At 44.4% G+C, this 72089-nt stretch overlaps 3 protein-coding genes across 4 annotated transcripts; 2 read left to right on the top strand and 1 right to left on the bottom strand.

Moving 5' to 3' along the window:
- The first annotated feature begins 38506 nt into the window (after window positions 1-38506).
- On the top strand, window positions 38507-46127 carry LOC125544505 (general transcription and DNA repair factor IIH helicase subunit XPB1-like). Of its 2 annotated transcripts, XM_048708221.1 has the most exons (19): window positions 38513-38615; window positions 38696-38812; window positions 38923-39091; window positions 39892-40114; window positions 40205-40261; window positions 40524-40664; window positions 40747-40827; window positions 41858-41945; window positions 42624-42961; window positions 43061-43136; window positions 43225-43418; window positions 43784-43947; window positions 44021-44093; window positions 44186-44299; window positions 44866-44946; window positions 45086-45145; window positions 45231-45314; window positions 45398-45540; window positions 45648-46127. In XM_048708221.1, the coding sequence occupies exons 1-19, from the start codon at window positions 38600-38602 to the stop codon at window positions 45721-45723; spliced, it is 2295 nt and encodes a 764-aa protein (XP_048564178.1). In that variant the 5' UTR covers window positions 38513-38599; the 3' UTR covers window positions 45724-46127. The 2 variants fall into 2 exon arrangements, with proteins under 2 accessions (XP_048564177.1, XP_048564178.1); XM_048708220.1 differs by having other exon boundaries at window positions 38507-38615; window positions 39892-40261.
- Window positions 46128-48800: 2673 nt separating this feature from the next.
- On the top strand, window positions 48801-55133 carry LOC125544502 (phytochrome-associated serine/threonine-protein phosphatase). Its single transcript, XM_048708218.1, has 10 exons — window positions 48801-49139; window positions 49381-49527; window positions 49624-49691; window positions 52383-52440; window positions 53239-53349; window positions 53434-53484; window positions 54214-54357; window positions 54436-54531; window positions 54664-54735; window positions 54846-55133. The coding sequence occupies exons 1-10, from the start codon at window positions 49059-49061 to the stop codon at window positions 54927-54929; spliced, it is 912 nt and encodes a 303-aa protein (XP_048564175.1). The 5' UTR covers window positions 48801-49058; the 3' UTR covers window positions 54930-55133.
- A 1542-nt stretch (window positions 55134-56675) lies between these two features.
- Window positions 56676-57642, bottom strand: LOC125544504. The gene has a single exon (XM_048708219.1). It carries the CDS (start codon window positions 57439-57441, stop codon window positions 57001-57003), a length of 441 nt encoding a protein of 146 aa, XP_048564176.1. The 5' UTR covers window positions 57442-57642; the 3' UTR covers window positions 56676-57000.
- Between the last annotated feature and the right edge of the window lie 14447 nt (window positions 57643-72089).

Raw genomic sequence — 72089 nt, 5'->3', positions numbered from 1 at the left:
TTCCCCACAAGACTCGATCTCCTCCGTTGGATTTCTCGCACTACATGGTGTTTGAGAAACGGATGACCGAGACATAGTCTTTCAGAAGCGCTAGCACCTTACGATGGATAGACCGTTACACCTACTTTCTCCTACATCTGCTAGTCTACCATGTAAGAGTTCGCACGACTTAATCAACTATGCTAGAGCCCATAATAGCTTGTGGCTGCACACGGAAGTTTCTAGTATGAATAATCTCATGATCCCTTTGAGCCTGGGTGGTGGTCCATAAAAAAACAGGCAATCCTGGTCTACCCAGGTGCCTAGACAGGCAATCCTAGAATAACCAGGTACCTCAATCCACCCAGATGTGTGTTTAAGTTGCCACCTTAAGTAAACCATTAATTAACAATCTCACATCTGTCATGAATACTCTCAAAACCCAATCCACGTCTACGAGCATAGCATGGCACTATAAGCATAATGTAATAGTAACTCCCAAGGTTTGAATGCAGGGCAATAGGTTCCTACCTCATCAACTACTTCCCAATACCCACATGTTATCAATCCTACTCATGCAATGTTTGAGGGTTGAGACTAATGCATAAAAACTGGGTATGAAAAGGGATATGATCAAAGTGTGAACTTGCCTGCAATGTTGATGAAGATGATTCGCACTCATAAATCTTGATAGATCTACTCGTCACACTCCGGTCAATCTATCGTAAGCAAGCAATAGTAACCACACATAAGCAATCACTCAAAATATCAAAAAGATCGAAGAAGACAATTCGGAAAACATCAAAACCAAGCAAATAACTCTTGCAACATAAAACAATTTCTAATAGTACCAAAATTATATGAATTTGGCCTTATCAGAAAGTTTAGGTCAAGAGCTTCGATTTGCAAAAAGAATCAACTCAAACGGAGCTACGAAACTCAAGTTATGATCAAACGAAGTTTGAATTCAAATCTGATCTAATTTAAATTTTAAACTTTTCAAAAACATGTTTGAGTGGGATTACTGGATAGAGGAGATCGTAACGAAGACGTGGGCGTTGGTTTCGTTGAATTTGGACAAACGAGTGGAAAGTAGTGATAGATTGAAGTATAGGGACTAATCTGTGAAGAAAATTATCATGAATAGGTCCCTGGCTGAAAATAACAGAAAAAGAAAAAGACTAAAAAGCGAACGTTCGTTTATAAGATCTAAATAGTGGACGTTCGTTGTTTAATAAAACCAAAAAAACAGATCTAGTCTAGGTTTTTTTTAAAGAAAAATGAACTTAAAATAAAACTGGATCGGACCGGGTTCGGGTTTATACCGGTTCGCAGTGGTTTGGCGGTTTTCGAGAGAAAACCGGCGGCGGCGAGGTTGAACTCCGGCGAGGCGACGACAGCGGCACGAGGCGGCGCGGTGTGGCTACGCGGTGTGCGGCAGCGGCGGCGCAAGGCGGATGCGGCAGAGGGCGGCGACTGCGGCGCGGCGGAGCTACGCAAGGCGGCGGCGGCAGCGATCTGCGGCGCGGCGCTGCGCAGCGGGATGCAGGCGAGGGCGGCAGCGAAATGAGAGGAGGCGAGGCGGGGCCGGGCTGGCTTTTATAGGGGGTGGGGCGGCTTCGAGGTGGCGTGGGGAAGGGGCAGAGGAGGAGCCCGGGCGGCGCACGGCGTCCATGGCGGTGGCGGCGCTCCCGTGCTGGCTCGGGAGACCGAGCGGAGGTCGGGGACGCGCGGGGCTGGGCTGGCTGGGCCGCGGCCTGGCTGGGTGCTGGGCCGGCCCAGTCGGCGAAGATTTGTTTTTTTAACATTCGACCAGACAAACTAAAAAAACGAAAATATTATATAGGCATATAATATATCAAAATTTTCAGAAAAAGAATATCTACAACATGAACATTTTCCTAGCATTAAATAAAATTCACACAAATTCAGATAATTCAAAGAGTGCTACTGGTCTAATAAAAAACTCAATAAAATCATTTTAAAATTCCAAAATGATTTCAAATTAATTTTTCTCCAATTTTCTAGTGTAGGGAATCATGTTACCCTATTTTCCATATATTTTTAGTTTGGAGAAAAATAATTTGAATAAAACTCAAATAACTCCAAATTGAAAATAAATTCAAAAGAACTTTGAATTTAATTCTTTGAAACTCCGAACTCATATTTCATATAATTTGAAGAAGTCATTTTATCTTCTCTCATGAAAATCATTGAGTTGCATAAAGTTTCAGAATTGGAAATATTCTCAAATGAAATTCAATTATTTTCAACACCCCTTGTCATTTAAATAAATGGAAGAAGTCATGTCATCTTCTCTCCAGGGTTTCGTGGTGAAAAGAATTTGAATTCATGGAGATCAGAAAGCAAATATGAAAGTTTGGGAAAATCCTTTTATTCCCTCTCATTTAACTTTCAAAAGTTTCGAATTCACTCACTTTCAAACAATTAATCAAACAATCAATCAAATCTATCTATTTATTATAACATTCCAAAATTTAGAATTTTGGGATGTTACAATATGTCTCCCACAAAGCTCTGACGCTCTCAATATCCGGTTCAAAATCCAGGTTCAAGAAGAATTTATCTCTTGCAAAAACTTAAAGGTTGCCGAAGAGGACCTGTTGCCATGACGCGCGGTTCAAACATGGGTTATCCTGCCTTATTGGCTTATTATATTATTGATCACATGGGGGCTTTTGTTTATAAAGCGGAGTTCTGATTACATATTGATCCGGTTATCAAGCCAATATTGTCATAAGGGGCCAAAGAGAGTCTATTGCACAGCACAGCTCAAACATGGGTATCCCTTGAGCATAACTCATAATATCACTTGGGGGCTATGTTCGAACCATAGTCACACCTCTTGATCAGCGTAAGGCCACAAGGGAAATCACTTGGGGGCTTGGTCGTATTCGAACCATAGCTACACCTCTTGATCGGCGTAAGGCTACCAGGGAAGTTACTTGGGGGCTCTTTGCTTCGCAACGAACTAAGAGTTTGCACCCTTGTAATAGGCTATCAAGCCAGGCTTGGAAGCCAGGTGTACGCACCTAAAACCCCGGATTAACCTGCCTTCTTTAAGTAAGTCACTCCGCCCAGGTAAACCTGGTACGACCCACGAACGTTTGACAGTCAATCTCATAGACCCTTAACTTGTCAAAGTTAAAACGTGATTGTTTAAAGATTGAGGTCCATCTTAAGAGGCTTCGGGAAATGGTTAATTCAGTGGCCTGGCAGCCCATGAAAAGCCTCGATTTGGAGCCTGGCAGCTCGTAAAAAGCCTCGTATGTTCTTTTTTGAGTTCTATTTGCCAAGTTTTTTCGCCTTTGTTGAGGTTCATAATATCTTCTGATAAACCAGCGTCTTTGACCCGGCTTGGCTTTCAACTACAAGTTGTCAGTACATAATCAGTTATAAACCGGTGTTCATTAACCCGGTCTGGTTTTGACTAACAAGTCGCCAGTGTTATAAGGAAAATCCAGTGTTTATTATATCCCGGTACGGTTTATTATCATAATCCGGCAAATTAAGGAAGGAGTTCTCAAATACTGAAGATTGGGGTTACCACCCTCACTACAAGAATTGGTTAAACCAATGAGGTGATTCAATGTCACAGGTATCATCTATGTCATATTTGATTATCTTCAATTACACCTTTGGTTATAAACCCTGGCTATTTATATGGGCATTATGACCCGCCCTGCGGTAAACCGCCAAGGATTCTTGTGATCTACTTGTGTGCAAGATAAGAATGCATTCGGGTGGCTACCCACCCTGGCTTTCGATGTTAAGTCGCCAGGGCATATGTTATTTACACTTTGTGTAGGATTTGCAGAATTATGACATATAAATTCAAGCTCGTCATCCAAATTGATGCTTCAAAAGGGTTATCGATTTTGGATTTTCTCAAAAGCTATCAGCTGCCGGGTTATAAAAATTCCGGCTTACAATGAATGCGCATTAAGTCGCCATTGGCCAAGAGCCTCCGAGTATTTAAACTCCAGATTTACTTATCAACTGGTAAGATATTCATATCTTTCATAGCCAAAATTGGCTGGATTTTCATGATGATATTGAATGATTGAGGTTTTTAAACCGGATTATATTATTCAAATCTTCAAATAGCCAAACATGGCTGGATTTTTTATGGTTATCAATAACCAGTATTATGATTGAGGTTTTCAAAGTCGCTTTAAGCGCAGTGGCTATTATCTTATAAATAGATATAATTTATTCTGCAATTGAAGGAATAGTCCCGAGTCGATGCAGGCTTACGACCCGGCACTTTGCTCACCTTATTGAAGACCCGACTCATCACATTGTAATGAGCCGGCCCTTGGGGGCTACCAATTGCTCCTATCAATGATCCAAGGTACAAAAGTCTTAATCCGTTATATTCAAGGGTCCACTGCTCAGTTGGTAAAACACAAAGCTCTTAACCTTGTGGACGTGGGTTCAAGCCCCATGGTGGAGTTACATCATATGATGTTATTTTCAATGAAGCATGATTATATTTATAAAGGCCCTGCTCATTATTGCATAATGACCCGGCCCTTGGGGGCTACACTGGTTGAAGTTTTGTGAGCATCAGGCAATTACAGTCCCAGGTTGCTGCAAGCATGACAACCCGACACTTGGGGGCTACATAATATGGAGTATTCAGTTTTTACTAAGTGACTGGGATGAACAACATGGATTTCTTCTTAAGTGGCAGTATTTATATTGAAGCAAGTCTTAAAGCCATCACTTTGTTCTGCTCAAGACTTGGGGGCTACAGGTAATATGGATATAAGGGAGAAAAATCTTTAAATTCTCAGTTTTGAATAAACCAGATTGACCCGGTGTTTGCAACAATCATAATCCGGTGTCATCAATAATCATGAACCGGCGTTGGCAACAATCATAAACCGGCGTTGGCAACAATCATGACCCAGAATTATCAGTTTTTATAACCCGGCGATTTGGGAAATTATAGCTTGGCAAGTGCTATATTTTCAAGTCGGCTGAATATCAATTGAATATTTGAAGACCAATATTTTTGTCAAGTCAGAGCATTGAAGGCCGACTGAAATGGATTCTTTATTTACAATATTTATTTTACAAGCAAATTGATTATGAAGTTGGTCTATTGACTCGGATTTTCTAGAAGGAGGAAATGACAAGTACTTAAGGATGATTAGGTGCCGGTTTACAAGAATTCTTAACCCGGAGCACAACCTGTCAAATTTGTTCTTGTATTTATTTTGCAGCATAAGTTTACCATGGATAAATCCAAGCTAAACTTGGGGGCTAATGTCGGGGATATACCCCGCGGCGTAAACCGGACGGAAGTATAACCCAACCGGACTTGGCGTTTCATTGGTAACCCGCCACAGGGTTGGCGACTTACGTGTCTGGCGGTTCACTGGTATGACGATTTACGAGCCTGAAGACTCACTGGTAACCCAGCGGGCGGGACAAACGGATGACAAGTCCCAAGGCCCGGAAGGCCGATTTATGTTAATGGTGGGCCGGTTTAAGGGGAAAGGCGTGAGGAATATTTGTCTTACAAGGAGTTATGACCTGGACTTGTATCCGGTTTGTATTAGAAGGTAGACTAGTCCTAATCCTAATAGGAGTCCACATGTAACCCGCCCCTTCAACATATATAAGGAGGGGCAGGGCTCCCCGAAGAGGGAGAAGAAGAAGAAACAATCTCTAGGGCTAGACAAAGAGCCGGTTTACCGGCGACTCTCTCGTGATCATAATGAGACCTAGCCTCAAACAGCATGTAGGGCTATTACCGGATGATGTTTCCCGGGGCCCGAAGCTGTCTAAATCCTTGTCTTGTGTTGCGTCTCTCGATTCCGCTCAACCCCTCTCAAGCTACCACATAGATGTGTTGGCCTCGCGACTAAGTCCTGACACTAAGGACATCTGCCGTGACAAAACCACGACACCCTTGGTACCGATGTTGTTGCTGACATAACCGACAGACTATCCTCTGACATGCCTTGCTTACATGATCGTGCAAGATGTCACCGCTCCTCCTACTTTTAACCCACATGGTGGGCCCATAACCCACAGTTCCACAGGATCGAAACATGACTCTCCTGTACACCTCTATCTCCAAAGTTATCCCTCGCGCTTGACTTCATATGTAATTCACGGGGTCACTTCCCCAGTAATATATTCTGGTATCAGACGCAATATTTATTCTCGGTGCTCTGAACCCCTTTCTCGCCTTGCGTCAGGCATCGATCGATTGCCTGCCCGCTCGAAACTTCCCATGATACCTCCTTACTTTGCTCTCGATATTTCTTAAGTTTCCATTCGAGAGTTACTTTCCGCCACCATCCCCGATGTTATCAACCAGATAATCAACCTTTCAGAGGTCCATTTTTCTGAAGTTACCCCTTGTCTTTCATACGTACAATGAAGACTCCGAAGAAAGGATGACGACTTCATCATGATGACCTGAAGCTGAGGTATGAAGACATCAACGTTATGGATCGAACACTTAGAGAAGAGCAACCAAGACCGAGAAGACTCGTTAGAATTTCGTAACCAAATCTTTTCCCCATTAGTCCCCCTCTTGAATCTCGGGATGATATTTCTTGTGGTGGAGGAGAATTGTGATGCTCGGATAATTAAGCTACAGTGATCCCTCGCTAATGATGCCACGTCACCTCAGTTACTGTGGATAAACTCTCATCAGTTCGAAACCCAGTTCAAACTTCAAATTTAAAACAAAAGCAAACAATAAAAGTTTTCAGATAATAAAACTAAAATGTTCGGGGTGAACCAAATATTGCATAGGTAAATTTGATGGAGAAACCACACTTTTATAAAAGTGTAAAATACTCTAGAATGTTTTAAACAGTAGCAAAAACAATTAGTTGAATGCCTTTTACATTAAATAAAATATTAAACTATTTTATTTAGTCGCCCAAACTTATGTGGCAGTAGCCTATTTATTAACACTAAAGTAGGGACTACTTTTATAGTTTATAAAACTAAAGTAAAAGATGAACTTAAATTAAAACAGGAAATAAAATAAAGAAAAAGGAAAAGAACAAAAACAGAAAACAAAACTAACTGAAAAAAATGAAAAGGAAACCCCACCCCCTGGGCCAACCGACCCAACAGGCCAGCCCAGCCTGCCTCCCTCCCACTCGTCGTCTTCCCCCCTCCTGTTCCCCACGGACGAAACCCTAGCGCCTCTCTTTCCTCCCTCGCATCGCCCCCTTTCTCCACAACTCGCGCCCGATGTCGTCCTCGCCATCGCCGCCGTCGCCCTCGCGCTCACCATCGCCCCCGCCGTTGAGGAGCTAGCCTAGGAGCTCCGCCAGCCACACCTTCTTCTACCTCTCCACTGGATCGGGGTCGGGGAACTACAACCACGACGACCCCTTCGTCTCCGGCTCCGTCGGTCGCCGTGAGCTCCGCCCGGTCCGTCGCCGTTCTGCAGCTTCTAAGCCATCGACGGGCTCCGTGCGCCTGCTACGTGAACCCCGCGCCTTACCTTCCCTCTCCGGCGACGCTCCCCCCCCCCCCCCCCCGTAGTTCGCTCGCGGCTGCTGTCGAAGCTTGGCCCCGCCGCGGAGCTCCTCGTCATCGCTACCGACGCCGTCGAGCTCAACCGAGCCCCGCGTCGCGCTCAGGGCCTCGCGGCGACGTCGCCCGCGCCCTTAAATGCCTTGCCGCGTGCAGCGACATCGACCCCGTCGAACGGCCGAGGGCGCCACCGCTGCAGCTAGTCGTCGGCGCCCTTCCCCGCCTCTCCAGCTGCTGCCGCGGCCGTCCCTAGACGCGACTCATCGCTCCCTTTCAAACGTGCCCTTCCGCGTGTCTGATGGACGTTGGGGGACGAATCCCACCCGGCTCCGGCGTAGATCTGCCGCGGAAGAGGCTCGCCGGAGCTCTCTCCGGCGCCACGCCGACGTGGCCACCTAGGGCCACCCCGCTGGGTCACTGACCAGTGGGCCCGGCCCCCCTGTTGACCAGTTGACTAAGTCAACTATGATGACTGGGCGGGCCCTGACAATGACATGTGGGTCCCGCCTGTTAAAATGTTTTTTTATAAATAACTAAATCGGTTAATTAATTAAATTAATTAGTTGAAACACTAATTATCCACTGACCAGTAGGCCTCCCCACTAATTAGATTAAACTAACTCAGCTAATTAAACCACTATCAATGACATGTGGGTCCCACTGGACCCACAGGTCAGTTTTGACTCCAGTCAGCGGACTGTTGACCGCTGATGTCACCTCTATGTCATGTTGACGTCACCAGACACTGTTTTGGATAATGTTGATTAAATAATTAAATAAATCCTAAAAATGATTTAAATCTTTTAAAATTAATATAAAATAAACCGTAGCTCGGATGGAAAAACTTTGTACATGAAAGTTGCTCAGAACGACGAGACGAATCCGGATACGCAATCCGTTCGTCCGCCACGCATCCCTAGCATAGCAAACACGCAACTTTCCCCCTCCGGTTCACCTGCCTGAAAACGCGAAACACCGGTGATACTTTCCCGGATGTTTCCCCCCTTTTCCCTGTATCACTTAATACCGCGTCAGGTCACCCCTAGCACAACGTAATGCCGCATCTTGCTTTTTGTTACATTGATTGCTCTGTTATTTATTGTGTTCCCCCTCCGTTACTTCTTTCCGCTAGGCCCCGAGACTGTCGGAGACCCCTAGTTCAACTACGGTGTTGACGACCCCTCTCTCTTGCCAGAGCAACCAGGCAAGCCGCCCCCTTGATCACCAGATATCGCCTATTCATTCTCTCTACTGCTTGCATTAGAGTAGTGTAGCATGTTACTGCTTTCGGTTAATCCTATTCTGCTGCATAGCCTGTCTTTGTTGCTACATTTGTTACCTTTACCTGCTATCCTAATGCTTAGTATAGGATGCTAGTGTTCCATCAGTGGCCCTACACTCTTGTTCGTCTGCCATGCTATACTACTGGGTCGTGATCACTCGGGAGGTGATCACGGGCATATGCTATATACTTTATAATGTTACATTACTTATGATATTGCTCGGAGATGAGGGCTGAAGGGGCAGGTGGCTCCATCCTGGTAGAGGTGGGCCTGGGTTCCCGACGGCCCCCGACTGTTACTTTGAGGCGGAGCGACAGGGCAGGTTGAGACCACCTAGGAGAGAGGTGGGCCTGGCCCTGGTCAGCGTTCGTGTTGACTTCAAGATAACACGCTTAACGAGATCTTGGTATTTGATCTGAGTCTGGCTACTGGCCTATACGCACTAACCAACTACGCGGGAACAGTTATGGGCACTCGACGTCGTGGTATCAGCCGAAGCCTTCGTGACGTCAGCGACTGAGCGACGCGCGCCGGGTTGGACCGCATAACGTAACTTCCTTTGTGATGGAGGTTGCTAGGTCTGCTCTCCGGCCGCCCTCGCAACGTGCAGGTGTGCAATGGGCGATGGGCGCAGACCCCTGTGCCATAGGATTTAGACCGGCGTGCTGACCTCTCTGTTGTGCCTAGGTAGGGCTGCAACGTGTTGATCGTCCAAGGCCGGGCATGACCCAGGAAAGTGTGTTCGGACAAAGGGGATCGAGCGTGTTGGGAAATGTGGTGCACCCCTGCAGGGAAGTTAATCTATTCGAATAGCCGTGATCTTCGGTAACAGGACGACTTGGAGTTGTACCTTGACCTTATGACAACTAGAATCGGATACTTAATAAAACACACCCTTCCAAGTGCCAGATACAACCGGTGATCGCTCTCTCATAGGGCGACGAGGGGAGAATCATCGGTTAGGATTATGATATGTGATGTTACTTGGTGAACTTACCATCTACTCTCTTCTACATGCTGCAAAATGGAGGTTGCCAGAAGCATAGTCTTCGACAGGGCTAGCTATCCCCCTCTTATTCTGGCATTCTGCAATTCAGTCCACATATGTTACCCCCTTTTCCATTTGATACCAATGCATACATATGTAGTGTAGGTCCTTGCTTGCGAGTACTTTGGATGAGTACTCACGGTTGCTTTGTTCCCCCTTTTCCCCCTTTCTATACTCGGTTGCTGCGACCAGACGACGGAGCCCAGGAGCCAGAAGCCACCGTCGACGACGACTCCTACTACACTGGAGGTGCCTACTACTACATGCAGCCCGCCGCCGACGACCAGGAGTAGTTTAGGAGGATCCCAGGCAAGAGGCCTGCGCCTCTTTCGATCTGTATCCCAGTTTGTGCTAGCCTTCTTAAGGCAAACTTGTTTAACTTATGTTTGTACTCAGATATTGTTGCTTCCGCTGACTCGTCTATGATCGAGCTCTTGTATTCGAGCCCTCGAGGCCCCTGGCTTGTAATATGATGCTCGTATGACTTATTTTATTTGTAGAGTTGTGTTGTGATATCTTCCCGTGAGTCCCTGATCTTGATCGTACATGTTTGCGTGTATGATTAGTGTACGGTCAAATTGGGGGCGTCACACCTTTCTTCATGAGGAATCCCTTCAAAGTATCATACCACGCCCGTGGGCCTGCTTGAGGCCATAGAGGGCCTTATTGAGTCTGAAGACTTTGTCAGGATGCTTTGGATCTTCAAAACCTGGGGGTTGTGCAACATATATTTCTTCCTCAAGCTTACCATTGAGGAATGCACTTTTCACATCCATTTCATATAAAGTGATATCATGATGGTTAGCATAAGCAAGTAATATGCGAATAGCCTCAAGTCTAGCAACAGGTGCAAAAGTTTCATCGAAGTCAATTCCTTCAACCTGTGTGTAGCCTTGAGCTACAAGTCGTGCTTTATTCCTCACCACAAGGCCATTTTCATCTTGCTTGTTGCGGTAGATCCACTTTGTGTCGATGATATTGTGCTTGCGAGGATCTGGACGTTTGACCAGTTCCCAGACGTTGTTGAGCTCGAACTGATGTAATTCTTCTTGCATGGCCTGAATCCACTCAGGCTCCAGAAATGCTTCATCTACCTTAGTGGGCTCTGTGATGGAGATGAAAGCAAAGTGCCCACAAAAGTTAGATAAATGTGAAGCTCTTGAGCGTGTGAGAGGACCTGGAATGTTGATGTCGCTGATGATTTTCTCAATTTGCACTTCATTTGCGACGCGAGGATGAGCGGGTTGACGTTGAGGAATTTGATCAGCATTTTCTTCAGCACCATTTTCCTTAGGTGCACCAGCATGACGTTCTTCATGTTCTAGAATAACTTCTTCAGCAGGTTCTTCAGTAGGAATGACATCCTCTGTAGCCTTGAGCTTAATAGATTCCTCGGGAGGTATTTCATCTGTCACAGGAGGTAGGTGCTCTCTTTGCGAGCCATTAGTCTCATCGAACCGCACATCTACAGTTTCAACAACCTTGTGATGACAGGTGTTGAAGACGCTGTAGGTGTGCGAGTCCTTACCATAACCGAGCATAAAACCTTCATGTGCTTTCGGTGCAAATTTAGAACTGTGATGATAATATCTAATCCAACATTTAGCACCAAAGACTTTGATATAACTCACATTGGGTTTCTTGTCAATGAGGAGTTCATAGGCAGTCTTCTTGAAGAATTTGTGAAGATATACTCTGTTGATGATGTGGCACGCAGTATCAATTGCCTCAGGCCAGAAGCAAGGAGGCGTCTTGTACTCATCAAGCATAGTGCGGGCCATCTCAACAAGAGTTCTATTCTTGCGCTCCACGACGCCATTTTGCTGAGGAGTATAGGGAGCAGAAAGCTCATGAGTGATACCAAGTTCATTAAGATAATCATCAAGGCCAGTGTTCTTGAACTCAGTTCCATTATCACTTCTGATGTGCTTGATCTTCACACCAAAGTTGGTTGAAGCCCTCGAGGAAAATCGTTTGAAGACTTCCTGCACTTCAATTTTGTAAGTGATAATATGGACCCATGTACATCGAGAGTAATCATCAACAATGACAAAGCCATATAAGGATGCAACATTGGTAAATGTGGCATAGTGGGTAGGGCCAAAGAGATCCATGTGAAGCAATTCAAATGGTCGAGTAGTAGTCATGATAGTCTTTGTTGGATGCTTGGCCTTGGTCATCTTTCCAGCTTCACAGGCTCCGCATAAGTGATCCTTGAGGAATTTGACATTTTCAATGCCAATGACATGCTTCTTCTTCGTGAGCATGTGCAGATTCCTCATGCCAGCATGACCAAGTCGTCGATGCCATAACCAGCCTTCTGAAGCTTTTGCAAGTAGACATGTAGCAGGTTGTGGTCCTGTAGAGAAATCAACAATATACAAATCTCCTCTCCTAAAGCCTTCGAATACTTTGGAATTGTCAGCTTCCATGATCACAACACAACGATACTTGCCAAAGACAACCACCATATCAAGATCACAAAGCATTGAGACATACATGAGGTTGAACCCTAAGGACTCAACAAGCATGACTTTGTCCATGTGTCGATCCTTTGAGATTGCAACCTTACCTAGGCCCAATACCTTGCTTTTGCCCTTGTCAGCGTAGGTGATGTGCTTCATATGTCATGGAGATAAAGTAGTGTCCATCAATAAGCTCCTGTCACCAGTCATGTGATTTGTACATCCACTATCGAGGACCCACTCAGTGGCTTTGGGTTGATCATCCTGCAGATGAATTAGTGCAACTTACGAACTCATATACTTCATCAGTGAAGAATATGACATCAATTTCATCAGACAATAGAACAGATAAAACAGTATGAGGACGTGAGAAATGAAAATTCATTTCTTCATGATTAGCTTGCGTCCTTTCAAGCATATTCAGGTCTCCAGCAAATTCATCAGACGTTTAAGTTTGTCTGGAGACCTGACCCTGCATAAGAGGTTAGTTCTTTTTCTTCACCACACACACCTGAAGGGGTGGCAAAGAGTTCATCATTCTGCGAGCTCCATAAGAGAAAGGCGGCATAGATGCCAATCCACTTCGTTTCACATAAGAGTGGTTAGGATAAGCATAAGAGTAAGTAGAGAAATTCTCCGAGGACTTATGAACATAATGATTTGAAGAATAATGCGCATATCCATAATCCTTAGATCTTCCTTGTGAAACAGACGGGTTAGCACGATGATTTTCATATGAGGACTTTGATCCTTTTGAGGATTTTGATCCACGTGAGGAGTTTGGTCTGTATGAGGACTTGGGTCCATATGAAGAATTTGGTCTGGGGTTCCTATTCTTCACAGGTGGTGTCATGATGACATTCACCTGAAGATTTTCAAGGCACCTTTTGGGAACCCAGATTTTCTTCATAGGAGGACCGTTCCTGCAGTTAGTACCAACATATCTAGCAAATACTTCACCATTCTGATTTTTGAAAAGCTTATAGTTGGAGTCAGTTGACTCATCAGAAGAATATGAAGATTCACATGTAAAGCCAGATAAGGTAGATGGTGTTGGAAATATGCCCTAGAGGCAATAATAAATTAGTTATTTTTATATTTCCTTGTTCATGATAATCGTTTATTATCCATGCTAGAATTGTATTGATAGGAAACTCAGATACATGTGTGGATACATAGACAACACCATGTCCCTAGTAAGCCTCTAGTTGACTAGCTCGTTGATCAATAGATGGTTACGGTTTCCTGACCATGGACATTGGATGTCATTGATAACGGGATCACATCATTAGGAGAATGATGTGATGGACAAAGACCCAATCCTAAGCCTAGCACAAGATCATGTAGTTCGTATGCTAAAGCTTTTCTAATGTCAAGTATCATTTTCTTAGACCATGAGATTGTGCAACTCCCGGATACCGTAGGAGTGCTTTGGGTGTGCCAAACGTCACAACGTAACTGGGTGGCTATAAAGGTACACTACAGGTATCTCCGAAAGTGTCTGTTGGGTTGGCACGAATCGAGACTGGGATTTGTCACTCCGTGTAAACGGAGAGGTATCTCTGGGCCCACTCGGTAGGACATCATAATAATGTGCACAATGTGATCAAGGAGTTGATCACGGGATGATGTGTTACGAAACAAGTAAAGAGACTTGCCGGTAACGAGATTGAACAAGGTATCGGGATACCGACGATCGAATCTCGGGCAAGTATCGTACCGCTAGACAAAGGGAATTGTATACGGGATTGATTAAGTCCTTGACATCATGGTTCATCCGATGAGATCATCGTGGAACATGTGGGAGCCAACATGGGTATCCAGATCCCGCTGTTGGTTATTGACCGGAGAGTCATCTCGGTCATGTCTGCATGTCTCCCGAACCCGTAGGGTCTACACACTTAAGGTTCGGTGACGCTAGGGTTATAGAGATATTAGTATGCGGTAACCCGAAAGTTGTTCGGAGTCCCGGATGAGATCCCGGACGTCACGAGGAGTTCCGGAATGGTCCGGAGGTAAAGATTTATATATGGGAAGTCCTATTTCGGCCATCGGGACAAGTTTCAGGGTCACCGGTATTGTACCGGGACCACCGGAAGGGTCCCGGGGGTCCACCGGGTGGGGCCACCTGCCCCGGGGGCCACATGGGCTGTAGGGGGTGCGCCTTGGCCTATATGGGCCAAGGGCACCAGCCCCAAGAGGCCCATGCGCCAAGAGAAGAGGGAAAGGAAGAGTCATAAAGGGGGAAGGCACCTCCGAGGTGCCTTGGGGAGGAGGGACTCCTCCCTGGCCGCACCCTTCCTTGGAGGAAGGGCCAAGGCTGCGCCCCCCCCCTCTCCCTTGGCCCTATATATAGTGGGGGGAAGGGAGGGCAGCACAACCCCGAGCCCTGGCGCCTCCCTCTCCCTCTCCCTCCCATGACACATCTTCCTCCTCCCACAGCGCTTGGCGAAGCCCTGTTGGAATCCCGCTACTTCCACCACCACGCCGTCGTGCTGCTGGATCTCCATCAACCTCTCCTCCCCCCTTGCTAGATCAAGAAGGAGGAGACGTCGCTGCTCCGTACGTGTGTTGAACACGGAGGTGCCGTCCGTTCGGCGCTAGGATCATCGGTGATTTGGATCACGACGAGTACGACTCCATCAACCCCGTTCTCTTGAACGCTTCCGCGCGCGATCTACAAGGGTATGTAGATCCACTCCTCCCTCGTTGCTAGATGACTCCATAGATTGATCTTGGTGACACATAGGAAAATTTTGAATTATTGCTACGTTCCCCAACAGTGGCATCATGAGCTAGGTCTATGCGTAGTTTCTATGCACGAGTAGAACACAAAATAGTTGTGGGCGTTGATTTTGTTCAATATGCTTACCGTTACTAGTCCAATCTTGATTCGGCGGCATTGTGGGATGAAGCGGCCCGGACCGACCTTACACGTACTCTTACGTGAGACTGGTTCCACCGACTGACATGCACTAGTTGCATAAGGTGGCTAGCGGGTGTCTGTCTCTCCCACTTTAGTCGGATCGGATTCGATGAAAAGGGTCCTTATGAAGGGTAAATAGCAATTGGCATATCACGTTGTGGTTTTTGCGTAGGTAAGAAACGTTCTTGCTAGAAACCCATAGCAGCCACGTAAAACATGCAAACAACAATTAGAGGACGTCTAACTTGTTTTTGCAGGGTATGCTATGTGATGTGATATGGCCAAGAAGAATGTGATGAATGATATGTGATGTATGAGATGATCATGTTCTTGTAATAGGAATCACGACTTGCATGTCGATGAGTATGACAACCGGCAGGAGCCATAGGAGTTGTCTTAATTTATTTATGACCTGCGTGTCAACATAAACGTCATGTAATTACTTTACTTTATTGCTAACCGTTAGCTGTAGTAGTAGAAGTAATAGTTGGCGAGGCAACTTCATGGAGACACGATGATGGAGATCATGATGATGGAGATCATGGTGTCATGCCGGTGACGATGATGATCATGGAGCCCCGAAGATGGAGATCAAAAGGAGCAAAGTGATGATGGCCATATCATGTCACTTTTGATTGCATGTGATGTTGATCATGTTTATACATCTTATTTGCTTAGAACGACGGTAGTAAATAAGATGATCCCTCATTAAAATTTCAAGAAAGTGTTCCCCCTAACTGTGCACCATTGTGAAAGTTCGTCGTTTCGAAGCACCACGTGATGATCGGGTGTATAGATTCTTACGTTCGAATACAACGGGTGTTGACGAGCCTAGCATGCACAGACATGGCCTCAGAACACATGCAAAACACTTAGGTTGACTTGACGAGCCTAGCATGTACAGACATGGCCTCGGAACACAAGAGACCGAAAGGTTAAGCATGAGTCGTATGGTAGATACGATCAACATGAAGATGTTCACCGATGTTGACTAGTCCGTCTCACGTGATGATCGGACACGGCCTAGTTGACTCGGATCATGTAATCACTTAGATGACTGGAGGGATGTCTATCTGAGTGGGAGTTCATAAGATGAACTTAATTATCCTAAACATAGTCAAAAGGTCTTCGCAAATTATGTCGTAGCTCGCGCTTCAGTTCTACTGTTTAGATATGTTCCTAGAGAAAATTTAGTTGAAAGTTGATAGTAGCAATTATGCGGACTAGGTCTGTAAACTGAGGATTGTCCTCATTGCTTCATAGAAGGCTTATGTCCTTAATGCACCGCTTAATGTGCTGAACCTCGAACGTTGTCTGTGGATGCTGGGAACATCTGACATACAAATTTTGATAACTACGTGATAGTTCAGTTAAACGGTTTAGAGTTGAGGCACCGAAGACGTTTTGAAACGTCGCGAAACATATGAGATGTTTCGAGGGCTGAAATTGGGATTTCAGGCTCGTGCCCACGTCAAGAGGTATAAGACCTCCGACGATTTTCTTAGCCTGCAAACTAAGGGAGAAAAGCTCAATTGTTGAACTTGTGCTCAGATTGTCTGAGTACAACAATCGCTTGAATCGAGTGGGAGTTGATCTTCCAGATGAAATAGTGATGGTTCTCCGAAGTCATTACCACCGAGCTGCTTGAGCTTCGTGATGAACTATAATATATCAGGGACATATATGATGATCCTTGAGATATTCGCGATGTTTGACACCACAAAAGTAGAGATCAAGAAGGAGCATCAATTGTTGATGGTTGGTGAAACCACTAGTTTCAAGGAGGGCAAGGGCAAAAAGGGATGCTTCATGAAACGGCAAATCAGCTGCTGCTCTAGTGAAGAAACCCAAGGTTGAACCCAAACCCGAGACTAAGTGCTTCTGTAATAAGGGGAACAGCCACTGGAGCAGAATTACCCTAGATACTTGGTAGATGAGAAGGCTGGCAAGGTCGATAGAAGTATATTGGATATACATTATGTTAATGTGTACTTTACTAGTACTCCTAGTAGCACCAGGGTATTAGATACCGGTTCGGTTGCTAAGTGTTAGTAACTCGAAATAAAAGCTACGGAATAAATGGAGACTAGCTAAAGGTGAGATGACGATATGTGTTGGAAGTGTTTCCAATGTTGATATGATCAAGCATCGCACGCTCCCTCTACCATCGAGATTGGTGTTTGCGTTGAGCATAGACATGATTGGATTATGTCTATCGCAATACGGTTATTCATTTAAGGAGAATAACGGTTACTCTGTTTATTTGAATAATACCTTCAATGGTCTTGCACCTAAAATGAATGGTTCATTGAATCTCGATCATAGTGATACACATGTTCATGCCAAAAGATATAAGATAGTAATGATAGTACCACCTACTTGTGGCACTGTCACTTAAGTCATATCGGTATAAAATGCATGAAGAAGCTCCATGTTGATGGATCTTTGGACTCACTCATTTTTGAAAGGATTGAGACATGCGAACCATGTTTGTTGGTAGATATGCATGAAGAAACTCTATACAGATGGATCGTTTGGACTCACTTGATTTTGAATCACTTGAGACATGCAAATCATACCACATGGGCAAGATGACTGAAAGCCTCGTTTTTAGTAAAATGGAACTAGAAAGCAACTTGTTGGAAGTAATACATATTGATGTGTGCAATACAATGAGTGCTGAGGCATGTAGTGGATATCGTTATGTTCTTACTTCACAGATGATTTGAGTAGATGTTGAGTATATTTACTTGATAAATCACGAGTATGAATTATTGAAAGGTTCAAGTAATTTCAGGGTGAAGTTGAAAGATCGTCGTGACAAGAGGATAAAAGATCTATGATATGATCATAGAGATGAATATCTGAATTACGAGTTTGGCACAGAATTAAGACATTGTGGAAATTGTTTCACAACTAATACAGCCTGGAACACCATAGTGTGATGGTGTGTCCGAACATCATAACTGCACCCTATTGGATATGATGCATATCATGATGTCTCTTATCGAATTACCACGATAGTTTATGGGTTAGGCATTAAAGACAACCACATTCACTTTAAATAAGGCACCACGTAATTCCGATGAGATGACACCGTATGAACTATGGTTTAGAGAAACTTAAGCTGTCATTTCTTAAAAGTTTGGAGCTGCGACGCTTATGCGAAAAAGTTTCAGGCTGATAAGCTCAAACCCAAAGCGGATAAATGCATCTTCATAGGACACCCAAAACAGTTGGGTATACCTCCTGTCTCAGATCCGAAAGCAATAAGGGATTGTTTCTGGAATCGGGTCCTTTCTCGAGGAAAAGTTTCTCTCGAAAGAATTGAGTGGGAGGGTGGTGGAGACTTGATGAGGTTATTGAACCGTCTCTTCAACTAGTGTGTGGCAGGGCACAGGAAGTTGTTCCTGTGGCACCTACACCAATTGAAGTGGAAGCTTATGATAGTGATCATGAAACTTCAGATCAAGTCACTACCAAACCTCGTAGGATGACAAGGATGCGTACTACTTCAGAGTGGTACGTAATCCTGTCTTGGAAGTCATGTTGCTAGACAACAATGAACCTACGAGCTATGGAGAAACGATGGTGGGCCTGGATTCCAAAATGGCTCGAGGCCATATAATCCGAGAGAGGATCCATATATGAAAACAAAGTGTAGACTTTGGAAGAACTACTTGATGGTCGTAAGGCTGTTAGGTACATATGGATTTTAAAAGGAAGACAGACAATGATGGTAAGTATTACCATTAAGAAAGCTGTAACATCCCAAATTTGCAATTTGGAATGTTAAACACTAGATCATCATGCATAGCATATTTTCTTGCATTTGGGTCGATCCTAGAAATTTCACGCAACCTTCGGAGAGAGTTGGAGATTTCGTTATTTTCATATTTGAGAGTTTTCTCAAATTTTGAAAAAGAGGATCATTTGATTTATTTATTTCATCTTCAATTATTTTTCCAATATCAAAAATATAAGAGAGGGAATAATATGACTTTCCCAAATTTAGGAAAAATGAAGATTTAATGAATAAATCAAATTTTGGTTTTGCCGGAGTTTTGTTGCTTTTTATTTGGATAGGGAAAAATGCGTGTTTTCAAAAATTGCATTCTAGGTCCGGAGTAAAGTTCATTTTGTTCGGCTCATTTTTAGGAGTCGGGGAAAATTTACTTTAGATTTTTTGGAGTTTGTTTAGTTTTCTTTTCTTTTGTTTTTCTGCGCGCGTAACCATTTAAAAAAAAGGAGACCGCAGGCCCGGCCGGCCAGGCCCCAGCCCCAGCCGCGCGCGCGCCAGGCGCCAGGCGCAGGCCGCCGCCGCCTCTCGCTCTAGGCCGAGTCCCAGCGGGACTCTAGGCCGGTTAGCCCACCCCCCCTCTTTCCTTGTTTCTTTTTCTTTTGCTTGCCCCCTACCCCAAGTCTCCTCTCCCCTCACCTATATAAATACCAACACCCCCCCTCTCCTCACATCAAAACCCAAGCCCCTCTCCTCCTAAGCCGCAGCAAGCAGCAGCGCGCAGCCCCAAGCCACCGCCTTAGCCGCGCCGCCCCGCGCCTAAGCCGCCACCGCCCTTAGCCGCCGCCGCCCGGAGCCCGCCTCCCGAGGTAGCCGCGCCTCTCTTTTTCTTCCCCGGTCCGGTTTTTCCTAAAAGAACCGTTCCGTTTTCTTTTCCTTTTTTTCTTTCCAGTTTTTCTTTTTGGTTTTCTTTTCCGAAAAACCCTAGATCGGTTTTCCTTCTTTTTTTCGGACCGTTCGTCTCAACGAACGTGATCACCGATTTTTCCCGGTTAACGACGCCCGTTCGTTTAACCGTTCGTCTCTTTCTTTCGTCGGATTTATTCCGCGATCGCGATCTCAGATCCGATCTTCGTTCTAGTCTTTCTTCCCGCTCGTTTATCGGAATCAGGTGATTCAAGCGCCTGGAGTTTCTTTTCGAAACCGTTGTTCCGTCTAATCAACTTAAACAAGTTTTTGCTACAGTAAAATTTGACCTAGATTTAACTTGCTAGAACTGAGTTGTTTTCTTCCGCCGTTTGTTTTCCGTTTCTTTGTTCGCAACCGGAGTTCTTAAGTTGAATTTTCTGGTTCGTTCTCTTGTTCGAGTTTTACCTGTGCATTATATGAGTACTTATTGTGTGCTTGTTGTTTGTTTGCGATAGATCACCCGGATTGCGCCGCTTGTTACTTCGAAACCCTAGGTCTCGCGGATCATCAGCAAGGCAAGTAACACTTTGATCATACCTTCTCTACAACCCATGTTTTACTGCATTAGATCAATCCTCTCACATTGCATGATTGGGATCTAATTAAATTGAGGGATGGGAAGTAGATGAGGTAGTACCTATTACCTGTATTATTATGAAACCTTTGGGAGTTACTTTTACGCTTGCTATTTATGCCATGCTATGCTAGTAGACGTGGATTGGGTGAGTGATAACCATGACAGATGTGAGTTTGTTAATTCTAAGGGTTTATCTAAGGTGGCAACTTAAACACACATCTGGGTGGATTGAGGCACCTGATGTCTATCAGGACTTGCCTGTTTTATTTTGGACCGCCACCCAGGCTCAAAGGGATAATAAGATCATTCATGCTAGTAACTTCCGTGTGCAGCCACAAGCCATTATGGGCTCTGGCATAGTTGACTAAGTCGTGCGAACTCTTACGAGTAGACTAGCAGATGTAGGGGAAAGTAGGTGTACCAGCCTACCCACATGTAAGGTGCTAGCGCTTCTGAAAGACTGTGTCTCGGTCATCCGTCTTCTCAAACACCCTGCAGTGCGAGAAACCAAACGGAGGCGATCGAGTCTTGTGGGGAAAAGTGCGCAAACCTCTGTAGAGTGTACAAACTAATCATGATTAGCCGTGTCCCCGGTTATGGAAAACTTGAGTATCTAGTACTTGAATATCATGTGAATCTCATCACGTTACTTATAATTAATGTTGTTGGGTTTTAATTGTTCACTTAATTGGGATCGGAATGCTGTCAACCATTCTCGATGTTTAACAACTACCATGATAGTTAAATAAATTTATTCCTTTGCAGTAGGGAAAAATTGGCTTTCGCAAAACTGTAACCATAGAGCTTTCCACCAGCCATATATGCATATAGTATAGCTGTTTCATTCCATTACTCTCTATGTGTTACTTTGCCAGCATATTCCATGTGCTGACCCATTTTCGGGCTGCAACTTCTCATGTTGCAGACTTTTCAGACGACGAGTAAGGTGTTTTGAGGTCGTGGTTCTATACTCAGTGATGCCGTTGGAGTTGATGGACCCATTTATCTTCCGAGTCTTCCGCTGTTATCACTATTAGATGGCCTTAAGCCATATTTATTGTAATAAGTTCTCTTTGAGACAACGATGTAATAAGTGTGTGATTGCCACTCTGCTATAAATCCTTCGATGTACTGTGTGGTGTCAGCATTACTGATCCAGGGATGACACCGGAGCACAGAGCACTTGATCCATTCGGATCGGGTCACTACAGAGATGGTATCAGAGCACACGCTGACTGTAGGACACGACCACTAAGTTAAAGCCATAGATCACCATTCTCTTCTCATTTTCTAACTCCTCATCTTTTCTACTCTATTAGGATGACGAACGCGAAGATTAAGTACGCTCAACCGGATGAAGGCACACCTTTTGGATTTCACTTGAAGGAAGTCACCAAGTACCTGAACATTGGACTACCAAGCTTCACGGGAACCTTCAACGCCACTCTGCCTGAAGAGGAGCGCTAGAAGATTCAAGCTCATGTTCCGGGAAGGACATTCGCACCAATCACGAAGCCCATAGATAGTGTTTTCAATGCACCAACCTGGAGTCTGGGAAGGAGCATGGCAGCTCATATCACCATGGGATGCATTGGAGAAGTTTATCAAGAAGACCTCAAGGACACTATCTACCAGATTTGCGGACGCCGAGATGAACAATGGGAGTTAGTCAGCACCAAGAAGGATAGATCCATTGCATCATTCATCCAGGAGTTAAACCAGCACATTCGACGCCAGGAGAACCAGATGTGCAATGATATGATAGAGTTGAAGAATGCAAAGGCAAGGATCATCGAGCTAGAAGGAGAACTGAAGTCTACACGCAAGGACTACATGGACGAGATCGTAGCTCTAGCAAGACACAATGGCGATCTTAAGCACGAGATTGAAGAACTCAAGAGGAAGTTAGCATCCAAAGAAGAAGACGAGTATGTCGCATGTCCGGACAACTACATCATCATCGACGACACCGATTCGGATCCAAGTGAACCCGACTTTGAAGACAAAGCTGGAGCAGATATCATGGAGTCTTCCACCGGTTCAAATTTCTAGATGACCACCAGATAGTAGTAGCATTCCCCCCCCCCCCCTGTAAACATTATAGTCGAGCACTTTTGCGATAGTTTTAGACCGATTGTAAGCCCTTGTTTGATTGAATGAAGTGATTTTGTGTGCATTTGCTCATGTGCATATGGGTAGTGTTTTCCCTTAGACCTCACTCTATTCTTAATTATCGTCTTTTCTAAACACTCAGATGCCTCCGAGACGTGACAATGAATTTCCACCGGAGCTCACTCAGTTGATCCAGCAGCAGAATCAATTGATGCAGATGTTAGTCCAGAACCAGCAGAACAACAACAACAACCCACCACCATCACCACCTGTTGACCACTTAGCCCGTTTCCTTAGGCTGAATCCGCCGGTGTTTTCCAGTAGCACTGAGCCAATAGTAGCAGACGATTGGCTCCGCAAGATAGGAAGGGAGTTGACCACTGCAGGATGCACGGATGGTGAGAAAGTAAAGTTTGCCGCTCACCAGCTTGACGGACCCGCGGCATCATGGTGGGAGAATTTCACAGCCACTTACCCAGTTGACACTGTCACATGGGATCAGTTTCAGCAAGCTTTCCGCACTACCCATGTTTCAGCAGGAGCTATGGCCATGAAGAAGCGTGAGTTTCGCAACTTACGCCAAGGAGGAAGGACAGTTGGCCAGTACGTTGACGATTTCAGCAAGTTAGCACGTTATGCCCCAGATGACGTTGCTACGGATGCAGCTAAGCAGGAGAAGTTTCTGGAAGGACTGAATGATGAACTAAGCATGAAATTGATGGTAGCAAGTTTCAACAACTACCAGGAGTTGGTAGATCGTGCCATCATGATTGAAGGAAAGCAACAGCAGATTGAGAACCGTAAGAGGAAGTATGGACAGGGGAAGTATAACTCTGGAGCCCAGCAGAAGCCCCGTTTTACCCCTAAACCGGGATTTCAGTTTCAGCATACCCATGGAGGAGGTAGCTCGCACAACCATAATGGCCACAAGAATGGTAATGGGAATGGAGGAAGCAACGGCCAGAACCGGACCACCCCATTGACCCCAACCAAGAGAGATCTGAGTCAAGTCACTTGTTTCAAGTGTTCCAAGACCGGACATTATGCCAATGAATGTCTCGAAGGCTAGAATGGAAATGGCAATGGAAGCTCTGGGAAGAAGCCGAACCCTTTCAATAGAGGACAGGTGAACCACGTTAATGTGGAGGAGGTTGAAGATCAGCCTGATGCAGTAAACGTAAGTTTTTGGTTAAGTCATTTACTGCACTCGTTCTTTTTGATACTGGTGCATCGCATTCATACATATCAAGGGGATTTGTGGAAAAGTATAGCCTGCCCACTAGGATTCTTAAAACACCTATGCTAGTAAGCTCGCCAGGAGCAGAGTACATGGCCAGACAAGGATGTTTCCAAGTACCATTAAGTATAGGAAGGCATGTTTTCCCAACGGATTTAATTATATTGGAATCCCAAGGTCTGGATGTGATTCTTGGTATGGATTGGCTGTCGATGTATGGAGGAAACATCGATTGCGCCAGTAAGACAATTTTGCTTACCACACCAGAAGGAAGAAGGATCAAGTATGTATCCCGACATGTGCCAAACAGGAGACAAGTAAACTGCCTAACAGGAGTTGTGCAAGAAGAAGTACCAGTGGTGAAGGATTTTCCTGATGTATTTCCTGAGGAATTGCCAGGAATGCCACCGGATAGAGACATTGAGTTTTTGATTGAGTTATTGCCAGGTACAGGCCCAATATCGAAGCGACCGTACCGGATGCCAGCAAAGGATTTGGTGGAAATTAAGAATCAGATTAAGGAGTTATTGGATAAAGGTTACATTCGCCCAAGTTCTTCGCCTTGGGGATCACCCGTACTTCTAGTGGAAAAGAAGGATGGATCATTAAGGATGGTTGTAGATTATTGGGGATTGAATGAAGTAACCATCAAGAACAAGTACCCACTACCAATGATCAACGATTTGTTTGATCGGTTGCAAGGAGCTAAAGTGTTTTCCAAGATCGATTTGCGATCAGGGTACCATCAATTGAAGATTCGAGAGTAGGACATACCTAAGACAGCATTCACCACAAGATATGGACTGTATGAGTATACCGTTATGTCATTTGGATTGACTAACACACCTGCCTATTTTATGAACCTGATGAACAAAGTGTTTATGGAGTTTTTGGATAAGTTCGTCGTAGTGTTCATTGATGACATCCTGGTTTATTCAAAGAATGAAGAGGAGCATAAGGAACATTTGCGTTTGGTTTTGGAGAAACTAAGGGAACATTAGTTATACGCAAAATTCAGCAAATGTGAGTTTTGGTTAAAGGAAGTTGGATTCCTCGGACACGTTATATCCGGAGAAGGTATAGCAGTTGACCCCACTAAGGTTGAGACCGTAACTGAATGGGAAGCACCAACAACCGTTGGAGAGATCCGGAGTTTTCTTGGACTCGCAGGATACTACCGGAGATTTATCGAGAATTTCTCAAAGATTGCGAAGCCTATGACGGAGTTGTTGAAGAAGGATACTAAGTTCAAATGGACTGAGGAGTGTGAGGCTAGTTTCCAGGAGTTGAAGAAACGTTTGGTCACCTCACCAGTATTGATTTTGCCAGATCAGACCAAGGATTATGAGGTGTATTGCGACACTTCACGACGAGGACTTGGAGCAGTGCTTATGCAGGAAGGGAGAGTTGTTTCGTATGCTTCACGGCAACCGAAGCCTCATGAGTTGAATTATGCCACGCATGATTTGGAGTTAGCAACCGTAGTGCATGCATTGAAAACGTGGAGACATTTCCTCATTGGAAATCATTGTGAGGTGTACACGGATCACAAGAGTTTGAAGTACATTTTCACGCAGAAGGAGTTGAACCTCAGACAGAGGAGATGGTTGGAGCTCATCAAGGATTATGATATGAGATTGCATTACCATCCCGGAAAAGCTAATGTAGTAGCTGACGCATTGAGCTGTAAGAGCCATGTCAATATGGTAATGACAGGAGAGGTACCAAAGGAGTTAGCAGAAAATCTTCGTGAGCTATGTTTGGAAATGGTTCCGAGAGGCTATGTAGCAGCATTGGAGATTCAGTCAACATTGATGGATAAAATCAGAGAGGCTCAGAAATCTGACAAGGAGATTGCTTCTATAAAAGAGAGAATGAGCAAAGGAAAAGCAAAGGGATTTCGTGAGGATGAGCACGATACCCTATGGTTTGAGGACCGTGTTTATGTGCCCAATGACCCAGAGATCAGGAAGTTGATTTTGCACGAGGCACATGATTCACCGTATTCGATTCACCCAGGGAATACCAAGATGTATTTAGATTTGAAGGAAACATTCTGGTGGACCGGAATGAAGAAGGATATTGCAGCATATGTAGTAGTTTGTGACGTATGTCAGAGAGTAAAGGCAGAGCATCAGAAGCCAGCAGGATTATTACAACCATTGCCGATACCCGAATGGAAGTGGGATAAGATAGGCATGGATTTTATCACAGGACTACCCAGGACGAAAGCAGGCTATGACTCGATATGGGTAGTAGTTGATCGTTTGACGAAGGTAGCACATTTCATTCCAGTTAAGACCACTTACACCAGTGCTAAGTTCGCAAAGATATACATGACTAGGATCATTTGTTTACATGGAGTTCCAAGGAGTATCGTATCAGATAGAGGAACCCAATTTACCTCCAAGTTTTGGAATCAGTTGCATGAAACTTTGGGTACCAGACTAGAGTTCAGCACAGCTTTTCATCCGCAGACAGATGGACAGACCGAGAGAGTCAATCAGATTTTGGAAGATATGCTGAGAGCTTGTGCACTAGATTATGGATCTAGCTGGGACGATAACTTGCCGTATGCGGAGTTTTCTTATAACAACAGTTACCAAACCAGTTTGAAGATGGCACCTTTCGAAGCTTTATACGGAAGGAGGTGCAGGACACCGTTGTCATGGGACGAAGTTGGAGACCGTCAATTCTTTGGACCAGATTTGATTAAGGAGTCTGAATGGAAAGTTAAGTTGATTCGCGATAGGCTCAAGGTAGCCCAGTCCAGGCAGAAGAGCTACGCAGATTCTAAACGCAAGGAGACAGTCTACGAAACCAGAGACAGAGTTTATCTTCGAGTATCCCCACTTCGAGGAGTTAAGCGCTTTGGAGTTAAGGGAAAGTTAGCACCGCGTTTCGTTGGACCGTACAAGATCTTGCAACGTATGGGAGAAGTCGCTTATAGGTTGGAATTACCAGAGGAGCTATCAGGAGTTCATGATGTATTCCATGTTTCTCAGCTGAAGAAATGTCATGCCGAGATGGCAGAGGTACCGCTAAGAGATACCGTGCCACTCGAAGCGATTCAGTTGAAGGACGACTTAATGTATGAGGAGAAGCCAGTCAAGATTCTCGATTATGCCAGCAGAGTTACTCGCAGCAAGGTTATCAAGTTTTGTAAAGTTCAGTGGAACCACCACTCAGAGGATGAAGCCACCTGGGAGAGAAAAGAAGATTTGCTCAAGGACCACCCTCACCTATTTTCTAGCCAACCCGAATCTCGAGGGCGAGATTCATCTTAAGGGGGGTAGGTTTGTAACATCCCAAATTTGCAATTTAGAATGTTAAACACTAGATCATCATGCATAGCATATTTTCTTGCATTTGGGTCGATCCTAGAAATTTCACGCAACTCAAGGACCTTCGGAGAGAGTTGGAGATTTCGTTATTTTCATATTTGAGAGTTTTCTCAAATTTTGAAAAAGAGGATCATTTGATTTATTTATTTCATCTTCAATTATTTTTCCAATATCAAAAATATAAGAGAGGGAATAATATGACTTTCCCAAATTTAGGAAAAATGAAGATTTAATGAATAAACCAAATTTTGGTTTTGCCGGAGTTTTGTTGCTTTTTATTTGGATAGGGAAAAATGCGTGTTTTCAAAAATTGCATTCTAGGTCCGGAGTAAAGTTCATTTTGTTCGGCTCATTTTTAGAAGTCGGGGAAAATTTATTTTAGATTTTTCGGAGTTCGTTTAGTTTTCTTTTCTTTTGTTTTTCTGCGCGCGTAACCATTTAAAAAAAAGGAGACCGCAGGCCCGGCCGGCCAGGCCCCGGCCCCAGCCGCGCGCGCGCCAGGCGCCAGGCGCAGGCCGCCGCCGCCTCTCGCTCTAGGCCGAGTCCCAGCGGGACTCTAGGCCGGATAGCCCCCCCCCCTCTTTCCTTGTTTCTTTTTCTTTTGCTTGCCCCCTACCCCAGGTCTCCTCTCCCCTCACCTATATAAATACCAACACCCCCCCTCTCCTCACATCAAAACCCAAGCCCCTCTCCTCCTAAGCAGCAGCAAGCAGCAGCGCGCAGCCCCAAGCCGTCGCCTTAGCCGCGCCGCCCCGCGCCTAAGCTGCCACCGCCCTTAGCCGCCGCCGCCCGGAGCCCGCCTCCCGAGGTAGTCGCGCCTCTCTTTTTCTTCCCCGGTCCGGTTTTTCCTAAAAGAACCGTTCCGTTTTCTTTTCCGTTTTTTCTTTCCAGTTTTTCTTTTCGGTTTTCTTTTCCGAAAAACCCTAGATCGGTTTTCGTTCTTTTTTTCGGACCGTTCATCTCAACGAACGTGATCACCGATTTTTCCCGGTTAACGACGCCCGTTCGTTTAACCGTTCGTCTCTTTCTTTCGTCGGATTTATTCCGCGATCGATCGCGATCTCAGATCCGATCTTCGTTCTAGTCTTTCTTCCCGCTCGTTTATCGGAATCAGGTGATTCAAGCGCCTGGAGTTTCTTTTCGAAACCGTTGTTCCGTCTAATCAACTTAAACAAGTTTTTGCTACAGTAAAATTTGACCTAGATTTAACTTGCTAGAACTGAGTTGTTTTCTTCCGCCGTTTGTTTTCGTTTCTTTTTCGCAACCGGAGTTCTTAAGTTGAACTTGGTTCGTTCTCTTGTTCGAGTTTTACCTGTGCATTAGATGAGTACTTATTGTGTGCTTGTTGTTTGTCTGCGATAGATCACCCGGATTGCGCCGCTTGTTACTTCGAATCATTAGGTTTCGCGGCGCGGATCATCAGCAAGGCAAGTAACACTTTGATCATACCTTCTCTACAACCCATGTTTTACTGCATTAGATCAATCCTCTCACATTGCATGATTGGGATCTAATTAAATTGAGGGATGGGAAGTAGATGAGGTAGTACCTATTACCTGTATTATTATGAAACCTTTGGGAGTTACTTCTACGCTTGCTATTTATGCCATGCTATGCTAGTAGACGTGGATTGGGTGAGTGATAACCATGACAGATGTGAGTTTGTTAATTCTAAGGGTTTATCTAAGGTGGCAACTTAAACACACATCTGGGTGGATTGAGGCACCTGATGTCTATCAGGACTTGCCTGTTTTATTTTGGACCGCCACCCAGGCTCAAAGGGATAATAAGATCATTCATGCCAGTAACTTCCGTGTGCAGCCACAAGCCATTATGGGCTCTGGCATAGTTGACTAAGTCGTGCGAACTCTTACGGGTAGACTAGCAGATGTAGGGGAAAGTAGGTGTACCAGCCTACCCACATGTAAGGTGCTAGCGCTTCTGAAAGACTGTGTCTCGGTCATCCGTCTTCTCAAACACCCTGCAGTGCGAGAAACCAAACGGAGGCGATCGAGTCTTGTGGGGAAAAGTGCGCAAACCTCTGTAGAGTGTACAAACTAATCATGATTAGCCGTGTCCCCGGTTATGGAAAACTTGAGTATCTAGTACTTGAATATCATGTGAATCTCATCACGTTACTTATAATTAATGTTGTTGGGTTTTAATTGTTCACTTAATTGGGATCGGAATGCTGTCAACCATTCTCGATGTTTAACAACTACCATGATAGTTAAATAAATTTATTCCTTTGCAGTAGGGAAAAATTGGCTTTACGCAAAACTGTAACCATAGAGCTTTCCACCAGCCATATATGCATATAGTATAGCTGTTTCATTCCATTACTCTCTATGTGTTACTTTGCCAGCATATTCCATGTGCTGACCCGTTTTCGGGCTGCAACTTCTCATGTTGCAGACTTTTCAGACGACGAGTAAGGTGTTTTGAGGTCGTGGTTCTATACTCAGTGATGCCGTTGGAGTTGATGGACCCATTTATCTGCCGAGTCTTCCGCTGTTATCACTATTAGATGGCCTTAAGCCATATTTATTGTAATAAGTTCTCTTTGAGACAACGATGTAATGAGTGTGTGATTGCCACTCTGCTATAAATCCTTCGATGTATTGTGTGGTGTCAGCATTAATGATCCAGGGATGACACCGGAGCACAGAGCACTTGATCCATTCGGATCGGGTCGCTACAAAAGCTCGACTTGTCGTTAAGATGTTTTTCCGACAAGTTCAAGGAGTTGACTATGATGAGACTTTCTCACTCGTAGCGATGCTAAGAGTCTGTTGGAATTATATTAGCGATTACTGCATTATTTATGAAATCTTGCAGATAGGATGCCAAAAACCATTGTTTCCTCGATGATTTTTGAGGAAAGGTTGTATGTGATACAACCGGAAGGTTTTGTCAATCCTGAAAGATGCTAATAAGTATGCAAAGCTCCAGCAATCCTTCTAAGGACTGGAGTAAGCATCTCGGAGTTGGAATGTATGCTTTGATGAGATGATCAAAGATTTTGGGTTTATACAAAGTTTATGAGAAACTTGTATTTCCAAAGAAGTGAGTGGGAGCACTATAGAATTTCTGATGAATATATGTTGTTGACATATTGTTGATCAGAAATGACATAGAATTTCTGGAAAGCATATAGGGTTATTTGGAAAGTGCTTTTCAATGGAAAGCCTGGATTAAGCTACTTGAACATTGAGCATCAAGATCTATAAGGATAGATCAAAACGCTTAATGGTACTTTCAAATGAGCACATACCTTGACATGATCTTGAAGGGGTTCAAGATGGATCAGTCAAAGAAGGAGTATTTGCCTGAGTTGTAAGGTATGAAGTTAAGACTTAAAGCTCGACCACGGCAGAAGAAAGAGAAAGGACGAATGTCGTTCCCTATGCTTTTATCATAGGCTCTCTACAGTATGCTATGCTGTGTACCGCACCTGAAGTGTGCCTTGCCATGAGTCAGTCAAGGGGTACAAGAGTGATCCAAGAATGGATCACAGGACAGCGGTTAAAGTTATCCTTAGTAACTAGTGGACTAAGGAATTTTCTCGATTATGGAGGTGGTAAAAGAGTTCGTCGTAAAGGGTTACGCCGATGCAAACTTTGACACTAATCCAGATTATTCTGAGTAGTAAACTGGATTCGTATAGTAGAACAGTTGTTTGGAATAGCTCCAAATATAGCGTAGTAGCTGCATCTACAAGATGACATAGAGATTTGCAAAGTACATACGGATCTGAAAGATTCAGACCCGTTGACTATAACATCTCTCACAAGCATAACATGTTCAAACCCAGAACTCATCGAGTGTTAATCACATGGTAATGTGAACTAGATTATTGACTCTAGTAAACTCTTTGGGTGTTAGTCACATGGGGATGTGACCTTGAGTGTTAATCACATATCGATGTGAACTAGATTATTGACTCTAGTGCAAGTGGGAGATTGTTGGAAATATGCCCTAGAGGCAATAATAAATTAGTTATTATTATATTTCCTTGTTCATGATAACCGTTTATTATCCATTCTAGAATTGTATTGATAGGAAACTCAGATACATGTGTGGATACATAGACAACACCATGTCCCTAGTAAGCCTCTAGTTGACTAGCTCGTTGATCAATAGATGGTTACGATTTCCTGACCATGGACATTGGATGTCATTGATAACGGGATCACATCATTAGGAGAATGATGTGATGGACAAAGACCCAATCATAAGCCTAGCACAAGATCATGTAGTTCGTATGCTAAAGCTTTTCTAATGTCAAGTATCATTTCCTTAGACCATGAGATTATGCAACTCCCGGATACCGTAGGAGTGCTTTGGGTGTGCCAAACGTCACAACGTAACTGGGTGGCTATAAAGGTACACTACAGGTATCTCCAAAAGTGTCTGTTGGGTTGGCACGAATGGAGACTGGGATTTGTCACTCCGTGTAAACGGAGAGGTATCTCTGGGCCCACTCGGTAGGACATCATCATAATGTGCACAATGTGATCAAGGAGTTGATCATGGGATGATGTGTTACGAAACGAGTAAAGAGACTTGCCGGTAACGAGATTGAACAAGGTATCGGGATACCGACGATCGAATCTCGGGCAAGTATCGTACCGCTAGACAAAGGGAATTGTATACGGGATTGATTAAGTCCTTGACATCGTGGTTCATCCGATGAGATCATCATGGAACATGTGGGAGCCAACATGGGTATCCAGATCCCGTTGTTGGTTATTGACCGGAGAGTCATCTCGGTCATGTCTGCATGTCTCCCGAACCCGTAGGGTCTACACACTTAAGGTTCGGTGACGCTAGGGTTATAGAGATATTAGTATGCGGTAACCCGAAAGTTGTTCGGAGTCCCGGATGAGATCCCGGACGTCACGAGGAGTTCCGGAATGGTCCGGAGGTAAAAATTTATATATGGGAAGTCCTATTTCGGCCATCGGGACAAGTTTCGGGGTCACCGGTATTGTATCGGGACCACCGGAAGGGTCCCGGGGGTCCACCGGGTGGGGCCACCTGCCCCGGGGGCCACATGGGCTGTAGGGGGTGCGCCTTGGCCTATATGGGCCAAGGACACCAGCCCCAAGAGGCCCATGCGCCAAGAGAAAAGGGAAAGGAAGAGTCCTAAAGGGGGAAGGCACCTCCGAGGTGCCTTGGGGAGGAGGGACTCCTCCCTGGCCGCACCCTTCCTTGGAGGAAGGGCCAAGGTTGCGCCCCCCCTCTCCCTTGGCCCTATATATAGTGGGGGGAAGGGAGGGCATCACAACCCCGAGCCCTGGCGCCTCCCTCTCCCTCCCATGACACATCTTCCTCCTCCCACAGCGCTTGGCGAAGCCCTGTTGGAATCCCGCTACTCCATCACCACGCCGTCGTGTTGCTGGATCTCCATCAACCTCTCTCCCCCCTTGCTAGATCAAGAAGGAGGAGACGTCGCTGCTCCGTACGTGTGTTGAACGCGGAGGTGCCGTCCGTTCGGCGCTAGGATCATCGGTGATTTGGATCACGACGAGTACGACTCCATCAACCCCGTTCTCTTGAACGCTTCCGCGCGCGATCTACAAGGGTGTGTAGATCCACTCCTCCCTCGTTGCTAGATGACTCCATAGATTGATCTTGGTGACACGTAGGAAAATTTTGAATTATTGCTACGTTCCCCAACAGATGGATCCACTGAAGGTCCCTTTGCAGCAACCCATGAGGTTTTGGGATACTACTCAGGTTTCCAGTAGGTCCCATCGGCATTGATTTTCCTTTCAAAGGCAATACCCTCTTTCCTAGGGTTCCTGTTGAGAATCTGCCTTTTAAGCACGTCACAAAGAGCCTAATGCCCTTTGAGACTTTTGTACATGCCTGTCATATACAATTCCTTCAGCCCTGCATCATTAGTAATACTAGCAATGTCCTCAGACGAGGAATTAGTGATAGCAGAGGCAGTTGAAGAAATTGCAGCAATGGAAGTATTTGAGCATTCAGGTGAAGAATTAGTAGTTTCATGTTCAATGCACTTCAAACATGGAGGAACAAATTCATCCTAAGTGGCGCTGATCTGTTGAGCAAGTAATGAATCACGCTCCTTCTGAAGATCTTCATGACTCACTCTTAACTTCTCAAGATCTTGCTTTCTTTGAATAAATTCATAAGAAAGCTTCTCGTGATCAGATAGGAGAGTGTTATGATGACCTTGAAGATTGTCAAACTTGGACTGGAGTCTTTGAAGATTTCCAGTCAAGATTTTAGTGCGATCCATTTCCTCACCCAACATATCATCGCTTTTATCTAGCATATTTTGAACCTTTTCAAGAGCCGTTTGCAGTTTCACAACAATCTTAGCAAGTTTAGAGTACCTGGGTTTGAGGTTTTCATCAGATTCATCCTCACTAGATTCAGAGGAGGGATATTTGAGTACCTTTGAGCCTTTTTCCATGAAGCAATAGGTGGGAGCGTAGTCCTCGTCGTCGTCATCAGTAGTGTTGGGGAGGTCCATTTCTTCAGAGTTGAAGATAGACTTGCTGACGAAAGCAGTTGCGAGGGCTAGGCTCGCCACACTAGAGTATGACTCCTTAGATTCCTCCTCTTCCTCATTTTCTTCAGATTCAACCTCAGAGTCCATTTCCTTGCCAATGAATGCTCGAGCCTTCTTGGAGCTGCTCTTCTTGTGAGATGAGGACTTTGAGGGTCTTGATGATGAGGACTTTGAAGATTTCTTCTTCTTCTTTGAATCATCAGAACTGTAATCCTGGGACGAGGAATCTGATCTCAAGTCACCACCTCTTGAGGATTTACCAAAACGACCACGTTTTGAGAACTTTTGAAACTTCCTCACAAGCATTGCTAGCTCCTGGCTCAGTTCTTCAGGGTCACCATGACTGCTGTCAGAATCTTCACCATCATATTCGGATACCGCCTTGGCCTTCAGAGCCCGTGATCTACCATAGCTTGGTCCATAGATATCTCTCTTCTCAGCAAGCTGAAACTCATGAGTGTTTAGTCTCTCGAGGATATCAGCGGGATCAAGTGACTTATAGTCTCCACGTTCTTGTATCATCAATGCCAAGGTATCAAATGAGGAATCAAGCAATCTCGGCAATTTCTTCACCACCTCATGGTCGGTGATATCGGCGGCACCAAGTGATTGAAACTCATTTGAGATGTCAGTGAGGAGATCGAAGGTTTGCTGAACATTTTCATTGTCGAGTCTTTTGAAGCGGTTGAAGAGATTTCGAAGAACGTCAACTCGAGAGTCATGCTGTGTTGAGACTCCCTCATTGACCTTGGACAGCCTGTCCCAGATAAGCTTGGCTGTCTCCAAAGCACTCACTCTGCCATACTGTCCTTTGCTCAGATGGCCACATATGATATTCTTCGCTTGAGAGTCGAGTTGCTTGAATCTCTTCACATCAACAGCATTGATGGTGGGAGTGACAGAGGGAACACCATTATCCACAACGTACCAGAGATCGTTATCAATTGCCTCAAGATGTATGCGCATCTTATTCTTCCAGTAGGGGTAGTTCGTCCCATCGAAGGTAGGACACCCAGCAGAAACCTTGATCATACCTGCGGTCGACATAACTAAAACTCCAGGTGATTAAACCAAAATCACACAGAACAAGGGAGTACCTTGCTCTGATACCAATTAAAAGTGCGTTATATCGACTAGAGGGGGGTGAATAGGCGATTTTTATGAATTCTTCATCGAGGAATTTTAGGGTGAGGAAATTCCTTAGCGGAGAACTACTTGCAACGAAATAAGTACTCAGAAGTAAACATAATGGAACACAAACATGGTCATCATGATGAAATGAAGATAAGCACAGAGTATGGAAAGCGTAAACACAGGATGACACAGTATGAAGACAACAGACTGGAGAAATTGAGAAAGTCTTCAGTCAAAGTCTTCAAACAGATATGAACAAGCACTCAACACATAAATGAGGAAATGGAAGGGTTGAGGAAATGGAAGCAGGTAGCTTGGTGAAGACAATGATTTAGTAGACCAGTTCCAACTACTGTGACAGTTGTACGTCTGGTTAGGGCGGCTAGGTATTTAAACCTGAGGACACATAGTCCCGGACACCCAGTCCTGAACACGTAGTTCAGAACACTCAGTCCTCATCGTATTCCCCTTGAGCTAAGGTCACACAGACCTCACCCAATCACTCGTGGTAAGTCTTTAGGTGACTTCCGAACCTTCACAAACTCGGTCACTCAGCGATCCACAATTCCTCTTGGATACTCTAGACCATGACACCTAACTGTCTGGAAGATGCACAGTCTTCAAAGGTAACAAGCGTCGGATCCACGCAGGATCAATCTCTTCAATGATGCTCAATCACTTGGGGTTTGTAGATGTTTGGGTTTGGATTTTCCTCACTTGATGATTTTCAATCAAAGTCCTCGGAGGATGGGATGCTCTCAAATGACAAGTGTCAGTTTCTCTCGGAGCAGCCAACCAGCTAGTGGTTGTAGGGGGCGACTATTTATAGCCTAGGGAGCAACCCGACATGATAAGACATAAATGCTCTTCAATGATATGACCATTAGGTGGGTAGATATTTTGGGACAGCTGGCGCATAGCACAACAACTGTCGGAAATTTGAGTATCAAATTCCTTAGGGCTATCATGTTCCTCACTGTGTAGGCAATCCGCACTGGCGAATTCCTAACTCCTCAGTCAGAACAAATTCCTCAGAGACCAGAAGAACTCCGTCTCTGTCACTGAAGAATATGACTGAACTGTATGAGATTTCCAATGACTTCACTCGAAGGGATTGAAAGGTGTAGGATTTTGAATTGAGCATCACTTGGAAATTTTTCCTTAGTATTTCCTCGACCCCCTTTAACAGTACGGTGTTTCCTATGACTCAAGAAAGAGAAAAATGAAACTACAAAAACAAAAGTCTTCACGCTTCATGTTTCTCAAATGAATACCAAGTCTTCAAGGTCACACCAATTTCTTCACTTTCAAAGTCTTCAGAAAGTCTTCAGAAATCCAAAGTTTTCAATCGAAGAACTTCATTTTTAGGGGTCGACTTTCTTTGTAAATATCAAACTCCTCATAGACTTATAGACATGTGTACACTCACAAATGCATTAGTCCCTTAACCTATAAGTCTTCAATACACCAAAATCATTAAGGGGCACTAGATGCACTTACAGTAGCAAAATTGTACACTGGTTGTACAAAAAACAAATGACATGGTAGCAAAAATTTGGGTTGGTTCCATCAAAGAACGAACATGATGGTAGCAAAATAATTGATTGGTTCCAGCAAAAACTGAAGATGATGGTAACAAAATTATACACTGGTTGTATCAAAAAGCAAATGACATGGCAGCAAAAATTTGGATTGGTTCCATAAAAAAACAAACATGGTGGTAGCAAAATCTTACACTAGTTTCAGCAAAAGGTAAGGGCGTTGGCAGCAAAAACTGGGGCTGCTTCCAAGAAAAGAAAGGCCGGATCTCCATCACTTGTCGTCATCGTTGCAACGCCCCAACGCCGGCCGCCACGGCTCTCCATCACTTGTCGCCGCCATCGGCAGCACATGTGGGTATTGGTTTGAAGCACTGGTCGCTGGTGGGGAATGAGGGGGTGGGGTGGGGGCAGCCGCGGTGGGGAGGCGCGATGGCCATGGCTGGCGGCAGAGCCAGTCGCCGGTGGGGGAGGCACGGTGGCCATGGTCGGCGGCACAGCCAGTCGCCGGTGAGGAAGGCGCGAGCATCTATAGAGAGGAATAAAAGGGGAAGAGCAGAGGTTGCGGTGTAGACGAGATGCACTATGAGCGGATGACATTGTCTCTGAAGAGATGAGATAACATGGGAGATGGTCGTTCGGTGATGGGCCTGCCTGCAGACGAAGCGAGTCACGGAGCGAGCGGTGCGACCGGCCAATGATTCGGTCGGCGCACCAAAATTAGTATGTACTTCAACAATTTTTTGAGAGGAGAAAAAAAACAAATGATCGAGTTAGCCATCAAGCGGGAGTCAGCGATCGAGCGGGAGCTCCTATAGGCCGCTCGCTGCGGCAAAGTGCCGGCGCTTCGCACAGGAGCGGCTAGCGTGGGCCGGCCCATTTACAGTGGCACCTGACGGCACCTTCCCTAGATGAAAAAATCGCAAAAAAGAAAATCGCGCTAGCGCTGTAACTCGAACACGCGACTTCACACCAATTGGCCTGCCGTGCTAACCACCGCGACAAAGACCATCTCATGTTCACTTAGCAGCCGGACAGTTAAAGACGTATACGAGAGAGACTAATGTTAAACATTAATTCGCAAAAAATCCAAAAAACCACAGCCCATTTTTCGAAATTATGAATACTTTCTTCAAAAAGGGGAACATTTCTTGAATTTGTGAACAAAAAATAAAAATGTTTACTTTTATAAACTTCCAGAACATTTTTTGAATTTGTGAACAAAATTAAAAACATGAACTATTATTGAATTTGTGAACAAATTAGGAAAGCTGGAACATTTTCTTCAATTTCCAAACATTTTTTGAATCTTGAGAACAAATTTTGAAACAGAGAACATTTTTGAAAAATCCTGAACAAACTTGGAGGCGCGAACAATTTTTTAAAGTACGAACATTTTTTGAATTTTGAGAACATATTTTAAAACGGAGAACAATTTTGAAAAATCCCGAACAAATTTGGAAGCGCGAACATTTTTTTAATATGTGAACACAAAATTGAAATCTGGTACATTTTATGAATTTCGAAAGTTTTGTACTTTTTTGTGTAACAAGAATTTTTTTTAATTTTGAGAACATTTTTTCAAAAACTGAACATTTTTTGGAAACACGAACAAAAATTATTTTTTTGATTTTTTTAAAAAAAGAGAAGAAAAGGAAAAGAAATAAAAAGTAAAATCGTAAACATTTTGTAAAATTGTGAACAAGTTCTGAGAAAGAAAAATAAACTTGAAAAAGAAAATGAAACAAAAAACAAAAAAGTAAAAAGAAAGAGAAATGGAAAAACAATAGAAAGCCGAAAAAGAACCAGAAAAAAACGATACAGAAAAAAACACGGTTCAGGGAACCTTCTAGAAGGTTCCCAAAACCGGTTGGACGCATTATGTATAAGTGGGCCGGCCCAGGTTTGTCGCTCGCTGCGCTGCCCTGTGCGGTAGCCCGACATTTTGCCGCAGCAAGCGGCGAATAGGGATTTCCACTAACTTGATCAGAACCTTTCCAGATGCAACCAAAGCTTGGGCCAGGCCCACAACGTCTCTTATATTTGTTCAAGCCCCCATAGCACATCCCGTAGGTATACCCGTCCCCGACTTTCTCGGTCTTCCTCGACTCGACTCGATTCGTGTCCGTGCACCGACCTCTACCGCCTCCTCGCTCCCAGCCATGGCCGGCGGCGATGGTGAGGCGGCAACCCTAAATCCCACCAGTATCCTCCTCTGTCTCACTCTCCGTGATACCCTTCCCCTATCTCCCCTGCAGGTGACCGCGCCCGTGCGCCGAAGCGGTACAAGTCCTCGGCGCCATCGAAGGCGGCCCTGGTGGACGAGACCGCCGAGATGAACTACGCCGACGACTTCGACGACGATGCCCGCGACGGTACCACGCGCATGATTCCCCCCCAAATCCACCCATCTTTCGCGAATCGGTGTGATTCCTGCCGTTTAATTGATTGGGGATTTCGGGGGTGGAACTTCGATTCGTTTCAGGAGATAACGAGGTGAAGAAGAGGGACTTCACCAAGCTGGAGCTCAAGCCGGATCACGTGAACCGGCCGCTGTGGGCGTGCGCAGACGGCCGCATCTTCCTCGAGACCTTCTCCCCTCTCTACAAGCAGGCCTACGATTTCCTCATCGCCATCGCCGAACCTGTATGCAGGTCCATTCAATCACCACTACCTCAAAATCCCAGCCAACCGCATATCTTGTTTTGGGCTACCCATGGTTGTATCAAACGAGTGGACCTTACCCAACTTTTACCAGTTTTCCCAGAAAGTTCATGTTCCGGTAGGCCGAGTTAGCCTTAATTTCGCCATGCTTAGTAGTAAGGTTATATGCAGTGTATAGGTCTGGTGCGGCACTGCATCATTCATTTGATCTGATTCAAAAGGGTTCTTCAGTGGGACCTGCCTTTTGGGGATCTTGCTACTTACTTGTGAATTTAATGGTTATATAGGCTAGTGTTGGAGAAGACTCGGTTTGGGAAACTAATGCCACTTAATGTAATTAACCATGAATTTCTTGTGGTAGTATCATTTCAAGGGATTTAATGCCCCACATGGTTATCTGGAAACTTGACTTGCGTAAGGTGCACCATGTTAACATTCTGAGTATGAGTTCAATAGAAAAGAACTATAATGCTTGTCCTAGTTGCCTTGGAAACCAATTATAGGATTGGGTCTGGAGTTGGGATGTTTGGATCGTGCATGCTGTGTTAAAGAGATAATAGACTATTACTTCCTGAGTGTTGCTTAGTGCACGGAACAGCAATGGATTTAAGTTAAAATGCAATTGAACCTGACCTAAAAGGATGCCGGTACTTCATAGTGGAAGATGTAGTCAAATTGCTCAGCTTTCCCCCCTAAGCATCCAAACTCTACTCAGGTTAATGTCTGGAACATATGCATTGTACAAAATGTGTGGGATATTTGAAACTTAATTATCACTTTGGTGGTGCAGGCCAGAATCTATGCATGAATACAATCTAACGCCACACTCATTGTATGCCGCGGTCTCAGTTGGACTTGAGACAACCACTATCATTAGTGTCTTGAGTAAGCTCTCCAAGACTAAGTTACCTCATGAGATAATTGATTTCATCCATGGGTCAACTGCGAATTATGGCAAAGTAAAGCTTGTTCTGAAGAAGAATCAATATTTTGTGGAGTCGCCGTTCCCTGAGGTTGTATCATTCTTCCTGCAACTAAATAATTTGGATTACTCTGTCACTCGTTATTTACTTATTTATTTGAGCTGTGATGCTTGTGTCCAGGTTTTGAAGACCCTCCTGAACGATGACGTAATTTCGAAAGCACGAAAAGCTCCCGAGGTTAATCTTTTGTTCTCGTCACTTTCATACAATTTGCGTGGAACGCAGTTAGTGTCTGTTAGAACAGAACTTTGTATCATATGGAAGTGCTTGTCTGTACCATCCATGTGCATTATCTCCTTCCCTAATAATTATTTCATTTGACTGGCATAAATATCGCCTCCATTTTTTTTTTCAACTGCTGGTATAGGTCTTCATACTGGCCATTTTGAACTAGTTGTTTGCTATGCCTCATTATCCGAATCCATTTATGTCCCTTCAGGACTGTCTAGGAGCATCTTCATTTGCTGTTAGCAAAACAGCTGGGGAAATAGCTAGTGGACATGATTTGTTAGATGGAATAGAGCTGGCAGCTGCAACTGAAGACAAGGAAACACATTCTTTCGAAATTGATTCCAATCAGGTATCGTGTCTCTTTAAGCAGAAGCTTTGGTAGCTTCAGTTTGTAGAGACTGGTGTTTAATACTTTGATCCATCATGTTCAGGTTGAGAACGTAAAGCAACGGTGCTTACCAAATGCACTGAACTTTCCCATGCTAGAGGAGTATGATTTTAGAAATGACACAGTAAGTACTTTCCACATGAAGAAACAACTATATTTATCAGATCTAGTATGGTGGTTTGACCAAGAAAAACTACGCTTTGATCCTTGATGCATCAGCTGGACTGAGATTTTTTCAGGCATTTAAACCGTGTTAACATAAAACCAGATTGAGCTGGCCAATTTTCAACCAACGAACCGGCCCAAAATGGCCTTGTGCTGGAAGCAATTTCTTACCTTGTGGTTCATTGAGTTCGAAACAACTAGTACCTTTGTATACAAGTAGGGCCTACCAGCTGGATTAGTTAGCTCTTAGCTAGTCATTTTGCTACAATAAATGCAGACATCGTAAGAAAGAACAAATGTGGCAGTAATAACAGAGCTTAGGTATTGCACAACATCGTCTCAGAACATTGTAGTATGTAATGTGTCGTACTGACATAACCGATTAAAATATGCATGTATAAATCAAAAGTGTTAAGAGTATATTGATACATCTCATAATTTGTTGTTCCTTAACATTTAGTTAAGCTGTTGACTCAAACCCTCACTTTATTGATGATTGGGCAGCAACTGCCAACTGGTACATGTTGTTATTTGATCCCATCATATACAACTGAAAGTTAAAACCATGCAATGATGTAAAGTTGATACAGGGAGCTCTTTGACATCTGCAAGTTTAAGGCTGAACACAACAGAGTAGCACACGTACCATGTGAAATAAACTTAAGCCCTTCCATTCAGTCATGATCTTTTGGTACATCATGAATATTCTCATAATACATAAAACCCCAATTGTTTAAATCCATGGAGAAAACAGGCGTTTTATATGTCCATCTATCGAGTGTTATCTCTAGCTGAACAAACAATGTAGACAATGTTCTTTGCTATTTCCTGTCGAGATTTGAGACCCATAGTATTCTCGGCCCATTTTACTTGTCACGTGAACAGGCAATTTACAATTTTTTAGCTTTGCAGTTGCTTTCTAGTGTGACATATGATGAAGCATTCACTACAAGATTTAGAATTGAGATTGACATATAATTTTACTGCAGGTAAACCCAGATTTGGATATGGAATTAAAACCTCAAGCACGGCCAAGGCCGTATCAAGAAAAGAGCCTCAGTAAGATGTTTGGGAATGGTAAGTTCATGATGCAATATAAGGGAATAACTGCATATTAAACTCAGTAAACGGCTTGTCATGATACCTTTACAGATGCATGCAACACTCGTTCATAGTTTGCTACCCTTAGCCTAGCAGTTATATTGATACTTTGAGAGTTTGAGCTAAAATCAGGCTCTCATCTCTAGTAGTTGGCTTGGTTGGACCGATTGTGTCGAGTCAATCCTGCAAGTAACTATGCGGTTGTGACTTATGAGATCTAGTTGGGCGCCATCTCCCTCGTGCAAGGGTTATAATGGCATTTTAGAAGTTTAGGCATGGTAGCTTAAGTAACTGGGTCTTCAAATCAAGCATATCGATGCCGGTCTTACCAGATGACACTTTTGCTGATTGGCCACCAGATTTGAGAACAGATATATAAGTTGCTATGTCACATGGCCTGCTTGATCTGATCTGATTTTAATAATGAGAAGATGTATTTTAAGCTAATGTGAAGTAGTAAAGTTCGGGATACCTGTGTTACTAAGAAGACAGGAAACTAGGAATGTTAGGGGGCAGTCTCACTGCTCTCAGCGTTAGCTAGAAAATCTACTCCCTGGCATCATTTGGTAATTGTTAGTTTTGGAACTCAAGAATCTGCTGAGTACTGTGTGTGCTTCTTCTCCTTTGCTGAACAATTTTCCCACCATTTTGTAGGTAGAGCAAGGTCAGGCATTATTGTGCTACCTTGTGGTGCGGGAAAATCCTTGGTCGGTGTATCTGCAGCATGTCGTATTAAGAAGAGCTGTCTATGCTTGGCCACAAATGCTGTGTCTGTTGATCAATGGGCATTCCAGTTCAAGCTTTGGTCAACTATAAGAGACGAACATATCAGTAGATTTACATCAGATAACAAAGAGAAATTTCGAGGGATGGCTGGTGTTGTTGTGACTACCTATAACATGGTGGCATTTGGGGGCAAACGATCCGAAGACTCAGAGAAGATTATTGAGGAAATCCGGAACAGGGAGTGGGGTTTGCTCCTTATGGATGAGGTGAGATCTCCACTCTACGATAAGTTAGGCTTGCAAATTTCATTAGCACATGAAAGATCATAATAGTGTACATTCCCATTTTCTTATTTGTGTTTGCAGGTTCACGTTGTCCCTGCTCATATGTTCAGAAAGGTCATCAGCATTACGAAGTCTCACTGCAAGCTTGGTCTTACTGGTCCGTTTTCATCATATAGTAGTCTTGTGTGATTTTGACTACTCACTTGTCAAATTGTTCTAAATTACTTCAATTCTTACAATTACAGCTACGCTCGTGAGAGAGGATGAACGTATCACAGATCTAAATTTTCTAATTGGACCAAAGCTTTATGAAGCAAATTGGTTGGATTTAGTGAAAGGTGGATTTATTGCAAACGTGCAATGTGCAGAAGTATGGTGTCCCATGACCAAAGAGTTCTTTGCTGAGTATTTGAAAAAGGAAAATTCAAAAAAGAAGCAGGTGAGCTGTCCATGCAGTGTTTTTATTCAACTTTGGAACCTTTCTGAAAGATAAAACACATGTTCGAGCTTCCGTTATTGCTTTCGGTGCTACCTCATTTGATTTTTTACTTTTATGCAATGATTACTTTGATTTGTTAACGTGTTGACTTTTTGTTAAGTTATGTCATCTTAATTCCTGACAAGAAAGTATCTTCTTCGCCCTTAGGGGGCATGTGATAAAATTGGAACGATACACTTCTTGACCTAAGTAATATATAAACTTATGAATATTTTATTGGCATGCTTGTCTCTGAACTCCCTTTGCAGTCCTCAGATATGTTCATTCATATTGATGTTTGCATTATATTGGCTCTTGTCTACCAGGTACTCTATGTGATGAATCCAAACAAGTTCAGGGCTTGTGAGTTTCTAATTCGATTCCATGAGCAACAACGCGGGGATAAGATCATTGTATTTGCTGATAATTTATTTGCACTAACTGCATACGCAATGAAGCTCCGTAAACCAATGATTTATGGTGCCACAAGGTAACCTCTCGTCTTAGACGATTCTATTTATGCGCCATAAGTTGTATACTTATGTTGGCTTTGCATCTCGCAGCCATGCGGAGAGGACACGAATTTTGTACCAATTCAAGAACAGTCCAGAAGTCAACACTGTTTTCCTCTCTAAGGTGTACTTATTATTAATTTTGCAATCCTGTTTATTTGTTTCGAAGCCGCCATCATAGGTAATCTTAACGCCATCTCTGCTATTAATGCGTAGGTGGGTGATAACTCCATTGATATCCCAGAGGCAAATGTCATCATTCAAATATCATCTCATGCTGGTTCCCGGCGTCAAGAAGCTCAACGGTTGGGACGTATTCTCAGGGCAAAGGTAATGTAGATTGAAGCTTGCGGGGTTGCTGCATGCAGCGTAATAGACAAACCAGTTGCAATTTTGCTGTGTTCCTTCTCTTGATATTCAAAATTTTAAAAAGGGCAGCCCGGTGCATGTAGCTCCCGCTTGCGCAGGGTCCGGGGAAGGTCCGACCATATTCAAAATTTAGCATGGATTTTTTTATGTTTCGGATACATCGATAATTTGGATGTATATGCTGCAAGTGAGTTTCCATTAAAAAAAGACCGAAAATGAGTTGGTATGAAGAACAAAAATCTTGAATCAAAATTGATTATGCAAAAGGAAACAATTTTATTTCTATATAACTTGCTTTTCAAACTACTGTATGTGGTAATTCATTTCTAGATTTTTTTAGTGTAAGTAAATTATTATTACTCCAACTCTGGCTTTTGAGGTGGTCGTGCAAGGGATTTCAGTAGTCTGGATGTGAGTTATGCCAGTGATGTGGCCAATCAGATGGGCAGAAGTGATCTATAATAGTTAGTGATACAATGTTTTCTATGGCATTTCCACTGAATCTGTTTCAACTACTGTGGCTGCAGGGTAAGCATCAAGATAGGATGGCAGGTGGAAAAGAAGAATACAATGCCTTTTTCTATTCTCTTGTATCAACTGACACACAGGTTTGTCTCACTAATGTTTACTGTATTAGTTTTTCATTTGGCTTTATTCCATTTCCTGATATTCTTGAAATGGAGAATGCTGAAACCATGCCTGTGGAATTTAGATCAACTTTAGCATATGACATATATTTTTATGCAGGAAATGTATTATTCAACAAAAAGGCAACAATTCCTTATCGATCAGGGATATAGTTTCAAGGTTTATTCCCAAGCATTTCTCTAGATATTGGGAATCTTTTTGACACTTCGGGTTTAGTGATAAATATATATATATATATTTCCAGGTCATCACTAGCTTGCCGCCACCTGAAGAAGGACCTAACCTGAGTTTTCACACGCTCGATGAACAGCTTGACCTTTTAGGCAAAGTGAGTGTTTTCTATACCCATTGTTTGTCAGTTTCTTGCTGTTTGTACCTGACTGCAATTTCTGTCTGCACTACGTCAAACAGGTGTTGAGCGCAGGGGATGACATGATTGGTGTTGAGCACTTGGAAGAGGATTCTGATGGCAAGGCTCTCCTGAAGGCTCGGCGCTCTGCTGGATTGATGAGCGCATTTTCTGGAGCGGGTGGAATGGTCTACATGGAGTACAAGTGCTGCCTTCTCTCCACTTCCATTTTACTTTCGTCTCTATGCTGCGATTCCATTGCAGTAGTTCGTTTGCTGAATGCTTACATGTGAGTCTTACCTTCTCATCCAGCACTGGAAAGGGCAAGGGAGCCAAGAAGAAGGACCCGGCTAAGAGGCATACACTGTTTAAGAAACGCTATACATAGAGTTCTGCTGCATGTCATTTGCAACGAAGCCAGGAACCTATAGGGTGTGATTTGCTTTGCTGGGACATGGTATGGTTCAAGGGGCCCTTTTCATTGGACATAAAGCGCGTGATCCACAAGTCCTCGTCGTTAGTGAGTACTACCAGGAAGGGAGCAATTTTGGTCTCTGCTGCTTCGTTATGATCATCTCCAGTTTCTTAACAGAAGGGTCAATTTTGGAGCTTATGAGAAGGAGAACGAGGACATTTATCTTTCATGGAAATGTAAATATTTGTGCAAGTGCCTGTATAACCAAAATCCACATTGCGAAGCATGTGATGAACATATTGTTTCATTGTATACAATTGTGACTCACGCTTGCTCTACCAGTTAAACAATCGGGAAAAGTACCAATGCTTCCTCCATTTACTCCCACCGTCCCACAATATAGGATCGTTTTTCAAGCTATGTTAGTTTTCAAACGATCTTATATGGAGGGAGCATGTGTTTTCAAACGGGTTGGCACAATTCGTTGTTGCTGAAACAGTGTTTGCAGGTTCCTTATTTTTTGGTCATTATAAGCTTTATTTATATGATGGCCCAAGTCGACAAATACGATCTCTTTCATTTGAGTTGAGAAATGTGGCTACCAGGCTTGCATTTTGTTTTACAAATGACGATATAAAAGCAGCCATGATGATATATCTCAAGCATGGTACTACGTAGAGTAGTGATCTTTAGAATTCTCTTGGCAGGATTGTGTATTAACAGTTGGAAAACGTGAGGTGTTTGTACAAATATAAGTGTTTAACGATCTTATATTATGGGATGAATATAAGAGTGTTAAAACGCTGTTATATTATCGGACGGAGGGAGTATAATGGTAAGGAAACTATCCAAATCTAAGAGTGAATTATAATAATGGACATTGTTGTCGAATTGCGACATTTCATCAAGCACTTCGAGGGGTGTAGCAGCCGATGATGCGACGTTAGGACGCAGACGGGGTGAGGAGCTGACGTTGAGGTTTCGGATGGCGCCAGTAACAACCACAATGCAGTGCGGGAGCAAAATGGTCTTGACGGCGAGACATAGTGAGTGGGCGGCAATGGGGCAAGAGACGAGGCGAGGCGCGTGGGAGTAGTGCGGCAGTGGTGGGAAGTGGAGGGACGTGAGGCAAGCGACGATGGTGCATGATCCCACACGGTAGGATCCAAAGTGGTGAGGTGCCCATGAGGCATGAGGCATGTAGGGTAGTGGATGGCCGACAACGGGGGCATAGTGGCGAGCAAAAACGAGGCTGTGAGGGGAGAGAAAGGAGGCGGGCGACGGTTGGGGAAGTGAAAATTTTCAATTGCCCTATTCTTGTGGTATTGGTGCGGGAGAGAAATTCCCTTGCAAATAGGACAGTAGGAGTTAAAAGAGTTACGTGAATTGTTTGATTTTACCCCATGCTCACCCCATCAAAACTTGGGTACGCCAGAAAATTGGCGGCCGATATCCCCGTCCGCGATTCGCCATGAATTGGGATCAAATAAATGAAAATAGTTAAGGTAGGATGGCACTGTGAAAAGTTGAAGCCCATCCAAACAACCACCTAAATCTTAGTCAACACCAATATATTGGCGGGGTGATGAGGACTTTGATCCAAACAACCTCATAGAGAAAGGATTGAATGTTTTTTTACTCATTGTATTTTTCCAACCCTTCTAGAAGTTATAGGATTTTAGGAGAACATTAAACACCCACGAGAGGTCCAATATTCACATATCACATGTATGGACTGAGATTTACTGCCGTAACTACATGTGCCTTTGGGCCACTGATAAGTGGGTCCAACAGTCGGCTGGCCCACATGTCACTGACCTAAAGGCATGTGCAATTAAGTCACTGAAGCAACGTCCCACGTGCATGCTTGTGGATGTATGAGTATATAGCACATAGAGGATTGCACAGACCACTAATTGTTAGGATTGATTTTGTGTAGAAACTCACTCTATGGGTTTGCTGTATAAAACATGATCTATTAGTGCAACTTATTATAACTAGCTCTAATCCATAGTTTGGTTCGGTTAACATGATTCTTGATTGGTTGTTCGGCTTCACACATGGTAAAAATATATTCATGACATAATTCTTGAACGAGCTAGCTAAAAGAAACCCAGAGCCTCTTTGATATGTAGGATTTTAAAAGCGCGAGAATAGGAAAAAACACAAGGGCTTCTTTGATTCGAAGGATTCTGAAAATACATGAATAGAAAAGGTATAAGATTGAAGTAATATATCCACTTAAATTCAAGGATTAGCAAGGAGTGTCTGATGTCATTGGATAAACAAAGAAATTATAAAAAAAGGTTGGAGAGGATGTTAGATTTTCTATGAAATATAGTACAAAAGATTTTATAGAAAAAATTCCTATGAAATCCAATGTTATGAATCAAGGGACCAACATAAGAAAAATTCCTAAGAATTATGGTCCTCCAAAAATTCTATAAAATTCCTTTGATAAAATGTCATGCCTCATCTCAATCACACATGATTTTGGGTTGTTTGATTGCATCATAGAAAAAAAAACAAATGATTCCTTGAAGATGTTTGGGTGTATGCTAGAAATCTTATGGAAAATAGGAAAAGAACCCGCTAGAAATGAATCTTATATGATTCAATCCTACGAATCAAACAAATCAATATAGAAAAAAATCCTAAAGATTACATTCCTCCAAAATTTATACGGAAGTTCTTTGAATCAAATGAGCCCTAAACATCTTTCAAATTTGTCAAGCAACCCAGTATCTCCCCTGTGCATTTACAAAGTGGGACCCATTTGTTAGAAGTCATGTCAGTGGAGCGAATGACAGATTAAAGCTACCCACAACAAATCACATCAACGTTGGTGTTTCGTGCAACAAACTCTCAATAGTCGGTTTTTTCTAGTAGTAGAATTTTACCGTGTAGCGCTTGCTTCTTGCACGCGTTGTCTTGATGTTTTGTAAAATTTATAAATTGGATGTCACGGAGAAAAAAAACCAACAAAAAAATATAAACTCCACACACGCGCATGCCTGGCCGCAGCGGCTGCACCACCCAATCTGAGCCGCACGTCCAAGTGCTGCAGACCCCGTCTCGTCCGTCTCGTGCTTGCGAGGCTGTGACCTGCGAGGCAGCCCAGAGCCCGGCGCAAATCGCAACCTTATTTTTCCTCTCCCCTCCCTCTCGCCTCGGCCCCCCAGCCGCGATCGAGGAGACGAAACTAATATCCGCACCAGGAATCAAGAGGGGATCGACCTCCCCCCAGTCCGCACCTCCGCCCTGAATCCCCTGCCGCCGGTTCGCCGCCGCCGCCGCCACCGCTCCCGATGGATTTGGATCTGTGGATCTCCAAGGTCAAGGAGGGCCAGCACCTCGCCGAGCACGAGCTCCAGACCCTCTGCGAATACGTGAGCTTCCTCCCCCTCTTTATTTATCACTTCCGCTAGGGTTTTGTTCGCGCGGCGTTGTGGCGCGCGCGTGCGCTGCGGCGTGGCCGTGTTAGGGTTCGTACCAGCAGTAGCAGGTAGACGGGCAAAATTAGTTGCTTTTGCTGCTCGCCGAGAGACTTGAGTGAACCGTGTATGTATTCGTGGGTGTGTCTGTATGCCTAGTGTGTAACCGATGTGTATTTCGCTGATCATCATCCAGGTTAAGGAGATTCTCATCGAGGAGTCGAACGTGCAGCCAGTCAACAGCCCGGTCACAGTGTGCGGCGACATCCATGGGCAGTTCCATGACCTTATGAAGCTCTTTGCCACCGGAGGACATGTGCCTGAGACCAACTATATTTTCATGGTCTGGCTTCCCCAGCCCTTCTATTGTTTCTTGTGACTGGTTTAGGTAGCCTCTGATGTTCTTGTGTTGCTTAACTGAGCTGTGATTGACTCGTAGGGTGATTTTGTCGACCGCGGCTTCAACAGTCTCGAGGTTTTCACCATCCTTTTGCTACTAAAAGCAAGGTATTTGGTTAGTTTTCTGTTCGCAGATAATGAATCGTCCTTTTGTTTGTTCCAAAGCTTTGAACTTTATACCGCATAGCTGCGCCTTCAGCTTCTTCACTCTTTTCTGAGTATAAACTTCATTATCATATCACCGTACCTTTTGGTTAACAATAATACTACATGATAGTGATACACGAATAACCAGATCATGAGTAGGTCACCCCAAAAAGGCAAAAAGGATTGTCAATAGGCATTCCTTAGATGGAATTAAGCTGTTGAATGGTAATGTCTGATTGCTGCTTGATAGTATGTCAAATTCTGTTGTCTCTTCATAACTGACTTTTCCCCTTGTATTTGCTGGATAATACCACGAGTAACCTATGGGGTCGATGGGGTTGATTTAGCTTATTATTTTTCATGAAACTAGAAGTGTGTAATCTTTTATGGTTCTTGTACAATCATACAAAGATCAGGAGTTGAGCCGAGTTAGACTGGGATGACCTTGCACTGCACAATCCAGCTATGGATTGAACTCGAATTTGGAAGCTGCCAGCTGAAATTTGAAGTTGAAACTCGTCTATATTTTTACTATTTGAACATAGGGCTGTCAACGACTGAGTTTGAGCGAATAGCCGAATACACCCACACTTTCCTCAAGCTCGATTTGCATCTCAAGCCATTTGGTGAGCGGGAGCTTCTGCTCACCTCATGAGCACAGGGATGAGCTCAAGCTCAATTCGTTGGAAGGCTCGACAAACTCGCAAAGCTTGCATGCCTGCAGGTCGACTCTAGAGGATCCCCGGGTACCGAGCTCGAATTCGCCCTATAGTGAGTCGTATTACAATTCACTGGCCGTCGTTTTACAACGTCGTGACTGGGAAAACCCTGGATCAATGAGTTGCTGTCATGGGTTAGAAAATTAAGAGGGACAGGTCTAGGATGATGCTCGGGTCCTATAGTTATTTTCTTCGAAAATGAGCTAGGTTGTGTTGCTCTACCAAGCTTTAGCGAACTGTTCGATCTGGAGCTAGTTGGGCTCACATGCTTGAGACTGGGCTTGTGCTTGTCTTACTTAGCTCTCGAGCGGAGCTTTATTCAAGCCCGAACAGTTTGGACAGCCTTACTTAAACTGCAAGATTGAAAATAAAGATTGCCTCTCACCATTTTTTGTGATGAACTGCTAAAAAGCACGGATACAGCGACACGGACACGGTGACACGCATACGGGGACACGAGATACAGCATTTTCCAAAAACAACCCATCGGGGACACGGCAAGTATATATAAAGATAAATAAATGTATGCCATGTAATATAGAGTTAAAGACAAAAAAATGAGAAAGAGATAATGCCCCATTTGTTGTCTCCTGTTTCAAGTGCTTGATTGATCATCCAGAGTTCCAGACCAGATCCATGTCATTGCAACTTGCAAAACACATCAAACAATAGTCTAGTACTCCTCCGTCTGCCCAAGCTTGTCCCTCAAATGGATGTATCTAGCACTAACTTGGTGCTAGATACAACCATTTGAGGGACAAGCTTTTTCGGACGGAGGGAGTTACAACAACAACAACAACAACAACAGCAACAACAACAACAAAGCCTTTAGTCCCAAACAAGTTGGGGAAGGCTAGAGGTGAAACCCATAAGATCTCGCGACCAACTCAGGGTTCTGGCACATGGATAGCAAGCTTCCACACACCCCTGTCCATAGCTAGTTCTTTCGTGATCTTTTGGGTTTCATCTCCACAAGAGTGGCTGAGTTTTTACGTTGGCTCGCCCAGCCTATCCGGGAGGGACTGGCTATGTTGAGACAACATAAGCGGAGTTAAAACAATAGTCTGGTATTAGTGTCATAATAATCTGAAGTGGTACTGGTACTTGACAAACAGCAAAGAAGTTTACTTACCCAATCTGCAATGCTAGCTCCCAATAGCATTATGGTTTGGCAATCCCTAACATGAAGCACCAAGCATTCAATCAACAGTTCAAGCAGCATCAGCAATAAGCATGCAGCAGAAGTAAGCAAGCAGCAGCAGCACTAATAAGCAAGCAGCAGCAGCACATGAACAGCATAGGGAAGCTACTGGCGAGCAGCAACAGCAAGGGCATGGCGGACAGGGGCAGTAAGCAGCAGCAGCTCAACAACAAATCGATTCGAATAGATGAAAAAGGGCGAGGTTACCTGCTCCAGCTTGGTTGCCGTTGGGAGGAGAGGCCGCTCCACTTGGGGGGCGGTGGCGGTCGAGTCCAGGCAGCGGCGTCGAGTCCAGGAGGTGGGAAACCCTACTTTGTGGCATCGACTGGTCCAGGAGGTTTCCCAGCTTACCCTTTTGTGGCGCCTGTTTATGCGACCTGCAAAAAAAGGGTGGGCCGAGGAATAGTAGTTGGGCCTCCCGAGTCCCACACGTGTCCCAGCCGTGTCCTCCTTTTTTTTTTAAATTCGTATTACAGGAAATCAGCGGGATACGCGTGTCCGGCCGTGTCTTAGCGTGGCCCCGTGTCCCCGTGTCCAGCCGTATCTGCACGGCGATTCGGCTTTGGCCGTGTCCGTGCTTTGTAGGTGAACTGTATCAGTCTTAATTAGTGAAACAATGACCACACCTGTTAGTGTTGGTTGCTTCTTTTCAGTAAGAATTCTTACTGTATTACATTTTTCCTGAAGTGTCATCATATATGGCTAACTCTCAATGTAATTTCCTACTACCAGGTATCCTGCCCACATAACCCTTCTGCGTGGGAACCATGAAAGTAGGCAGCTGACACAGGTATGTCCTGATATGGAGAATGGTATATGTTATCCTGTTGAACATTTAGGATTTGAGATACTTCTGCTTCAATTAACTTTGTTGTAGTTCAATCTGTATTCGCTCATGATTTTCATATTGTACTGTCTCCTGTTGCCAAAAGATCTTGTAGTTAGTGAAGTTACATTTGTTGCTTTCGCATTAAAATGCATCCTGCACTGAAAAGCAGTAGATGTTGATTGATTCTGGACGAAATGATAACACTTTCGTTGAAGTTAAAACAATCCAGCTACTAAGTGATGATTTGAAAACCTACATTTCATGCTAATGATTCTGTTTGGCAAGTTGAACAGTCTCTCTTTCACATGGCATGTTAGGACTGTATAGTAATTGTGTACATAATTGCCTGGGCCCCTTGGAGCCATCGGAATCATTGTTTTTCAATGTTGCTGCCCCAGTGTGGCTGCTGCCTTGTTGCTTGCCGAAGAGGAGGCACAGCTTTGGGGAGTGGCTGGGACTCGAGAGCTTTCCCTTGTGAGCGCCCTAGCGCCCAGGGCTTTGGTTATCTGTAGTCCTTTGTTCTTTTTCAGGCACGGGTGAGTACTGTAACCTATAAAACATATGGAATGTGTGTGTGTGTACTCAGGGTTTCTACCCTTCCGTCTTCTCTAATATAATGGCATATATCTCCTGCGCATTCGAGAAAAAACAATAATTACAGCTTGAACGCGTTGTATGGTACCACAAACAGGTCAATACGTATCATTCAGTACTTCTTTTATCATGCAGGCAAACTAATATAATGTTACTGATCTGTAGGTATATGGCTTCTATGACGAGTGCCAGAGGAAGTATGGGAATGCCAATGCGTGGCGGTATTGCACCGATGTTTTTGATTACCTTACTCTTTCAGCAATCATTAATGGCACGGTAAGTTCCTTGTATTTGATAATTTCTAGATTATGAATTCATACTTTGTGCTCAGTCATACTAAATGATGTAGTGAAAATTCAGGTCCTTTGTGTTCACGGTGGCCTGTCTCCTGATGTACGTACTGTTGACCAGGTTAGTTGGACTTCTTTTCTTCCGTAATTTTTTCTTAACATCATTCAGCCAATATGTTACTTATGGTTTGAATGAGAATTTTGACCCATCTTACTGTCTGTTTTACCTAACGGATATAGAAATATGTGGTGCTTGGTTTACAGAATAAATTAGGTTTCCTGATTCATATAGACGTACCACACCTGGTTTATACAACTATTTAATGGCCTGATTCCAATTATAAAGAAGTTCACACTGTTAACTCTGTATATCTTTAATTTGATAAGAAGATAATCTTGATGTTTACCTTGCCGCTAGCCAGGTGCAGATCAGTGGCTGGTGCGTAAAAGCCCATTAGGTGGGTCTAGGCGGGTAATAGGACAAAAGGGTGCCGCTGAATGCCTATGTAGCTACTTTCAGAACACGGAATATTCTCTAGAAGTTTTCAAGGAGCTAGTAAACAATTAACATCCTTGAACATTTCAGGAAAATGTTGGACCCTTATCATCTGTCTTTTCAATAATTGTTTTATTACTGCTTTTTTTTTGTTTCAATTGATTCTGTTATAGTACTTCTCTTTATTAGTTGATCCTTAGCATTTGCAGAGTTAGGCTCATGATCTTAAGGATGCATGATTCTGAGGTTGATTTGTTCTTATGTGTTTACTGGTGTTCTCATGTAAGATATGAATGGTGTTGCTAGGCAATACAATGGAAGCAATAATCTGATTAAATATCACTTTGTCACCAGATACGGACAATTGATCGGAATTGTGAAATTCCCCACGAAGGTCCTTTCTGTGATCTTATGTGGAGTGACCCTGAAGAGATAGAGACATGGGCTGTTAGTCCGCGTGGAGCAGGTTGGCTTTTTGGATCACGAGTGACAACAGAGGTGGGCATGGAATCTTTTCATTGAGGATCACTTTTTCATCATCTCTTAACAAATGTTGTTGGTTTATTCTCTATGCAGTTCAACCATGTGAACAATCTTGACCTAGTTTGCCGGGCTCACCAGCTGGTCCAGGAAGGCTTAAAGTACATGTTTCAGGACAAGGGTCTTGTAACTGTAAGTGTCTGTTCACATGTCGCTAATTAGTCCAGATAACCATAGCATCTTTTTCTTGGAAATTACATACTTGTTCAATAAAACCATGCTAATGATGCTCATATCATATGCCTTGCACATTTAATTTTGCAGGTGTGGTCTGCACCTAATTATTGCTACAGATGTGGCAATGTTGCTTCTATACTAAGCTTCGACGAGAACATGGTATGTTAGCGCATCTGTGGAGTGAGAGCATGGGATAATGCATACTGTCATTTCAAGCAAATCTTCATTATCAAGTCTTTACTGATTAGTGTTCACTTATTCTTTGTCAGGACCGCGACGTCAAGTTCTTCACGGAGACGGAGGAGAACAACCAGATGCGTGGCCCAAGGACTGCCGTCCCGTATTTTCTCTGACTTCAGTTGTACAATTTTAGAAGTCGCTGTTTTAAGTTGTAAGGGTTAAAAGACGAACCGGAGGTGGTTATTGTTGTAGGGTTCAGATGATAGTCCAATCTGATGCGTTTTATTTCTCGCGCTTCTTTTAACCACATGTACAATAGATCCTTGGGAGCATCATTGCTCCTGTATTCCTTCTATGACAGTGTCCAATTTTGTTTCTTTTTATTGTTTATTATTATTGTTATTGTTATACATGTTGTACGGGTGCTATTTATGTGACATATATGCATTTGACAACATACAAGTTTGGGTACGTGGCTTCGGAGTTTGTTTCACGGTTAGATTCTTGTGTGTGGAACACATGCCCTGAAGAGGTGCACACGAGTTTAGGTATTTCTTTACTTGTGAAAAGAAGAAATACAGGTAGTACATGATGTGTGGAGCATCTGTACGATGGACCACTCTTTACTTGCACTTAAAAAGGCAGGTATATGTTCTCTTTTAAAGATGAGAAGAGGTATATGTTCTGTTGAACATGTGGATGATGGCCACTCTTTATTCACACAGGCGTTCCGTCCTTTTTTATCTGCAATCAGGGACGGTCGTTGGCGTGGCGCGGCTGTTAGTCTCGATCCACCTTATCCCGATACTCGGAAGATAATGTACGCAGGGCTTGGTTCCGCCGCCGCCCACCGGCCGGCGTGGCCATGACACGGAAGAGATTTGCCTCCGACGGCGCGCGCACCGGGGTCACGGTCACGGGTCACCCCGTGGCATCGTACCAAGATGGTGATGCGTCTTCTTTTTGCAACCGTGGTGGGCGGGGCGGGGAGAAGTATATGCCTCCCCGCTGCCGAAAACAGTCGCCCACCCAGCCGATAGCCAAAGAATCTCCGGCGCAGCTTGCACGCGCGCACGAACGCGCCGAGCTTGCTGGGCTGTCGCGGGGTCGGCACCCCCGGCCGCGTCACCGCCACCCGGCACAGTATACGCTCAAACCCGAGTCGACAGCGACGGCGCCTGCGTGTCCGCCTTCAGCAATTATTTGTTATTACCCTCGGTTCGCTGCCCAGCGGAGCCTCTCCCCACTCGTTCGCGCGTCTGAACGGGACGGCGCCTACTGCTCGCGGCCTCGGATCATCGACTCGTCGTCGGACCCCGCATGACCTGGACCGGACCGGGGCGAGGCTGCTGATGAAGTGATGATGCTCGTCTCGTCCCGCTCAAGTAAATAAAGAGCGTTATCTAAAAAAAAAAGGTACATGCAGAGTGCACTGCGTGCATGACGCTGGCCATGTCTCGTCGTGCCTGCGTATCACGACGACTCGTGGTATGCGCCATGCTCCAAAGTGTTTTCTAGCTAGGTGATACTCCAAAACTAGGATTGGATTCGGAGGGGGCACCTTTCGGCAGGCTGCTGGTTTTTTAACACTGACCTCCTGATCGTCCAGGTGGGGATGGCAGCACAAAGTTAATTTGATTAACTGCTCGCCGTGTCAGACACCCCCTGGTTGTTTAATACAGTACTACTAGTAATTACAGTGGCCTCTCACTGAAAGACAGAATTTTAAGACGTTGTTTAATAATGGCTCCCATGTTTGACTCTTAACTGACGAACTGCAACGGATCATTTTTCCTTAACAGTGCTGGTAGCAGCAGTTCGTGCCCACTCGCAATTTTCACCAGCTTTCCATGAGACAAATCCTGTGATCCCCATACTACCAGTGTTTTTAGGGCAGACAGTCATGGGAGAGGTAAGAGTACAGTAATGCGCTCGGCTTTATTTTTGGCGCAACCATCTCAAACCAATAAATCATCTAGACTACAATCTAGATTGAAAAATCTGGACTCGGCAATGTGGTGCCGAATGTGCACTGGGCAGCAACCTTGCTGCTTTGCCGAAATTTCTGGCTGATCATCGGCGTGAGCTAACCACTAACCGACGGCGAGAATGAGAGAATGAAAGAAAGCGAAAAAAAGAAGAGAAAGAGGCCGCACAGATCGAAACGGCTCATCATCCTACTTGGCAGATCACAGCAAAACTGGAGAAAAATCAATCAGCCTAACTAACTAACAAACCCGCTACCTATCTCCTCCGGTCCTCGCGAGGGGGCGGTTGCCGCGGGGACGCCGGCGATCCGGCCCGGCCGCTGTCCTCGTCCGCCATTGTCCGCACCCGCCCCTGCCGGAGGTCCCCGAGCTCGGCGTCGGAGAAGGACGACGACCCGCCCGGCGCGAGGCGCCGCGCCGGCCGCCGCCGCCACCTCAGCCGCCAGCACCGGCGCGCGGCGCGGACGGGCGCGCGCGCCACGCAGCAGAGCACGGCCACCGGCAGGCACGCGCAGAAGACGCAGCACGAGACGGCGCACTCCGCCAGCGCCCCGTCCTGCCCGGCGTCCTCGCGCGGCGCCGCCGGCGACGCGTCGCGCCCCCGCGCGTCGTCCTCGCCGCCCCACCGCTTCCCGGCGGCCGGCTTCTTGCGCGGCCCGCCGGCGTCCGCCTCCTTCTCGGCAGCGGCGGCGTCCATTCCCGTTCTAGTCGATGGTTTCTTGTCCCTGGCTCGTGGGTTCCGTGTGAGAGATTCGAACGGGACGCGTGGGGTGGTGGTGGTGGGGGGGCACGGGCGCGTCGTGGGAGGGAGGAAACTCTCTCCCTCTCGCTCAAGAAACTTTGTCTGCTCCCTCGGATTTAAATTGGGGTGCTCACGAAAGCGTCTCGTGTGGTTTCCTCTCTCTTTTCGCCATCGCTGTTGGTTACTGGTAGGAGATAAAATAAATCAAAAGGAAGCTAAGCTAGGGTAGCCACTGAGCCGACCTGGAGTCATTTCATCGATTAGGATCTTATAATCTTGAGAGATTGATTAAACTCTTGTTACGGGTCTGGGTCTTTTCTATTAAATTTGCGAACCGAAAGATGGTTAAGTGGGACAGGACAGCTGTTGGCAAGGCATCACACTCGTAGGATCAGTGCTCCTTTCTTTTGATCCAACAAAAACTGTGACGGTGTGATCGGATGGTAGTGCTCGGGATATTTTGTCTGGTAGGGCGTGCTAATCAGTCAGCCACTAAGAAACTTGGTCAAAACGCTCTAATCCGTCCAGGTCCAGGTGTACACATTAGCGATCGATTATTGTGGGACTGGACGTAGCCGCCGCACGGTGGGCGCCGGGCAGGGCACGAGACAGGACGGGAGTAGGGGTGTGGCCCGCGGTGCCCGGCACGAGGCTGTTCGCCCAGCCACCGGCGTCTCTGTCGACATTGCTGGACTGGTGGTGGCCGCCGCTCGCTTTTTATTTTGTCACTGTCACTGTCATGGATGTTGGAAATATGAGCAATTTATCATATGATTTTATTAACAGAAATAATAAATAAAGCATGACTAAAATAACAGAGATAGAACAAGTCATGCGATCTGACAGAGTGAAGGTAAATAACATCTGCAAATATAAACTAGAATCAAACATCTCTAGAGCAGACGGTAGACCAAGTTGCATATATGAAGTAGAACCTATCATATCTAGAGCAAAGACTAGAACAAGGAACTGTGACAGAACCTCTAACAGAAAAAACAAGAACACGTACGGGACAGCAGCAGCAATGGACTTGGGATCGGTGTCCTCGGTAGCCATGTCGTCGGGGAAGTAGTCGTCGGAGTCCGGGGCGTCCGTGAGAAGAAGTCAGTAGACGCGCAGAGCGCTCCCCAAAAACCTTATCACCCTTCTCCCGTACAGGACTCAAAGAGGTGAGGTTTCGGAGGCATACTGTCCCGACCTGCGGTGCACGCCGCAAGCCGGGATGAGGAAGATCGTAGCAGCAACGCAGTGTTCAGGAACCGGCGGCGAGAGGAAGAATGAGTTCTGGTGTGTCTCTCTGAGAGAAGCGACCTCCCTTTTATAGGCGCAAGAGAAGGAGGCGAGAGGGCAGCGATGGAAGGTGAAACGAAGAGACGAAGATGAAGCGAACAGCCAGCAACCGAAGGGCTGCACCGTTCGCATTCAAACTCCACTATCGCTTCAGCTTCCGTGTGACCTTTCGTATACCCGTCGTGCGTGAAAAAATTTAGACATCGGTTCGGCTCATTCCCGCAACCCGCGTCGCGTCGCGTCGTGACAGGCGTGGTGAGGCGGGCGGCGGAGGAGGAGCGCGTGTGGATGTCCCTCATGTTCTCATGCTCATACATGTGGTGAAAAAACCTCCCTTATAAAGAGGTCCAACTCTCTCTAAACTAGCAATGTGGGACTAAACTTTAGTTCCACCTCTTGCCTTGCATGAATGGGCTGCGTGGGCCTTTAGGATTTATTAGGAATTCCTGAAACTGCTATTGGGCTGGCCAAAATAGACAAAATTCTAGCAATCCCCCACCAGATTTCAGAGGCACACAAAATTTGCCTTTGGTTCCAAAACACTGTTTTATATACCGGCACTGCAGTGGAGACTGTTAAGTTGAATTTCCACCTAGAACTCTATGCTACACTAGTAAGCAACTTGAACAGTGGACTAGGCCTTGAACTGCAAGTTTTCTGCGAATCTAACTTCACACAAAGCCTTAACCGATACGTGGCTACCGTGGGTCTTCCCCGCGGGTGGAGCTTATGCGTCATACTCCGAGACCCTTCATGAGTTTACTAGAGAGAACCATACTCTCATATATTGCGACGTTTAACAACCAGATTCATATAGGTGCGTTCTTCAAAAGATGTTCTGCAGGACAACATCTCTGCTTCAAAGAGCCACTTAGAACACATTAAGATTTACATCAACCTGCCATGCAGATTAGGAGAGTATTGCATCTTCATGGAGTGGTATTTTTAATAGTAAGGGTACTCTCCTCTCAGTTGACCAACAACTTGTCTTCCACATCTAATTCACGGGATCTCCGATCACAAATAATAGGTTATCACTGTGAACAACTCATATTGTGGGTCTCATACCCATCTCCTTCGATGCATTATCTATCACATTACGTGATAGACCCTTAGTGAAAAGATCTGCCAGATTTTTAGACGTTTGGATATAATCCAATGCAATAACTCCGGAGTTTCTCATTTTTCTAACAGACTTTAACCTTCTCTGAACGTGTCTTGATGACTTCATGTTATTCTTTGAGCTGTTCACTTTCGTGATCATAGTTTGATTGTCGTAGTTCATAAGGATACCCGGTACAGGTTTCTCAACAACCGGCAAGTCATTCAAGAGCCGGCGAAGCCAATCTGCTTCGACCGTAGCTGTATCTAGTGCTGTGAGTTCTGCTTCCATTGTTGACCTCGTTAAGATGGTCTGCTTGAAGGGTATATCCTTATGAGATTGAAGCAATGTAATCCCACCATCATCGTCTCTCAACAACTTGATGTTTAGAATGACATCAGCCACTCCTAAATCCTTCATCTCAAAGCAACGAGATAGGAAATCCTTGACCTCCTTAATAACATTCAGATTTGTTCCGAAAATCAGTATTGTCATCAACATACAAGCAAAGCATAACTCCCTCGCCCCCACCATGGAGATAGTACACACATTTGTCAGCTTCGTTCACAACAAAGCCTGCAGCTGTTAAAGTTCTTTTGAACTTCTCATGCCACTATTTGGGTGCTTGCTTGAGTCCATACAAAGACTTCAGCAACTTGCACACTTTCCCTTCTTGACCATCTATTACAAACCCATCTGGTTGTTCCATATAAATTTCCTCGTCCAAGTCTCCATTTAGGAAAGCAGTCTTAACATCTATTTGATGAACGAGAAGACCATGTGAGGCAGCTAGTGAAAGTAGAACTCGAATAGTGGTCAGCCGAGCCACATGTGAGTAAGTATCAAAGAAGTCTTCACCTTCCTTTTGGGTATAACCCTTAGCCATGAGGCGAGCCTTGTACTTTTCAATAGTACCATCAGGCCTAAGTTTCTTCTTGAATACCCATTTGCATCCTATAGGTTTGCACCCATAAGGACGATCAGTTATCTCTCAGGTTTCATTCGCCAAGATGGAATCCATCTCGCTACGAACTGCTTCCTTCCAGTAGTCAGCATCTTCAGATGCATAGGCCTCTGAAATAGAACTGGGAGTGTCATCTATGAGATACACAAGAAAATCATCACCAAAGGACTTTGCAGTCCTCTGTCTCTTGCTCCTAGTAGGAACTGCATTGTTCTCCTCCACAGGACTTTCAAAGTGTTCCATCGAAATGGCAGGTTCAGTAATTGTAACTGGTTCCTGATTCGATGAACTAGGCATCTCCTAATTAGATGAGGTAGCCATATCCTGTTGGGTTTCGTAGTAATTTAAATTTTTTTCCTACGCACACGCAAGATCATGTGATGCATAGCAACGAGAGGGGAGAGTGTTGTCTACGTACCCACGCAGACCGACTGCGGAAGCACCGAAACAACGGCACCTCCGAGTTCGAGCACACGTTCAGCTCGATGACGATCCCCGGACTCCGATCCAGCAAAGTGTCGGGGAAGAGTTCCGTCAGCACGACGGCGTGGTGACGATCTTGATATACTACAGCAGGAGGGCTTCGCCTAAACTCCACTACAGTATTATCGAGGAATATGGTGGCTGGGGGCACCGCACACGGCTAAGGAATAGATCACGTGGATCAACTTGTGTGTTTCTGGGGTGCCTCTACCTCAGTATATAAAGGAGCCAAGGGGGAGGCGGGCGCCGGCCAGGAGGAGGGCGCAGGAGGAGTCCTACACCTTCCGGGAGTAGGACTCCCCCCCCAATCCTAGTTGGACTAGGATTCCCCGAGGGGGAAAGAGGGAGAGGGGGCCGGCCACCTCTCCTAGTCCTAATAGAACTAGGGGAGGGGGGAGGTGCGCAGCCACCTTGGGCTGCCCCTTTCGCCTTTCCACTAAGGCCCATGAAGGCCCATATGGCTCCCGGGGGGTTCCGGTAACCTCCCGGTAATCCGGTAAAATCCCGATTTCACCCGGAACACTTCCGATATCCAAACATAGGCTTCCAATATATCAATCTTTACGTCTCGACCATTTCGAGACTCCTCGTCATGTCCGTGATCACATCCGGGACTCCGAACAACCTTCGGTACATCAAAATGCATAAACTCATAATATAACTGTCATCGTAACCTTAAGCGTGCGGACCCTACGGGTTCGAGAACAATGTAGACATGACCGAGACACGTCTCCGGTCAATAACCAATAGCGGGACCTGGATGCCCATATTGGCTCCTACATATTCTACGAAGATCTTTATCGGTCAGACCGCATAACAACATACGTTGTTCCCTTTGTCATCGGTATGTTACTTGCCCGAGATTCGATCGTCGGTATTCCTTACCTAGTTCAATCTCGTTACCGGCAAGTCTCTTTACTCGTTCGTAATACATCATCCCGCAACTAACTCATTTAGTTGCAATGCTTGCAAGGCTTAAGTGATGTGCATTACCGAGAGGGACCCAACATGTACCTTTGGAGACACCTGTAATGCTCCTTTATAATCACCCAGTTACGTTGTGACGTTTGGTAGCACCCAAAGTATTCCTCCGGCAAACGGGAGTTGCATAATCTCATAGTCATAGGAACATGTATAAGTCATGAAGAAAGCAATAGCAACATACTAAACGATCGGGTGCTAAGCTAATGGAATGGGTCATGTCAATCAGATCATTCAACTAATGATGTGACCTCGTTAATCAAATAACAACTCTTTGTTCATGGTTAGGAAACATAACCATCTTTGATTAACGAGCTAGTCAAGTAGAGGCATACTAGTGACACTCTGTTTGTCTATGTATTCACACATGTATCATGTTTCCGGTTAATACAATTCTAGCATGAATAATAAACATTTATCATGATATAAGGAAATAAATAATAACTTTATTATTGCCTCTAGGGCATATTTCCTTCAGTCTCCCACTTGCACTGGAGTCAATAATCTAGATTACACAGTAATGATTCTAACACCCATGGAGTCTTGGTGCTGATCATGTTTTGCTCGTGGAAGAGGTTTAGTCAGCGGGTCTGCCACATTCAGATCCGTATGTATCTTGCAAATCTCTATGTCTCCCACCTGGACTAGATCCCGGATGGAATTGAAGCGTCTCTTGATGTTCTTGGTTCTCTTGTGAAATCTGGATTCCTTTGCCAAGGCAATTGCACCAGTATTGTCACAAAAGATTTTCATTGGACCCGATGCACTAGGTATGACACCTAGATCGGATATGAACTCCTTCATCCAGACTCCTTCATTTGCTGCTTCCGAAGCAGCTATGTACTCCGATTCACATGTAGATCCCGCTACGACGCTTTGTTTAGAACTGCACCAACTGACAGCTCCACCGTTTAATGTAAACACGTATCCGGTTTGCGATTTAGAATCGTCCGGATCAGTGTCAAAGCTTGCATCAACGTAACCTTTTACGATGAGCTCTTTGTCACCTCCATATATGAGAAACATATCCTTAGTCCTTTTCAGGTATTTCAGGATGTTCTTGACCGCTGTCCAGTGATCCACTCCTGGATTACTTTGGTACCTCCCTGCTAAACTTATGGCAAGGCACACATCAGGTCTGGTACACAGCATTGCATACATGATAGATCCTATGACTGAAGCATAGGGAACATCTTTCATTTTCTCTCTATCTTCTGTAGTGGTCGGGCATTGAGTCTGACTCAACTTCACACCTTATAATACAGGCAAGAACCCTTTCTTTGCTTGATCCATTTTGAACCTTTTCAAAATCTTGTCAAGGTATGTGCTTTGTGAAAGTCCAATTAAGCGTCTTGATCTATCTCTATAGATCTTTATGCCTAATATGTAAGCAGCTTCACCGAGGTCTTTCATTGAAAAACTTTTATTCAAGTATCCCTTTATGCTATCCAGAAATTCTATATCATTTCCAATTAGTAATATGTCATCCACATATAATATCAGAAATGCTACAGAGCTCCCACTCACTTTCTTGTAAATACAGGCTTCTCCGAAAGTCTGTATAAACCCAAATGCTTTGATCACACTATCAAAGCGTTTATTCCAACTCCGAGAGTCTTGCACCAGTCCATAAATGGATCGCTGGAGTTTGCACACTTTGTTAGCTCCCTTTGGATCGACAAAACCTTCTGGTTGCATCATATACAACTCTTCTTCTAGAAATCCATTCAGGAATGCATTTTTGACATCCATCTGCCAAATTTCATAATCATAAAATGCGGCAATTGCTAACATGATTCGGACAGACTTAAGCATCGCTACGGGTGAGAAGGTCTCATCGTAGTCAATCCCTTGAACTTGCCGAAAACCTTTCACGACAAGTCGAGCTTTGTAGACAGTAATATTACCGTCAGCGTCAGTCTTCTTCTTGAAGATCCATCTATTCTCAATTGCTTGCCGATCAACGGGCAAGTCAACCAAAGTCCATACTTTGTTCTCATACATGGATCCCATCTCAGATTTCATGGCTTCAAGCCATTTTGCGGAATCTGGGCTTACCATCGCTTCTTCATAGTTCGTAGGTTCATCATGATCTAGTAGCATGACTTCTAGAACAGGATTACCGTACCACTCTGGTGCAGATCTCACTCTGCTTGATCTACGAGGTTCAGTAGTATCTTGATCTATAGTTTCATGATCATCATCATTAGTTTCCTCTCTAATTGGTGTAGGTGTCACTGAAACAGTTTTCTGTGATGCACTACTTTCCAATAAGGGAGTAGGTACAGTTACCTCGTCAAGTTCTACTTTCCTCCCACTCACTTCTTTCGAGAGAAACTCCTTCTCCAGAAAGTTTCCGAATTTAGGAACAAAATTCCTGCCTTCGGATCTGTGATAGAAGGTGTATCCAATAGTTTCCTTTGGATATCCTATGAAGACACATTTCTCCGATTTGGGTTCGAGCTTATCAGGTTGAAGCTTTTTCACATAAGCATCGCAGCCCCAAACTTTCAGAAACGACAACTTTGGTTTCTTGCCAAACCACAGTTCATAAGGCGTCGTCTCAACGGATTTTGATGGTGCCTTATTTAACGTGAATGCGGCCGTCTCTAGAGCGTATCCCCAAAACGATAGCGGTAAATCAGTAAGAGACATCATAGATCGCACCATATCTAGTAAAGTACGATTACGACGTTCGGACACACCATTACGCTGTGGTGTTCCGGGTGGCGTGAGCTGCGAAACTATTCCGCATTGTTTCAAATGTACACCAAACTCGTAACTCAAATATTCTCCTCCACGATCAGATCGTAGAAACTTTATTTTATTGTTACGATGATTTTCCACTTCACTCTGAAATTCTTTGAACTTTTCAAATGTTTCAGACTTATGTTTCATTAAGTAGATATACCCGTATCTGCTTAAATCATCTGTGAAGGTGAGAAAATAACGATATCCGCCACGAGCTTCAATATTCATCGGACCACATACATCTGTATGTATGATTTCCAACAAATCTGTTGCTCTCTCCATACTACCGGAGAACGGTGTTTTAGTCATCTTGCCCATGAGGCACCGTTCGCAAGTACCAAGCGATTCATAATCAAGTGGTTCCAAAAGCCCATCAGTATGGAGTTTCTTCATGCGCTTTACACCGATATGACCTAAACGGCAGTGCCACAAATAAGTTGCACTATCATTATCAACTCTGCATCTTTTGGCTTCAACATTATGAATATGTGTATCACTACTCTCGAGATTCAATAAGAATAGACCACTCTTCAAGGGTGCATGACCATAAAAGATATTACTCATATAAATAGAACAACCATTATTCTCTGATTTAAATGAATAACCGTCTCGCATTAAACAAGATCCAGATATAATGTTCATGCTCAACGCTGGCACCAAATAACAATTATTTAGGTCTAATACTAATCCCGAAGGTAGATGTAGAGGTAGCGTGCCGACCGCGATCACATCGACTTTGGAACCGTTTCCCACGCGCATCGTCACCTCGTCCTTAACCAATCTTCGCTTAATCCGTAGTCCCTGTTTCGAGTTGCAAATATTAGCAACAGAACCAGTATCAAATACCCAGGTGCTACTGTGAGCATTAGTAAGGTACACATCAATAACATGTATATCACATATACCTTTGTTCACCTTGCCATCGTTCTTATCCGCCAAATACTTGAGGCAGTTCCGCTTCCAGTGACCAGTCTGCTTGCAATAGAAGCACTCAGTTTCAGGCTTAGGTCCAGGTTTGGGTTTCTTCTCTTGAGTAGCAACTTGCTTGCCGTTCTTTTTGAAGTTCCCCTTTTCATTCCCTTTGCCCTTTTTCTTGAAACTAGTGGTCTTGTTGACCATCAACACTTGATGCTCCTTCTTGATTTCTACCTCCGCAGCTTTCAGCATTGCGAAGAGCTCGGGAATAGTCTTGTTCATCCCTTGCATATTATAGTTCATCACGAAGCTCTTGTAGCTTGGTGGCAGTGATTGAAGAATTCTGTCAATGACGCAATCATCTGGAAGATTAACTCCCAATTGAATCAAGTGATTATTATACCCAGACATTTTGAGTATATGCTCACTGACAGAACTGTTCTCCTCCATCTTGCAGCTATAGAACTTATTGGAGACTTCATATCTCTCAATCCGGGCATTTGCTTGAAATATTAACTTCAACTCCTGGAACATCTCATATGCTCCATGACGTTCAAAACATCGTGGAAGTCCCGATTCTAAGCCGTAAAGCATGGCACACTGAACTATCGAGTAGTCATCAGCTTTGCTCTGCCAGACGTTCATAACATCCGGTGTTGCTCCTGCAGCAGGCCTGGCACCCAGTGGTGCTTCCAGGACGTAATTCTTCTGTGCAGCAATGAGGATAATCCTCAAGTTACGGACCCAGTCTGTGTAATTGCTACCATCATCTTTCAACTTTGCTTTCTCAAGGAACGCATTAAAATTCAACGGAACAACAGCACGAGCCATCTATCTACAACCAAACATAAACAAGCAAGATACTAATCAGGTACTAAGTTTCATGATAAATTTAAGTTCAGTTAATCAAATTAATTAAAGAACTCCCACTTAGATAGACATCCCTCTAATCCTCTAAGTGATTACGTGATCCAAATCAACTAAACCATAACCGATCATCACGTGAGATGGAGTAGTTTTCAATGGTGAACATCGTTATGTTGATCATATCTACTATATGATTCATGCTCGACCTTTCGGTCTCCGTGTTCCGAGGCCATATCTGTATATGCTTGGCTCGTCAAGTATAACCTGAGTATTCCGCGTGTGCAACTGTTTTGCACCCGTTGTATTTGAACGTAGAACCTATCACACCCGATCATCACGTGGTGTCTTAGCACGAAGAACTTTCGCAACGGTGCATACTCAGGGAGAACACTTCTTGATAATTTAGTGAGAGATCATCTTATAATGCTACCGTCAATCAAAGCAAGATAAGATGCATAAAAGGATAAACATCACATGCAATCAATATAAGTGATATGATATGGCCATCATCATCTTGTGCTTGTGATCTCCATCTCCGAAGCACCGTCGTGATCACCATCGTCACCGGCGTGACACCTTGATCTCCATCGTAGCATCGTTGTCGTCTCGCCAAGTTTATGCTTCTACGACTATCGCTACCGCTTAGTGATAAAAGTAAAGCATTACATCGCGATTGCATTGCATACAATAAAGCGACAACCATATGGCTCCTGCCAGTTGCCGATAACTCGGTTACAAAACATGATCATCTCATACAATAAAATTTAGCATCATGCCTTGACCATATCACATCACAACATGCCCTGCAAAAACAAGTTAGACGTCCTCTACTTTGTTGTTGCAAGTTTTACGTGGCTGCTACGGGCTTAAGCAAGAACCAATCTCACCTACGCATCAAAACCACAACGATAGTTTGTCAAATAGACTCCGTTTTAACCTTCGCAAGGACCGGGCGTAGCCACACTTGGTTCAACTAAAGTTGGAGAGACTGTCGCCCGCAAGCCACCTATGTGCAAAGCACGTCGGGGGAACCGGTCTCGCGTAAGCGTACGCGTAATGTTGGTCCGGGTCGTCTCGTCCAACAATGCCGCCGCACCAAAGTATGACATGCTGGTAGGCAGTATGACTTATATCACTCACAACTCACTTGTGTTCTACTCGTGCATATAACATCAACATAAATAACCTAGGCTCGGATGCCACTGTTGGGTTTCGTAGTAATTTCAAAAAATTTCCTACGCACACGCAAGATCATGTGATGCATAGCAACGAGAGGGGAGAGTGTTGTCTACGTACCCACGCAGACCGACTGTGGAAGCGTTGATGCAACGTAGAGGAAGTAGTCGTACGTCTTCACGATCCAACCGATCAAGTACCGAAACTACGACACCTCCGAGTTCGAGCACTCATAATATAACTGTCATCGTAACCTTAAGCGTGCGGACCCTACGGGTTCGAGAACAATGTAGACATGACCGAGACACGTCTCCGGTCAATAACCAATAGCGGGACCTGGATGCCCATATTGGCTCCTACATATTCTACGAAGATCTTTATCGGTCAGACCGCATAACAACATACGTTGTTCCCTTTGTCATCGGTATGTTACTTGCCCGAGATTCGATCGTCGGTATTCCTATACCTAGTTCAATCTCACCGGCAAGTCTCTTTACTCGTTCTGTAATACATCATCCCGCAACTAACTCATTTAGTTGCAATGCTTGCAAGGCTTAAGTGATGTGCATTACCGAGAGGGCCCAGAGATACCTCTCCGACAATCGGAGTGACAAAACCTAATCTCGAAATACGCCAACCCAACATGTACCTTTGGAGACACCTGTAGTACTCCTTTATAATCACCCAGTTACGTTGTGACGTTTGGTAGCACCCAAAGTGTTCCTCCGACAAACGGGAGTTGCATAATCTCGTAGTCATAGGAACATGTATATGTCATGAAGAAAGCAATAGCAACATACTAAACGATCGGGTGCTAAGCTAATGGAATGGGTCATGTCAATCAGATCATTCAACTAATGATGTGACCTCGTTAATCAAATAAAAACACTTTGTTCATGGTTAGGAAACATAACCATCTTTGATTAACGAGCTAGTCAAGTAGAGGCATACTAGTGACACTAAGTTTGTCTATGTATTCACACATGTATTATGTTTCCGGTTAATACAATTCTAGCATGAATAATAAACATTTATCATGATATAAGGAAATAAATAATAACTTTATTATTGCCTCTAGGGCATATTTCCTTCATATCCTTCATGGGAAAGATATCTTCAAAGAAAGTCGCATCATTCGACTCCATGATCGTACCGACATGCATGTCAGGTACCTCAGATTTTACAACCAAGAAATTATAACCAATGCTATGAAAAGCATATACCAGGAAAACACAATCCACCGTTTTTGGTCCTAGCTTCTGCTTCTTTGGAATTGGCACATTGACTTTCGCCAAACAACCTCATGTTCGTAGATAAGAGAGCTTTAATCTTTTCTTCTCCCATTCCTCGAATGGAGTTATCTCTTTGTTCTTTGTGGGAACTCGGTTTAGGACATGACATGCAGTCAATGTAGCCTCCCCCACCATGCCTTGGAGAGACCCGATGTGTCTAACATGGCATTAACCAAATCAGTTAGAGTACGGTTCTTTCTTTCGGCCACCCCATTTGACTAAGGTGAATAGGGAGGCATCCTCTCATGGATTATACCATGTTCCGCACAAAAGGAATCAAATTCATTTGAGAAATACTCTCCACCACGATCGGACCTAAGCCTCTTGATCTTTCGATCAAGTTAGTTTTCCGCTTCAACTTCATAGATTTTGAAGTAGTTCAAAGCCTCATCCTTAGATTTTAGAAGATACACGTGGCAATATCTAGTGGAGTCATCAATCAACGTCATAAAATACTTCTTTCCACCTTTTGTCAAAACACCATTCATTTCACATAGATCTGAATGTATGAGCTCTAGTGGTGCAAGATTTCTCGTTTCCGCAGTCACATGAGACTTACGAGGTTGCTTAGCTTGCACACACACTTGACACTTAGATCCCTTGACAGTGGTGAAACTAGGGATTAAGTTTAACTTCGCTAGTCGCGACATGCAACCAAAGTTAACATGACAGAGACGTGAATGCCACACATTTGATTCACTATTGTTGCAAACATGATTAACAACTTTATTGCAAACGTCTGATAAGGATAAACGAAACAGGCCTCCTGACTCATAGCCTTTACCAACAAAGTTTCCATACTTGGAAATTATAAATTTATTCGACTCAAAGACAAGCTTGTAGCCATCTCTACACAGAGGAGATCCGATAACAAGATTTTTATTGACGGAGGGGACATAATGCACGTTCTTCAGCCACACGATCTTCCCCGAAGTAAACTTCAGATCGCTCGTGCCAACACCACGAACAGAAGCACTTGAACCGTTGCCCATCAGCACGGTTGATGTCCCTGCGGTCTGATAAGACGAAAACATGGAAATATCACCGCATACATGCACATTAGCACCTGTGTCAATCAACCAATCAGGAGAATGACATACTGAAAGAATAGTGGGAAATATACCATACCCAGCATCCTTCATGTCAGTCTCCAATGACAACATTAGCGGTCTTGCCGCCTTTCCCAGGATGACGCTTGTTATAGTGATTTTAGGGCAACTAGGAGCCCAATGATCAGGATCCCCACACACATGACAAACACCTTTCTTCTTGTCATTCTTCTTCTTGAAGTTCGTGTGCTGCACAGCCTTGTTCTTCCCATTAAACTTTGCTTTATCATCAAACTTGCACTTGTTCTTGAACTTGCGGGGCTGGAAGTTCTTCTTCTGTACCAGATTGGCACTAGAACCTCCCTCAATACCTCGAGCACGGTTGTCCTTTGCTCTCGCCTTTTCTTCCACATCAAGAGTACCAATGAGATCCGGAACGGAAAACTCCTGCCTCTTATGCTTTAGTGAGGTAGCAAAGTTCCTCCACGTGGGAGGAAGCTTAGTGATGATACCTCCGGCAATAAACTTGTCCGGTAGGATACAATTGAAGTGCTCAAGTTCTCTAGCAAAAGACTGTATTTCATGAGCTTGCTCAACCACGGAGCGCTCTTCAGTCATCCTGTAGTCATAGAATTGCTCCATGATGTACAGCTCAATGCCAGCATTCCAGACCCCAAACTTGGCCTCGAGTGCATCCCACATATCTTTTCCATTATCAATTGACACATAAGCATCAACTATGTTCTCACCAAGAACACTCAAGGGAGCAGCCTTAAACAAGGTATCCATTTTCTAAAAAGCTTGTGCCTGTTGAGCATCTTGCTCTCCTTCAGGTTTGCCAAGAGTGACGTCATAGCAACTCATGGTTTGAAACCATAAGACTGCTCTCACGCGCCACCTCTTATAGTGGATACCCTCAAACATAGGAGGTCTCATGGAAGCAGCAAAACCACTTGGGGTAAATTGCCTATCATAAGGTTTTTGGATTGTTGGAAATATGAGCAATTTACCATATGATTTTATTAACAGAAATAGTAGATAAAGCATGACTAAAATAGCAGAGATAGAACAAGTCATGCGATTTGACAGAGAGAAGGTAAATAACATCTGCAAATATAAACTAGAACCGAACATCTCTAGAGCAGACAGTAGACCAAGTTGCATATATGAAGTAGGACCTATCATGTCTAGGGCAAAGACTAGAACAAGGAACTGTGGCAGAACCTCTAACAGGAAAAACAAGAACACGTACAGGACATCAGCAGCAATAGTAGCACTGGACTTGGGGTCGGTGTCCTCGGTAGCCATGTCATCGAGGAGGTTGTCGACGTTGGGGAAGTAGTCGTCGTCGGGGAAGTAGTCGTCGGAGTCCGGGGCGTCCATGACGAAGAAGTCAGTAGTCGCGCGAAGCGCTCCCCAAAAACCTTATCACCCTTCTCCCGTACAGGACTCAAAGAGGTGCGGTTTTGAAGGCCTACTGTCCCGACCTGCGGTGCACGCCGCAAGCCAGGATGCGGAAGATCGTAGTAGCAGCGCAGTGTTCAGGAACCGGTGGCGAGAGGAAGAATGAGTTTTGGTGCGTCTCTTTGAGAGAAGCGACCTCCCTTTTATAGGTGCAAAAGAAGGAGGCGAGAGGGCAACGATGGAAGGTGAAACAAAGAGACGAAGATGAAGTGAACAACCAACAGCCGAAGGGCTGCACCGTTCGCATTCAAACTCCACTATCGCAAAAA

This window comes from Triticum urartu, chromosome 3, assembly GCF_003073215.2.
Source record: "Triticum urartu cultivar G1812 chromosome 3, Tu2.1, whole genome shotgun sequence".
Lineage (NCBI taxonomy): Eukaryota > Viridiplantae > Streptophyta > Magnoliopsida > Poales > Poaceae > Triticum > Triticum urartu.
The sequence above is the reverse complement of the archived record's forward strand: the minus strand, read 5'-3'. Positions and strand labels throughout refer to the sequence as shown.

Excerpts from the sequence above, each read along its gene's own strand:
- LOC125544504 (XM_048708219.1), bottom strand. The coding sequence starts at position 57,441 with ATGGACGCCGCCGCTGCCGAGAAGGAGGCGGACGCCGGCGGGCCGCGC.
- LOC125544505 (XM_048708220.1), top strand. Across the intron at positions 41,946-42,623 it reads CAGTAAGATGTTTGGGAATG|GTAGAGCAAGGTCAGGCATT; the intron begins GTAAGTTCATGA and ends ACCATTTTGTAG. Across the intron at positions 43,948-44,020 it reads ATGATTTATGGTGCCACAAG|CCATGCGGAGAGGACACGAA; the intron begins GTAACCTCTCGT and ends TGCATCTCGCAG.
- LOC125544502 (XM_048708218.1), top strand. The coding sequence starts at position 49,059 with ATGGATTTGGATCTGTGGATCTCCAAGGTCAAGGAGGGCCAGCACCTC. Across the intron at positions 49,692-52,382 it reads CTTTTGCTACTAAAAGCAAG|GTATCCTGCCCACATAACCC; the intron begins GTATTTGGTTAG and ends TCCTACTACCAG. Across the intron at positions 54,736-54,845 it reads TAAGCTTCGACGAGAACATG|GACCGCGACGTCAAGTTCTT; the intron begins GTATGTTAGCGC and ends ATTCTTTGTCAG.